Source organism: Ixodes scapularis, unplaced genomic scaffold, assembly GCF_016920785.2.
Source record: "Ixodes scapularis isolate PalLabHiFi unplaced genomic scaffold, ASM1692078v2 PGA_scaffold0__279_contigs__length_252992795, whole genome shotgun sequence".
Taxonomy (NCBI): domain Eukaryota; kingdom Metazoa; phylum Arthropoda; class Arachnida; order Ixodida; family Ixodidae; genus Ixodes; species Ixodes scapularis.
The window spans coordinates 11,683,343-11,755,431 of NW_024609835.1; the positions used below are offsets into that span (position 1 = coordinate 11,683,343).

General features: G+C 47.3%; 1 long non-coding RNA gene across 1 annotated transcript; it reads right to left on the reverse strand.

The window, feature by feature from the left end:
* Positions 1–39,618: 39,618 nt before the first annotated feature.
* LOC120846868 lies at positions 39,619–40,827 on the reverse strand. The gene is made up of 3 exons (XR_005717134.3): positions 40,810–40,827; positions 40,007–40,105; positions 39,619–39,631 (listed from the first exon to the last, which is right to left on the reverse strand). It is a non-coding gene; the product is annotated as an uncharacterized LOC120846868 (long non-coding RNA).
* Between the last annotated feature and the right edge of the window lie 31,262 nt (positions 40,828–72,089).

Genomic DNA, 72,089 nt, shown 5'->3' on the forward strand with positions numbered 1-72,089 from the left:
CATAACAATCACCAATCTATCAACGACCAATAAACCGCTTTCAATCCACCCCTCGTGTAAATGCTTCCTTATCTGTTATCTTTACCAACATACGGAGCTTCCTATCAAAGCGGGATCTTGTATCTAATCTCTTGTCGTCATCCAGCAGCAATATATTACTACTAACTGAAACATGGTTGACTGGCGACGTCACTGACGAAGAAGTCCTTGCTGACTTGCCAAATTTTCAAATCTTTTGAAATGATCGGAAAGGCGCACGAGGTGGAGGTGTACTTATCGCCGTTAGCCAACAGTTGTCCTGTTCTCTCATTACCATTCCCTTTGATATTGAAGCATTGTGGCTCATATGTCGGGCTTCTCCGCAAACAGTTGTACTGGGCATTTGCTACAGACCACCAAATTATAGTACCGAATTTTCCCGTAAACTAAACGACCTACTATGTCAACTTTCTGCAGAGTACCCAAATGCACGAATTCTTCTTTTTGGTGACTTTAATTTCCCAAATATTAATTGGATTGACCCATCACCCTTAACTGTAAGCAACTCAGAAGAAAAAGAATTCATTGAGGTTTGTCTCAATTTTAATCTCACCAGCTGGTAACAGAACCAACGCGCGTCGCTCGCGAATCTGCAAATATTTTAGATCTCATATTAACCAATCAACCTGACAGTCTATCATCCATAAACAACCTTCGAGAGATTAGTGACCACAAAGTTATTCATGCTGTCTTTGAGCTTACTCCTGCAAAACGTCATATCGAAAAGAAAACAATTCGCCTGTACGATAAAGGAAATTATGAAACTATAAATAACGAGCTGAACACCTTTTTTCCAGTTTTTAAAGCAACATTTCACAACCAGTCAATTCATGAAAATTGGTTGATTTTTAAAAATAAGTTAAACAAGCTAGCAAATAATTTCATCCCCTTGTTCAGTTTCCACGCAGATCAACATAAACCGTGGTTCACTAAAAGCCTCAAAAGATTAAAAAACAGAAAAAAACGTCTTTTCCGCTCAGCCAAGCTGTCGGCTGGCCCTAGAGCATGGGAAAAATACTACGCGGCTGAGGATGCATATTTAACCGCAATCCGAAACGCCAAGTACTCTTTTTTCCACGTGGACCTACCAAATATGTTGATTAAAAACGCCCGAAAATTCTGGCAAGTGATAAACCCTCAGCAAAAGCGTACTGTTGCCATTATCAATGAATTGGGCGAACCTGTGAATGATGCTGAATGTGCGAACGTTTTCAACACCGCGTTTTCATCGGTTTTCACTGCAGAATCTGATGTGTCATTTACAATGCTCCCTGCAAACACCGAGTATCCAATGTCTCCCGTCACTTTTTTTGCTGATGGTATTGCGTCAGTAATTGATAACATTAAACTGTCATCATCAGCCGGCGTAGACGAAATTAATTCCAAATTTCTAAAAAATACTAAACACATCTCTGCAGCATATTTGTCCTTGTTATTCTCTCAGTCACTTTCTACAGGTAACATTCCGGAAGACTGGAAGGTGGGAAAGGTCGTTCCCGTCTACAAATCAGGTAATAAAGAATCCCCATTAAACTACCGCCCTATCTCTCTAACGAGCGCGTGCCTTGTAAAATCATGGAACACGTCATTTTTTTCTCAAGTCATGCATTTTCTGGACTCGATCGACTTCTTCCATCCTTCGCAGCGCGGCTTTCGTAAAGGATTCTCCTGCGAAACTCAGTTAGCCCTCTTTCTTCATGATCTGCACATTAACCTCGACTCTAACATACAAACTGACGCCATATTTTTAGATTTTTCAAAAGCATTTGACAAAGTACCTCATCAGCGCTTGCAACTAAAACTTGCTCAGTTGAACTTAGACCACAATATCTTACGATGGATCAAAGAATTTCTTAACAACCGCTCCCAATCTGTCCTAGTTAACAACCAGTCTTCTAATCTCATCCCAGTCACATCGGGCGCCCCCCAAGGGTCTTTTCTTGGTCCGCTTTTATTTTTAATATATATTAATGATTTACCGCAACATTTATCCTGTAATATTCACAAGTTTGCAGATGACTGCGTCATCTACCATTCCATCACTAACGTATCGGACCAATCTGCTCTCCAAAACGACCTTAACCGCGTGCTGCAATGGTGCGACCGTTGGTTAATGTCACTTAACTCTACTAAATGTAAAGTTATGTCCTTTCACCGCCGCCGCAATCCCCTTTGCTTTCCCTATACTATCACTACCACCCCCGTAGAATTAACCGAATCATATAAATACCTTGGTGTCACCCTTTGCAGCGATTTATCTTGGCGTACGCATATTACTAACATTACCTCATCTGCTAACAAAACCCTGGGATTCCTTAAACGTCAACTACGCCACGCCCCTCAGGAAGTAAGACTACTCGCCTACAAATCACTAATAAGATCAAAGCTTGAATATGCATCCGCCGTCTGGGACCCTCACCAAGTATACCTCATCAACGCAATCGAAGCAGTCCAAAATCGCGCAACTAGATTCATTCATTCTTCATACTCGTACCATACCAGCGTATCACCCCTGAAAGCTGAATCAGGTTTACTTAGTCTCGCTTGTCGTCGCCGCATCGCTACCCTCTGTTTGCTTCACAAGTTATTTAATTCCCCCCTCTGTATCTCACCTTACATCATACCTCCCACACGCATATCTCACCGCACCAGTCATCCTCTCCAGTTTGCTCGCCCACGCGCTCGCACTGTCACTTTTTATGCGTCATTCTTCCCCCGAGCAGCTCCAGACTGGAACGGTCTTCCCCACCACATTGCTGCCATCACCTGCCCATCAATCTTCTTCGAAAATGTTACCAATCATCTCTCATCCTGAAGACCAGCACCTATGTTTGATTATTTTTGTAACCCCACCGCTTATGTAATACCCCCTAAAAGGGGGTCGTTAACGTAATAAAATGAAATGAAATGGAAAATCCAGATCGAAACGAGCAGTGGCGGGGATTAAACTCAGTATCCAGTTTCCTGCAGCGCGAGCTTTTGCTCCACGTGCTCCGAGCTGGAGTGCACCAGAGCCTCTGGAGTGCACTAGCCCACTCTGCCACCGATCATTTTTTAAAGCAAATGTTTATTTACAGGTTAAAAAAAACATAAGTAGCAAGAATGAAAAAAATGAGGTATATACAAATGTTAGAGTAAAAAAAAAAAGAACCTTACATAATTTAAATATTGCATTCAATTACCCAGGTACAAAGTAAATCAGTTAAAGGTTATAACATTGTTAGAGAGTGCAGTAACCTCAGCTCTGGATGTGTATTACACTCGAAGATCTTAAAAATATATTTTAGCGTGAGGCACTTGCGAAGGCGACAGGTAGTCTTCTCGAAGCATGAAAATTTGGTGCTACATTTTGACCTTTTCCCAAAGTATTTCTCGAGTTATTTTTCTATTTCAACTGGTTCTGAGGTTGAAGTAGTCCAGTACAATTTGTTAGCAAAGTGTCGCCACGCAGATTTAGGGTTCAGTGTGCACTCTGTCATGTCTACTCTTGAACGCCATAGCGCATGTAGGCCTAAAATCATGATTATCTCCGTCAGGTCAGTCGGTGTCCTTTTGTCGTGCAGCCGTAGGAACTTCGAAGTACACCAACTAATGGACTCTTCAGGTCATTGTGGCCGGACAGGGTGGAATCCTGCTCAGTGATAGGAGCTTTGGGAGACGACGATTTCGTTCGCCTCTTCCTCCTCCTCCTTGACTCCGCACTCTCCCCTTGAGATGTGGTGCCAGGGTCTTACGTACACAGAATTTGTTCTCCCTTTCTTTTCCTAAGCATTTCTTTGTCAGTGGTTTCATCCATTTCGGACGCCGCTTCGTCTGACTTCATCTGGTCTTCAGCTTGGTCTTCGGGGACAAGAGCACTGAACGAGTTGGGGATGACAACATTGTTCGCTGTCTCCTTCGTTGCAGGGCGTGAGGACGCCGACTTGTCTTCGCACTTCTCAGTCCGTGAGACTGCCTCTACGTGGGCTGTGCTCTGAGCGGTACTGACCTCTTCCGAAACTCTGTTTGTGCTGTTTCTTCTGCGTCCATCAAGTATTTTGTAGGAATCTGGAGGGATGCAGCCGTCCGGTTGGCGTACGTTTCAACACAGTCTTCGGGATCGTGGCCGAATTTTCGGAAGACGCTACACCAGGAAGCGCGGCACTGGCCTCGGACGTGTCTGAATCGCCTGCATCGTAAACATTATGGTGCTCTATCGGGTACGGAGACAAGTACGGTGGTTCCCAGAATCATGAGCTGATGCGGCGAGCTGTCCGCAGTCACTCCCTCGTTCAAATCAAATTGACAGCATTCTTGTGGTCGTCTCTACTTCTTCGAAGCCGGAGAAGTGCCACTTGTCTCGAACGGTGCGTTTTATTTTTTCAAACGTAGAATAAACACTTGCTACGTTTGCATCTGGCACGCTAGTTGGCACCCAGGATAGCTAGGTTCGACATTGTACATGTTCCTTTTTCTAGTTCACGGAAGTGACGTCATCACGTCTGATTGGTTGGAAGCAAAAGTGACGTAATTTCACTAAAAAAATGTGGGCGGAGTCGGCAAAACTGGGCGGAGTCGGCTACCGGACGTGACAACAAAATGACGTTTCGTTTTGTACCAAGTACGTTTCAAAAGGTACTTGCTCGGAACTAGGTGTCATTGGCAGCATGTTTTCGGCGGCGAGGCGTCGCCGTCTCGTCAAATCGACTTTTTCTTTAATAGAGCTTTTTTTTTCGCCGGAAAGGCTGTATCGGGAACACCGCGATGCATTCGAGCTCCCGGAGGAGATCTTTCGGAAGCAATACCGCCTGCCCAAGATCGTGGTGCGGTGGTTGTGCGACGAACTTCGCGAGGAACCGGAGGTGGGGAGAGTGCGTACCTCGTGGACGGTCATGACTGTGGAGCTTCAAGTGTTGTGTGCACTGCGCTTCTACGGCACGGGGAGCTTCCAAGGCACGGTGGCGAGCGACGAACACGTAGCGCGGGACCAAAAGACAGTCAGCGTTGCGGTCCGCGCCGTGTCCGTCGCAATTGTGCGTCGTCTCGGGATCCAGCGTGGCTGGATCCACTTCCCCGAGACGCCGAGCGAGAGGTTCGACGCGGAGAAGGGCTTCAGGCTGCTCGGCAGGATACCCGGCGTCATCGGTTGCGTGGACGGGACCATGGTCTCCATCGTCGGCCCGTCCAAGAACGACCCCACCGTCACGAAGGTGGCGTACTGGTGCCGCAAGTACTTCTACGCCCTCAACGTGATGTTGGTAAGTACACTCATGTTACGTTGTCAAAACGCGCCCCAAATCTGTGGAAAAAAAAACGTATTGCCGATAAGGTTTAAGTATGCCGTTTTATGACTGCGGGCTGTGGGGTCTCACGACTGCGCGACCGTGTGCCCTACGTAGCATGTGAGCCGTGAGACTCTTCTCCCAAAAATAATACTTGTCTGCTAAAACGTGCAAACTTCCGTATAAAAAAAAAAAAAAAAAAAACATTATTTTTGTTTTAACGTAGTTAGTTGTACCTTTCATCCAGGAAGGTGTGTTGCCATGCGTGTGTCAGACAAAATAACTTAAAAGGTTCTGAAATTGCGACTGCTTTGTGAACCATAAGTACAATCTACTACTTGTGGATTCAGGTAATTACATGTCAATATCTCTCTCACTTTCAGGTGTGTGACGCCGACTACCGGATAATGTGCATCGACCCACGGTATCCCGGGTCGGTGCACGACTCCTTCGTGTGGCAATTTTCCTGGCTCGGAAACCAACTCGAGCAAGGGCAGCTGCCACGCGACGGCCGGTTCCTGCTTGGTGAGCATACTAAATTCATTCCTTACGCACACGGTGGCTCCCACCGCTTGAAAGCCAGAGTACCACACGTACTGTGCTTGTTGTGAGGCACACAGACACAGTTGCTGGAACTCCTTGAAGTGAGACAACACCCAAAGTTTGGCCATTAATCTCTGTTTATGTCCACATAACTCTCACACTCTGCAGGCTACGAAAGCCACACTACACCAATCTCATGACAGTGATAGACTATGCAAGGCATGCGACCGCAGTGCGAGTCGCTGTCCGGTTCGGCCCACTCACTGTTACTGTCTGCCTGTACCCTCTTGCTGGTTGGTTTTTGCATGAAGTTGGAGCTCTTTCACTGATACCTGGGGGCTCGCCTGGTCGCTTTGACGGTCGTCAGTTTGTACGGAATGGGATCAATTCCTCCTTGGCCACTTGGGGCTCGCCAAATCTGTCCTCGGGTCGTCTCTGTCCCACACACTGGATTCTTTTCCCTGACCCTTCTTCTTCGGTCTGCCTATATAGCTCCTTCTATTAGACCCTCCGTGTCCCAACAGGACCTGACTCCTTTCCAATCTAACCACCCCCTCTCTTTTCCCCATCTCCAACTCCACCGAGGATTAGGAAAGAGGTTCGTCGAACTGGCGCCTTATTCCCTTGCTTGCCAAAGACAAGGCCAGCGTGTTCTGCTCTGCCCGTGCCTAAGGTCACGGCCACACTCCCAAAAGCAACAGAGCTTTTATCTGTCGGATGCAAGGGCCTAATAATGCACTTGCATACAACACAGCACCCCTAAGGAATCGTGCACACATCCCATACAACCCACCAGGAAAACACATAATTACATGAAATAACAGGGAGTTTGCAGGCAAGCTGGTGCTAATTAATCATAATGTAAACTGATACTGTAGTGCAGAAATATTAACACACTTTTAAGTCACACTTAAGTTACATTATGATTGACATAGTTGCACGCAGCTGTTTTCTTGCCTTTTATTTTAAAAAGTAAAGAATTAATATGTTCCATCCTCTATTTGTGCAGGTGACAGCGGCTACCCCTTGGAGCCGCTGTCACCCCTGTCCCCGGGAACCACGCGACCTCCACCGCTTGCGGCCGGTTTAATAAGGCGCATTCCTCGATCAGGTCTGTTGTGGAGCGCTGCATCGGGCTGTTGAAAAACAGATTCCGGTGTCTGCAAAGGCACCGGGCTCTGTATTACCACCCTTCAACAGCCACCGCCATTATTTTGGCATGTGCAGTGCTCCACAACATCTGCCTTGCATCGGGTGAGCTAGAACCGGAGTCAGACTCCGACCCTGAAGAGTCAGAGTTGGAGCCTGAGCCGAGCTCGGACGGTTCTGAGCCGAGCTCGGACGGTTCTGAGCCGAGCTCGGAGAGGTCAGCGTCGGCCCCCGAGAGGCTGGCTCCTGCCGGCCCTCCGGTCGGCCTTCCGGTCGGCCTCTCGGACAGGGGGAAGGCTCTGAGGCAGCGCCCTGTCGCCCGGTTCGGAACCCGCCGCAGACGAGCCCGTGCGGAGCGCCACACGCAAGGGGTCCGCCGCCACGACGGTAGTCCCGACCACCAGGGACACCGTCGGAAAGCCCCTCAGCGCCCTCGCTGCGGTGGTGCCCAGCACGGACGCCGCCAGCGACAGGGAACCTCTCGCCACCACGACTGAGGTCCTGACCACCAAGGACCCCGTCACATCCTTGCCCTCAGTGAAGCCCTCCCGTGGAAGCCGTAAAGTGCACACTTCGCTTCCTGCTCCACAGTCATGGCCGTCCACAAGCTACATACTCTCTTCAGCTCCTACACCTTGTGAAGTTCGTCGCACAGCCAGCGTGCTGCCTCCAGATACGTGTCGAGTGCATCGCGGTGAAATCGATACAGCCTTTTTTTTATTTTTTTGAGCAGAAGGCACGAGACGCAGTCGACAGTGACAGAAACGGTTCGGAGGTTTAGTTGCCAGACCAACAGGTCATCTGGATTGCCCCTGCAAAGAACTCAGAAGTAATTTAGACTACCTCTAGAAAGAAATGCTTGCTTTTGCAGAGATTGCTTTCTTAGTTGCTGATTGAACCAGGGATATTGTTGTCATGGACATTGTTTCATTTTACAAATGCTTCAAAGCGTCTTGCCTTCTGCTCCATTTTATTATCTCTTTTATGGTACTTCATCAAAGTTAGGTGATTGTGTTATCTCAAGACAGTGCACACGTAGTTTGTTTTGAAAATTGCTTTATTTCTTAAAGAAAAACCTGTGACTTCATGAATAAAAGTGTGATAACATGGAATGTAATATTTCATTATTGGAAGTAAAACTGAGCATCGACTGGAACCATGTAAGCAATTGGGCAATCTTAAGTATATATCACAGATATCTTGTTGAACACTCTGGTCTTATTCGAGCACAATAGTTAAATTTCGAAAAGAAAAAAAAAAAATATATTCTCTGACTAGCATACCACCATATAAACACTGGACCACTTTGAAAGAATTATCACAGATGTTGCGCCAAACATTCTTATTTGAGCACAGCAATAGCAAGTTCTCGAAAGATAAAGAAATTGTTTCTGACTAAAGCAGCCGTCACTCGCGCGCTCCCCGTTGGTTCCGCCGACCCCTCCGCTGCCCCCGGCACACCCGTATCCTCGTGGTTCGACATTTTGGTTTGAAGAAGGCGCGTAGCGCACATCCCGCATAATATTGGAACAACTTTCTCTCCAATTAATTCTTAAATGTATTGCAAAAGGGAACAAAAAAGCGGTTTGTTTTAACAACGCCCAAAAGGTTTTGATTGTTTTTCAATACTTTTACCTGTACTAGAACAGATGCGACGGCCAGCGACGCACAGGATTGGTTGCCGTTCCTTCGCTAAACGCAGGAACTGCTCCCCGCGTCGTAGTAAATCCTACCCCGTATCCCGCGCGTAGGGACGTCTCAGGGAATGCGTAGCTACTTCCGCTCGTCGGTGGTTGGCTCCGGACGTCGCTCAAACGGGTGACGGGTGTCAAGTTTGCGATGACATAGCGGCGTCAAAGTGGGCAGAGCCGCCACGTGAGTGTTGCTAGGATACGCTCCTCCTTTCCATTACGTCACTTCCATGTACCTTTTCTCAAATGTCCAACCTAGCGATCCAGGATCGCTAGGTTGGACATTTGAGAAAAGGTACATGGAAGTCACATAACTTTGATGAAGTACCATAAAAGAGATAATAAAATGGAGCAGAAGGCAAGACGCTTTGAAGTATTTGTAAAATGAAACGATGTCCATGACAACAATATCCCTGGTTCAATCAGCAACTAAGAAAGCAATCTCTGCAAAAGCAAGCATTTCTTTCTAGAGGTAGTCTAAATTACTTCTGAGTTCTTTGCAGGGGCGATCCAGATGACCTGTTGGTCTGGCAACTAAACCTCCGAACTTTTTCTGTCACTGTCGACTGCGCCTCGTGTCTTCTGCTCATAAAAATAAAAAAAAAGGCTGTATCGATTTCACCGCGATGCACTCGACACGTATCCGGAGGCAGCACGCTGGCTGTGCGACGAACTTCACAAGGTGTAAAAGCTGAAGAGAGTATGTAGCTTGTGGACGGCCATAACTGTGGAGCAAGAAGCGAAGTGTGCACTTCACGGCTTCTACGGGGAGGGCTTCACTGAGGGCAAGGATGTGACGGGGTCCTTGGTGGTCAGGACCTCAGTCATGGTGGCGAGAGGTTCCCTGTCACTGGCGGCGTCCGTGCTGGGCACCACCGCAGCGAGGGCGCTGAGGGGCCTCCCGCCGGTGTCCCTGGTGGTCGGGACTACCGTCGTGGCAGCGGACCCCTTGCGTGTGGCGCTGCGCACGGGCACGTCTGCGGCGGGTTCCGAACCGGGCGACAGGGCGCTGCCTCAGAGCCTTCCCCCTGTCCGAGAGGCCGACCGGAAGGCCGACCGGAGGGCCGGCCGGAGCCAGCCTCTCGGGAGCCGACGCTGACCTCTCCGAGCTCGGCTCAGAACCGTCCGAGCTCGGCTAAGACTCCAACTCTGAATCTTCAGGGTCGGAGTCTGACTCCGGTTCTGGCTCGCTCGATGCAAGGCAGATGTTGTGGAGCACTGCACATGCCGAAATAATGGCGGTGGCTGTTGAAGGGTGGTAATACAGAACCCGGTGCCTTTGCAGACACCGGAATCTGTTTTTCAACAGCCCGATGCAGCGCTCCACAACAGACCTGATCGAGGAATGCGCCTTATTAAACCGGCCGCAAGCGGTGGAGGTCGCGTGGTTCCCGAGGACAGGGGTGATGAGCCAAGGCTCCAAGGGATAGCCGCTGTCACCTGCACATGTAGAGGATGGAACATATTATATTCTTTACTTTTTAAAATAAAAGGCAAGAAAACAGCTGTGTGCAACTATGTTAATTATAATGTAACTTAAGTGTGACTTAAAAGTGTGTTAATATTTCTGCACTACAGTATCAGTTTACATTATGAGTAATTAGCACCAGCTTTCCTGCAAACTCCCTGTTATTTCATGTAACTATGTGTTTTCCTGGTGGGTTGTATGGGATGTGTGCACGATTCCTTAGGGTGCTGTGTTGTATGCAAGTGCATTATTAGGCCCTTGCATCCGACAGATAAAAGCTCTGTTGCTTTTGGGAGTGTGGCCGTGACCTTAGGCACGGGCAGAGCAGAACACGCTGGCCTTGTCTTTGGCAAGCAAGGGGATAAGGCGCCAGTTCGACGAACCTCTTTCCTAATCCTCGGTGGAGTTGGAGATGGGGAAAAGAGACGGGGTGGTTAGATTAGAAAGGAGTCAGGTCCTGTTGGGACACGGAGGGTCCAATAGGAGGAGCTATATAGGCAGACCGAAGAAGAAGGGTCAGGGAAAAGAATCCAGTGTGTGGGACAGAGACGACCCGAGGACAGATTTGGCGAGCCCCAAGTGGCCAAGGAGGAATTGATCCCATTCCGTACAAACTGACGACCGTCAAAGCGACCAGGCGAGCCCCCAGGTATCAGTGAAAGAGCTCCAACTTCATGCAAAAACCAACCAGCAAGAGGGTACAGGCAGACAGTAACAGTGAGTGGGCCGAACCGGACAGCGACTCGCACTGCCGTTGCATGCCTTGCATAGTCTATCACTGTCGTGAGATTGGTGTAGTGTGGCTTTCGTAGCCTGCAGAGTGTGAGAGTTATCTTTTTTGAGTACTCAAATGGTGTCATTATTCTGGCAGGGGATTTTAATTTTTCTGATATTGATTGGGTTTCAGATTGCGTCAACCCCTCGTGTAAAAATCAGAAAGAAAGTCGTGAATTTCTTGATATTATGAATAGTTTTGGTTTCCACCAAATTATTAAAGAACCAACCAGGGGTGACGCGACCCTGGATTTATTTTTTACTACCCACCCTGAATACATAAGCGATGTTTACAATTTATGTTTGTTTAGTGACCACTCTCTTTTCAACATTAACCTATCCATGGACGTTCCCGCTCTTGTAACGTCGAAGAAAACAATTCGTAATTACGCTAAAGCCAACACTGTGAGTATTAACGCCAAGTTATTGAATCCATTCCCAAACTTTGAGAATCGCTTTAATACAAGGTCGGTGGAAGAAAACTGGTGCATATTCAAAGAACTTATTCACAACCTCATTTTTCGATACGTTCCGGTGTGTTGGGTAATCTCTAACCCCAGTTGGCCATGGTTCACTCTTAATACGAAGAGAATGCTAAGGAAGAAAAAGAGGCTATTCGAGTCGGCAAAAAGAAAAGGTAATGATGACGCCTCGTGGTCTCGCTTCCGTGAATTTACTAAAACTTGTAAACGTAAAATAAGAACGGCGAAACGTAATTTTTTTGAGAACGACCTGTATAACATTCTTATCTCAAATCCACGGAGATTCTGGAAAATTATCAATCCTTCTTCAAAGAAAAGTCCGATCATCTCAGATCCGACTGGAAAGCAGCTGACTGAAAGTGATGTATGTGACAGATTTAATGAATACTTCAGTAGCGTCTTCACTCGCGAAACGTTCCCCATGCCGCAATTAGCTTCTCAGGACGCACTTGGCGAAATGGGGTCAATAACTATTTCTTCTGAAGGAATATCAAAATTAATAGAGCAACTTCCAGTCAGCTCTGCTGCTGGTCGCGACGGGATAAACGGTAAGATTTTAGAAATTACTAAGCACATCTCGTCCCTGTACCTGGGTAAAAGTTTCAACCAATCACTTATTACTGGTATAATTCCCAATGACTGGAGACATGCAGACGTCATTCCAATTTTTAAGTCTGGGTCATCTGACGATCTGAGCAATTACAGGCCTATTTATTTAACAAGTGTATGTAGTAAGCTCCTTGAACATATTATTTTTACAGCCAAAATGCAGTTTCTTCATATCACTAATGTATTACTTTCTAACCAGCATGGATTTCGTAGGAATCGATCATGCACAACACAGCTTTTCGAGTTAGTAACCGATATTCACAGTAATCTTAACTTACGAAAACAAACAGACGCTCCCTTTATAGACTTTTCGAAAGCTTTTGGCCGTGTGCCACACTACAGACTTATAGTAAAATTACAAAACTTAAAAATAATTGCAACTGTAGTTAATTGGACAAAAAATTTTCTCACGACTAGAACCCAATCCGTACGTCTAGGTGAAACATCTTCACAATCCTTACCAGTTATTTCAGGCGTACCACAGGGTACTGTACTGGGCCCATTGCTCTTCCTTATTTATATCAATGATATCGGTTATCGCCTGAGAAGCTGTGTTCGTCTGTTTGCTGACGATCTTGTTGTTTATCACGCTATTTCCAGTGAAGATGATTGCCTAACATTACAAGAAGACATATCCCTAATTGAAACCTGGTGTGCCGAGTGGCTTATGTCCATTAATCATAATAAATGTAAATGTGTATCTTTTTCTAAATCCCGTAATCCAGTAGATTACACCTATCAACTTGCATCCCAGCCCATTGAAAAGGTTTCATCTTTTAAATACCTTGGCGTGCACTTAAGCTCTGACCTTTCATGGAGAACTCATATCGAACACATAACTTCCAGTGCTAATAAAACTTTAGGTTTTCTAAGACGCCATCTTAGTCAAGCTTCACCGAAAATCAAACAGCTGTCATACTGCACCCTTGTTAGATCCAAGATGGAATACGCTTCTACCATTTGGAACCCCCATCAGGCTTACCTATCCGACATGTTAGAATCAATCCAAAACCGCGCAACTAGATTCATTCTTGCTGACTACTTACCCACGAGCATCTCTGCCCTTAAGGCTTCTTTATCACTACCTCTTCTTAATACTAGACGCACCGTAGATAGATTATCCTTTTTTCATAACCTGTTTTACAAGCCCTGGACTGATCATGAATTCTTCTCTTCAGCCAGTCATGTCTCCCTACGCCGTGATCATTGCTAGAAGATAGAAATGCCCTTTGCCAGAACCAACATTTTAAAAAACTCTCCCCTTTTTTTGTGTATACGGGATTGGATTGCGCTACCTGAGTAAATTGTAACAATTACAGATCATACCTTGTTTTTAGCAGAACTTACTAAGCATATGATTGTATAATGAAGATATTGCACTGTAAAATAACAGATGTTCTTTCAACCTATTTGTCCCTACATTTGATTTCAACCCTTGAAGTGTTATATTGTGTTTTATGTTACCCCCCTTTTGTGATGCCCCCAGGGGCCTTTAAGGTATAATAAATGAAATGAAATGAAATGAAGTCCGTCTGGATTGACGAAGGCAGTTTTCTCCCGGTCAAGTTCGTCGACTTCAATCTGCCAGTAACCACTCTTCAGGTCCATCGACGAAAAATATCGGGAGTGGCGCAGTCGGTCTAACGTATCGTCGATGCGGGGGAGCGGATAGACGTCCTTCTTCGTCACAGCGTTCAGTCGACGATAGTCCACGCAGAAACGCAGGGTTCCGTCCTTCTTCTTTACAAGGACGACTGGGGACGCCCATGGGCTTCTTGAGGGTTGAATGATATTGTCGTCGAGCATCTCCTGGGTTTGATCTTGAATAACTTTCCTTTCCTTTAAGGAGACTCGATACGGCGACTGGTGGACAGGAAGTGCGTCGTCGTCGGTAACAATGCGATGTTTCGCCATTGGTGTTTGCGAATCTTCGATGTCGTGGCAAAACAGTCACTGTATTCGGCAAGGAGATCAACCAGTTGCCGGCGCTTCGTAGTTGGGAGCTCGGGGTCGATGTCGAGCGGCGGCGGCGTCGTGCTCTTCTGCTGTGGCGACGAGGTTTCCTCGATTGCGTTGACCACGGCTGGCGCCTGAAGCTCATCGGCGTTGCCCACGGTGGTATCCTTCGTTAGGTGCTGCGGCTCCTCTCGAACGTTCGTCACAAGAACAGTTGTACGTCTTTCTTGGAGATCCGTTACGCCTCTTGCGACACCAATTCCTTTTTCGAGGAGCAGTTGGACGCTGCCTTCCAGAAGAGCTTCACTGTGCATGGCTGCGTAGGTTATAACGTTGATGAAAACACTCGACCGCGGCGGTAGGTTCACATGGTCGGCGATAACTCGGATCGCGGTTGACGTCGTGTTGGTCTCCACCGGCGGTAAGACAGGTTTTCTCAGCGTCAACTGGTTTGCCCCGAGGTCGATGACGGCGCCATACTCGCAGAGAAAGTCCATTCTGAGGATAACGTCCCTCGAACAGTCTTGCAGAACGACAAACTTCACAGGGCACGTTTCACCGTGGATCTCGACGCGAGCAGTGCATCTCCCGACTGGCGTGATGAGATGTCCTCCGGCGGTTCGTATGTGGGGTCCATCCCACGGCGTCATGACTTTTCGCAGGCGGCGAGAGAGCATCCCACTCAAGATTGAGTAGTCTGCTCCGGTGTCCACAAGTGCCGATGCGTCGTGGCCGTCGATTATAACGTTTAGGTTGTTGGGCACCGATGCAGGGACGTCGTTGTGATCTGTAGCGTCGAGAGAGTGGAAGCGCTCCGTCATTCTTGGAGGCTCTTTACTACGTTCGTCTTCGGCAACGCCACCTCCAGGCGTTGCCGCACTTAGTTTTCCCGGCGACGCAGGGGAGACACGCTTTCTCGGCGGGGTCGTGACACTGGGGACGCTGAACGTCATGGCAATGGGGAGCGGGCTTCACGACGGACCGACGACACTGGGGAGGGCGAGCGTCAGAGGTATTCCTCGATGTCGCGAGGGCGTTCGCCGTACCTCGGGCGTGGGTCGTTCGGGTGGAACTCACGCAGGCCCATTTGCCGGTAAGGACAACGGCGGTAGATATGGTCGGATGGGTCGTCGATCCGCCGTCCTCCACACGTCGGTTTTCCTTGGAGCCGGCTGATCTCGGCGGTCGTACTGACGTACTTCCTCGTTGCGTCGGGGGTACGCCTGCGTTGGTGGGTCTCGTCGTGGCGCCACCGGGTAATGTTAAGCAGTTGGCGGTGGTCGTCGGGCCATTGCGGCGTAGGTCACTGTTGGCTCATCGGCTGTGGCCACGCTGGCAGGAGCCTCCGGTTGAATTGCCCGCTGAACTTCTTCGCGTACCACTTCGGCTATCGATAGCAAAGCCGGCTGGTTGGCAGTAGGCAGCAGCTTCCTGAGCTCTTCCCGGACGATGTCGCGGACAATGGCACGAAGATTGTCAGCGCTGATGCCGCCCTCGTCGAATCGGGAAGACGTCAGCGTCGAAGCAGCAGGCGTGCCGGCGAGTCGGTTGTAGTGGGTGGCTCGGATTGACAGGGCCCGCAGGATGTTAGTTGCCTCGGCGACGAATTCATCGGCAGTAGTTGTTGGGTTGCGAACAAGGCCACCGAAGATGTCACTCCTCACTCCTCTCATCAGGACGCGCAGCTTCTTCTCCTCGGTGGATTGAGGGTCGGCGCGGCTGCTCAGGCGGAGGACGTCTTCAACGAAGCTGGTGACCGTTTCGTTGGGCCCTTGAGTTCGTACTTGAAGGAGGTCTTCCGCTCGCTGTCGTCGTGTCTGGTTCATGAATGTCTCCTTCAGGCCAGCGATACAGGTGTCTCACGACGTAAGCGACGCCTCGTGGTTCTCGAACCACTGCCTCGCGGTACCCTCCAAGGAGAAGTAGAGGTTTTGGAGGCGCTGCTCAGTGGTCCATCCATTATGGCGTGCTACACGTTCTTAGTGCAGAAGCCAATCCTCTACGTCTTCGTGGGTCTCGCCATGGAAGGTCGTCAGGGTTCGCTGGGCAACAGGCAGGTAGATGACGGCGGCGCGCGGCGGTCGGGGACTGCGATTGCTGGTCGTCCATCGTCGGCTTCGTTGGCTGCTTGGTCCTGGGTGGCAGAAGTCCGTATTCCGGGTGTAGACCTTGGGTGCGGTGACTGGTCCGAGTTTCAGGTTCCGCGTTGAGTGGTCTTCTCACCGGGCTTGAATCGGGCTTGCACTGCGGGCCCTGGGAGGGGAACGTGCACGGGCATGCGTTACCCCGCACCTCCACCAAAATGTCACGGGTGGTGACCAATAAACAAGAAATAAACAGGTAGAAATAAACGTTTAATCTGGCGAACTTGTGCCAAAAATAAAAGGGTACAAAAGACAATAACAGAGCGTCGCGGGCGTCGAAGTCGGCGTAGCAGCAGAGTCGAACGCTGGGGCGAAACTGAAAGCAGCACGCGGAGCCCCTTATGTACACGTGTGTGCTTCTGGAATGATCGGCGTAGACAGTTCGGCGTGTAGAACATTCTGACCTCGAACAAGCAACATGGTTCTCGAATTTACCAGAACATTACTTTACAGAGTCAACAAAAATTCGCCTCCGCGACCAGGAATCGAACCCTGACTTTCAGCGTGGAAAGCACACGCGATAACCGTTAGACCACGAGCGCGCTGCCTTCTTGGCCAGCTGCGCTCGCGGCAATATCTAATGAACACTCGACGTGCGAGAGGTTGGTACATTGTGCCGTTCACCTAGAGGCCTTTGATAGGCGTCACCATTTTCTAAACAAGTGATCGGTCGACGAAATGCAAGAATAAATGACCAACGACACCGATTCCAGAGCGGCGATTGTTTTACCCCCTGCAGTCTATGGGGAAACGAATCGTGGAGCGTCAATTCCGTTGCCGTAAGAGCCCGATTTATCCGAAGCCTTCTTCATTTCCCGTGTATTTTTATTTTATTTTGTTTCTTTGTATGTGTGGGGGAAACGACCAAACGTGAGGTTGCAGCACTCTTGAATCTTGAAAGTGCGTAGAGGTCGTATGCAGGAGAAAAAAACGAGTTTCTCTTTTTTGGGGAAGGCAAAGTCTGGGGGAGATGGCCGAATTTCGGATAGCGCTGGGAGGAAAAAAGCAAACAAAGAAAACACGCTACATTTTTTTTTTACTACCGTTGCAGTTGCTGTGTGAGATGAAAACAGGCAGAGGCGATTGCGTGGAGAAAACGGAAACATTTTGCCTTTTATGTTATGCTAGAGCTGAGTTTGGTCGCGGCATCGCCGCCGCCTTCCCCAGTTTTTTTCTTGCTCCATCCCTTCAATTTCTTCCGTTTTTATGTTATTTTCTAACCGGAGCAAGACGACCCGTGACTGGCGATTTTTTTTCCTTCTATTCTCCTATTTTGACAGAGGTCCAATCATAGCGCGTGCCGCTACTCAAAATAAACGAAACTTTTTTTGTGGTTTGATTTGAAGTTGTGGAGGTTGAAGACGCCACCCGCCATGATCGATCCGACTTTTCCATGTCCCGCGCCGCTACACAATTGGGTAACCTTGTTTCCAGGAATTTAGACCGGGCGCAAGTTTCTCGAGCACCTAATGGAATACAACATGAGGGCACTTTTTGCTTGCTTTTTTTTTTTATTTATTGGGCTTCTTACAGGCGTCGTCGGAAAAGAATGTCAAATACAAAAAGTACTGCTACCTGAGAGAATACCTATCCACCAAAGAGTTCTACAGGGTCCGATCAATAAAAGTAAGCCCCACTTTTCGGCCCGCGTAAAAAAACTACGCACCGCAGAACGCTCAAACTCCGCCATAATGCAACCCTAGCGGTCCAAGCAAGATGCCAACGTTTCAGCCCGATCCGATAACTTAATCGAAAGTTATAAGTGATTGTCTTTAAATTTCAATTGGAAAATGGCGCCCATTTTTGCCCGTTTTCGGTTTCTGGTGCAATAGAGCCCCATGTGTTTGAAAACTCCGTCGGCCGCCATTTTCCCATTGAAATTTTCAGAAAATCACTTATAACTTTTGACTAAGTTATCGGATCGGGCTGAAACTTTAGTATATTGCTTGGAGCGCTAGGGTTACATTCTGGCGGAGTTTGAGCGTTCTGCGATGCGCAGTCTCTTTACGCGGGCCGTAAAGTAGGGTTTACTTTTCTCGATCGGACCCTATACTATATTCTACTATAGACCACCAAACAATCTACCATATTCACGCTATTTCGTAATCGCAATAGTGAAAAAACTAAAACCTGCAGAAGAACATTAATGTACGCAGAATAGCTGGACGAGACAGAGGAACACCAAAACAAAACTAGACTAAAATGCGCATAAAAGCTTAATTACAAAATTAGAAACAATAAATATTAACAATCTTTTTATCTCATACACCTGATGCGAATGTCGTTCATTACGTAATTGCGCGCCAAATTTTATCTTAGTTTATGGTCTCTAAACCCTGCGCGAAGCAAATTTTATGTGTACTGTAGTGGATATACTAGGATATATATGGGTTCCTTCATTCATGTCGTTCATGCTGAATGTTTTGTAATCGCTCCTAAGACATATCTTGTAAGGATAGATTGCAAATGAGTCAACAAGTAAACTCCTGGGGTACTTCAAATGTCGGATGATGGTGCGCACTAAGGTATTTCGCAAAAATAACTTAGCGCCTAAAGCATCGCACTTCAAAGCATAAAAGGGCGGTGAAAAGTAATGCACCAAATTCTGAAATCGCAAAACCTGTAGACGAGCGTAACAACTGTGAACCAGAGTGGGAAAGCACTGAGGTCTTACATGCATGGTAAGAACGCGGTAGGAGTGTGCTAAAAAAAACTATGCCTATTATAATCTCTGGAAATTGTATCAGTGAAGCGAACCCTTTTTTTATCATTCTGATGTTAGCCTGAGACTGAGGCAGGAAAAGAGGAAGTTGCAAAGTAGAAGAAAAAGGAACAGTCGAGGATACGTCTCTAACACAGCTAAAGACAAGTTTATTCGGCCACCCTTTTATATACACTCCACAATCTTCACCGCAGAACCTTCGCTACCTTCAAAGCCAAAAGATAACAAAGAACTCACCTTCGCGACCTTCAAAGCCAAAAGATAACAAAGAACTCACCTCTTTCCACCACAATAATCAAACGACCTTGACAATTCAACAAAGCCCCCCCCCCCCCCCCCCCCCTCACCAACACAACCTAGCTCCGCTCTCCCTGAAGGCAATCGACCTTCGCGTACATAGCACACCCTCCTCCTGTCCTCCCCGGCCCACAATCCCAAAACAACCCGGCAACAAAAGATATCAATCCACCTGATTCCAACCCGAAGACACAAAGGAGGAAACCACTTACACCCTTTCACAATCAACAACCACTTAACAAAACCCTCATATCCGGAAGAAGGTTTTTGCACTGCTGCTAAGCTGTAACGACACTTGACTAATGCAGTTGCCAATTGATTTCATTCTTATTGTTTCCTTTACAACGCTTTTGATGTCGTTTACTTCCCTGTGTATTATTTCTGTTTCGGACCAGCGTGGTATACAATCATTACATTCTTAAACATGTTTCGCTATTTCCGAATCAGTCGCGTTGTTTTTGACATTTCTTTTGTGTTCAGTCAATCTATCATTTATACACCTCGACGTTTGACCCACATACTTAAAACACATTCCAGGGGGATTTCGTATACCACTCCATTATCAGACGGAATGAACTTTTCTCGATGCATTTTTGTGCATTCCCTTACACTCTTGTGGAAGGGCGTGAGCTTACTCAACTTATAGTCCGAACTAAAAACCAGATCAACATCGAACTTTTTGGCACAAGCCTTTAAGTTGTGAGAAATTTTGTGAGAGTACGGAATTACAGTAGTTCTATTTTTTGGCCTTTGCTTTGGTTCTCCTCTACATTTGTCTGCGAATTTTACGGATAACTGCTTCCTTACGAATTCATCCTGATAACCAGCACTGTTTAGCCTTCTCCACTGTCTGTCCACTGATTCAGCCAAAAAATGTGTACATGATCTCTCTATTGCATTTGTGTTTAAAGACTTGTCAAGGAAGACGCAAGCCGTGTTGGAAAACGGACCGAATTTTTGCATTGATGTAAAACCGTCAAGGGTGGATGTATTTCCTTCTATACAGTCGGTTGCGAGAACAGTCAGGCATGAAGAAAGAGCGGCGTTTATTGAACAGGCTGTTGGCAGAATGGAAAACGTAATGGGGATTGGATACCCAAATGAGAAAAGGAATTTTCGTGTCGTCAGCTCGGTTAGAAAGGAGTAAGAGGATCGGTCATTACAATTGCGACAAACGGATAAATCCGGTAGATTCGCGGTTCTTTCAAAATCGTCATTTCAAACTAAAACAGGTGAAGCGATGGAATCCTTGTTTCAAGGATGGGGTGGAAACATCCGGAAGTTAAATAAAAATATAGTTTCAATTTTAGAGGAAGACGAATTTAAGAACGTAGCAAAGACCATGCTAAATCTGTCGGAGTCAGCGTTGAGCGTAAAGTTCTTCTTTAGGGATCATAAACCGGAGATGTCACTTAGAGTGGTGATCAATGAGAATGGCACTTGGCAGAAGGTAGTTTCCGGGTTTCTTCAAAAAGGTTTAAATCATGCAATTCTGGATAAGTCTTTGTAACTCAGAAATTCGAGTGAGTTGATCACGGTACTCGAAGGTCATCATGGGAAGGAAGGAGATATGTTGTCAATGGACATCAAGGATATTTATTACTCATTAGAGAAGAGTCGTTTGTTGGAAAGGGTAAAAGGGGTGCTTGAAATGAATTTGGTAAGGTTCCAATCGCGGTCAGGCATATCGGTGGACAGTTTTTTTGCCGTTCTTGATTATTACTTGCAGTCAACAATAATAGAGTATCAAGGGAAAATGTATTTACAGAAAGAGGGAGTATGCATTGGGTCGAGTGTAGCACCGGCGTTAGCGGAAATTTACCTAAATTCTTTGGATTGTATTGTATCTGATAGGTTGCAAGAACTGACGTCGGAATCCTGTTTTGTGAAAAGATATGTCGATGACATTTTGATCTGTTCTTTCCGGGAGGGATTATCTGACATTCTGGAAGCATTGATCAGATCGGCAGCCCCGGAACTGAGGTTTACAGTCGAACGACCCATAAATGGTAAACTGCAGTTTTTAGAGCTTATGATTCATGATGAAAAAGGGCTATGTTGGGAATATGAAAAAGAAAACGCAAAACCGCTGCTATCAAAAAACAGTAGCCATTTAAAAACAGTCAAAGCAGGTATTGTCAAGTCTTTAATCACAAATGCAATAGAGAGATCATGTACACATTTCTTGGCTGAATCAGTGGAAAGACAGTGGAGAAGGCTAAACAGTGCTGGTTATCAGGATGAATTCGTAAGGAAGCAGTTATCCGTAAAATTCGCAGACAAATGTAGAGGAGAACCAAAGCAAAGGCCAAAAAAATAGAACTACTGTAATTCCGTACTATCATAAAATTTCTCAAAACTTAAAGGCTTGTGCCAAAAAGTTCAATGTTGATCTGGTTTTTAGTTCGGACCATAAGTTGAGTAAGCTCACGCCCTTCCACAAGAGTGTAAGGGAATGCACAAAAATGCATCGAGAAAAGTCTATTCCGTGTGATAATGGAGTGGTATACGAAATCCCCCCGGAATGTGCTTTTAAGTATGTGGGTCAAACGTCGAGGTGTATAAATGATAGATTGACTGAACACAACAGAAATGTCAAAAACAACGTGACTGATTCGGAAATAGCGAAACATGTTCAAGAATGTAATGATTGTATACCACGCTGGTCCGAAACAGAAATAATACACAGGGAAGTAAACGACATCAAAAGGGTTGTAAAGGAAACAATAAGAATGAAATCAATGGGCAACTGCATTAGTCAAGTGTCGTTACAGCTTAGCAACAGTGCAATGCGGATTTGAGAGTTTTGTTAAGTGGTTGTTGATTGTGAAAGGGTGTAAGTGGTTTCCTCCTTTGTGTCTTCGGGTTGGAATCAGGTGGATTGGTATCTTTTGTTGCCGGGTTGTTTTGGGATTGTGGGCCGGGGAGGACAGGAGGAGGGTGTGCTATGTACGCGAAGGTCAATTGCCTTCCGGGGAGCGGAGCTAGGTTGTGTTGGTGAGGGGGGCTTTGTTGAATTGTCAAGGTCGTTTGATTATTGTGGTGGAAAGAGATGAGTTCTTTGTTATCTTTTGGCTTTGGAGGTCGCGAAGGTTCTGTGGTGAAGATTGTGGAGTGTATATAAGAGGGTGACCGAATAAACTTGTCTTTAGCTGTGTTAGAGACGTATCCTCGACTGTTCCTTTTTCTTCTACTTCGAAACTTCCTCTTTTCCTGCCTCAGTTTCAGGCTAGCATCAGAATGGTTAATTTCCACCAGCTCGCCTGCGCACTCACTACAATGCCTTTTTTTATCTTTAAGGGAGCGAAACGTTTTCTGAGTTTGTGTTAATCATCTAATGGTCACGTGCAGATTACAATGTTTGAGCTTGCCAAATGCTGGGAGATTTTTTAGTTTCGGGTTTATTCTTCTGCGTCTTTTCTTCGTGCTCTTTCTTTTGCCTTTGGCTTTCTTGTACAGTCTCTCCGTACTGATTGGAGGTTACGGTACACAGTGTGGTTTGGGCGAGCAGGCGTTTTGAATCTGTCAAGGAGGTGTGGACGTGCATATAAAGCAATTTTGGTTGAATATGCTTAAAAGCTGCTTTTGAGACTTCCTTGTTTTGTCCTTTTTTATTATTCCTATTCGGTTTACACGGAGGTATTTTACATCTTTAAGGTAAAACACACACACGCACACGCACGCACGAGCATCCACGCACATACACACACAAACACAGATGCACACACACGCGCACGTGCACTGCATTGCATTATAAGGTAAAAAAGCGATGTGGCTTCGCGCTAAGCTTGCATCGTTCTTTAGCTCATGACACCATGCGTAGAGCTCTCTAGCCCTTTTAACCGATTGTTATGTCCCTGAAGAGGGCGATAAAACAGCTTTTTTAACGCAGACGGATACAGTTTAGAACACGTACATAAGTAGCAATTACGTCAAAGCTAACAATATGAGCAACAAATTAGATTTTTCACGAAGAATTAAACGAAATAAGTATTTTTTTATTACTGTCGGGTGTTCTCGCAGCAATGCCATAAATGGGCTATAGTTATTCATCCGCTGTCTCAGCATTGTCTCCGGACGCCTCGCCGAAAAGCGGACCCGAGCGGCGAGGGACTTGTGGGCCGCATGAGTCAACACAAACGCGAAGACAAGGCCCGCACATCCGTAATGAAAAGTACACCAGGCAATGCTGGTGTGACATCAGAAAATCCTGGTGTGACACCAGAAGATCTGGTGTGCCCAGCAGCAATGCTGGTGTATCGAGCACACCAGCGAGGTGTGCCCACCAGAAATGCAGGTGTACCCACATACCAGCCTGGTGGTCACACCAAGAGAGTCTGGTGTCACACCACACTTGCTCATATGCCCACCAGGCAGCCTGGTGTGCACACCACGCAGTTTGATGTGGCACCAGTGTTGTATTTTTGTTTACTTTTCTCCCGTCCGCAACCGTGTTTTTGATTAGTTTGTGTGACGCCCCTTCCCCCGACATAGTGCCTCGTTTCCTGACGTCTCGGTGGTCGCCTGAGACCCCGTGGCAGGCTCCTTTGTGCTCATTAAGTGTCCCCCTTGTTCCCCTACTTTCCCGGGCGGCCTTCAGCAGCTTGGGGCGCTCGCCGCTTCTGGGGTTTCCCTTTCCTTTTCCGCCAGTATCGTTGCTGAAGTTAGAGAAAATAAAGCAGTCTTCTCTGTTAGTTGAAGCCGAAAAGGGGTGTGTTGGTGCGCTTTCCTTACTTCCGACGATCTATAGATAGTTAGACATGGTCTGGTAGCCAAACAACAAAGACGGCTAGTAATTATTACAGTTTTTGGTGCCGAAACACGGGAATTAACGGCCAGATTATGCCTACTACGAGCCAGGAGGGCGTCGACCACCTGAAGCAAAAAACGACTGCCCTGCGAGCCGCCATAACAAAGATCATCAACGAGATTGGCGTCCTGCTGGCCACGGATCAAACCGACATCGGTGAGCTCGAAGAAAGATTTGATGTTCTTCTATCTAAGGAGGCTTCCTTGAAAGAGCTGGACAAAAATATCGAGCCATCTGTCGAATATGATGCCTTAGAAGAGAAGATAACTGACGCGGAGATGTACGCGGAGCGGATCAGGGAACTAAAGACACGCGTCTACCGCAAGCTGAAAGGCCAAAAATTACGGAACGACACGGCGTCCGGTTCTCCGACACAGAGCAGTGACTCCGGGAAAGCTCAAGTTGATCACGGCTAATTCCCTACAACACTAAAGCTTCCGAAGCTTTAGGGTTGTGCTATATTTAATGAAGGAATTTTCGACATCTGCGTTATATACTGTCAAACATATCATTGTACCCTTTTTTGTGAGTAGAGCAACACCCAGTCAACAGGTGCTCTGGTACCACACCACTACAAAACCTGATGTCCTACCAGAACACCTGATTGCTGGTGTCACGCCAGAACACCAGGTTTCTGGTGTCAGACCAGAACGCCAGATTGCTGTTGTGAAAATGTCCTAAATCACATCTGTGAAAAAGTCTGGTGTCACATCAAGTCACAGCAGCCCTCGGACTGGTGTATTTTTCACTAGGGATGACGTCATCGTGAGTGGACCCCAAGCGGCAAACATACCAAAGCACGCGTCGAGAGCAAGACGGCAGGCGCGTCCGTCTTGGCGTCGACGGCTGCTATTTAACGTCGCATTCGTTGTGAGACGCTGCTAGACGTCCTGGTGGCGATGCTGACGCTACTTATGCGGCCCTGCGTGTACATCTACTAGCGATGACGTCTTGGGGCGGGAAGAGGGGGGGGGGGTCGCACGCTTTAACTTTTATGTGGTTACCTCATTCGCATGCCGGCTGACGGCGCGCGCAGTTTAACGGCTCAGCGAGCAAGTTCAAAGAAAAGGGGGCTCACCCAACATACATAAGCACCCCAGAGGTAGAAAATCAGGGGCCTGCATCTAGTAACTCAGTGAGACCTAGGGAGGGTTGCTTGCATTCCGACTTCACCCGTCGACGAGGGAAGGGATTGGCTTCCATTCCCGCCGGTCACCTCAAGTGGAGAAGCTGACCTTCTCGAGAATTCCTTAAGCCGCTGTAACGCTGCGGCTGCCTATACATCATACCATAAGCCTACTCTTCTATACACGTTTCCAAGAAAGGCTCCTGTGCGCTGCCATTTTGAGCGATGCTGGCGCCCCGTACCGTTTCCGCCATGCTGGGGTGCGCCAGGGGCACGTCATTGGTGTGCGCGATGACAAGATGGTGCCGTTTGCTGTATCGCCGATGGCTTACGTTAGCGGCACACTTACTGTCTCGGAACACAAGAGGAGGTATCCACACAGAATCGTAGCGTCACATATTGTAGGACGGGGCATCTTTCAGGGTTGGAGCTGACTTTATAACGATCGCAGCCTCTGTTCCTGCATATTGTGGAAGCCAGAGCTGCCACGAGCGCAGCCATCGTTGATGCAAAGGCCATGCGACTTTTGGCGCATTCTGAAGAGAGCGCCTTGAGACCTTAGATCTTTTTGAAAATTTCCGATTTGTTACCGTTTTAGGCATTTTATTTAATTGTCCTTGCTATTTCGCTGTCGAAGACAACACGTGTACGCTTTATAATTATTTTTTTTAAATTTCTTTCTGCGCTCAGTGGTGTACGCTTCGGCGAGAGACGCTTGGCAACATTGTACGACAACCAACGAACGTCCTGGCTGGAGAGTAGGCCCGCCTCACCTTAGCGCGCGGTTCGAGGTTAAGCCGGGATCCCACTTGCAAAGGTGTATACTCAGAAAGCCTGGAAGTTCAACGACGGAGTGATAGAGTGCCCGGTCGCAGATTTCTAGCGCGAGGATCTGGTAGCACAGATAATTTCTCGGGGAACCTGAACGTCAGAGCGCAGCTTTTGCAGCGGCGAGGATCCGAAACATGGTTTTCAAACAAGACGAGAAAAGTGAGCGGTAGCGAGAGGAGCGGGAGGAGCACGAGCGGACATTTCATCGCGGAGGAGACGTGTGTTTCGGCGTCTCGCCGCAGCGGGGCGTTCGTCACGTGACCCGCCTCTCATCCGTTGTCTGCCGTTCTACCTTTTCCATTTCGGCGGCTGCGTCTCGTGGCGATCTGCCAGGCTCTGTGAGTATAGAGGAGGCTATGATCAAACAAAAGACACGACCTTCGCTGCAGACGGGATAATCTGCGGATTCGCCTCAAGTCTGTTCCAAGCATGCTTGCTCCAGCATTCTTCGAACATATATGCGGACAGTGCTTGTATGACCAGCGGGACCGTCATAGTGAAAGCCTCCGACAACGTATGCAGACCGACTTTTTTTGTACGACGTACTAGCAGTGTGACCGCGGCTTTAGTTGGCCGTTTTATTTCTTTATGTGGTTTGTACTCCACCATGTATCTTGGAGCATCATTTGGTACCTTTGTATCAAACGTAGACTTTGTACACTGTGTACAATGTTCTCGTGTCTTCAACGAAGGTAGGCACCGGGACTTGTCATCCGTGTCTACTTTGATTGAAACTCCCGGGGAAGTATCTCACTTTCAGTGTGAACGATTAGATCTGATAATAAACTCTTCTCATTATTAAAACATCTAACAATTTAGGTTTTGTTTACTCACGTTCGTTTTTTTTTGCAGAAAAGTAAATTTATATTTTGTGTTTCTTATGAGTGCGGTCGGATCGAGTTATGCAAAAATAGTCTGAAACCAAGGAGACGTCTTAAAAGAAAGAAATCCACCGACTTAACGCAACAAAAAAAAGAAAAGAAGAAAAATACATCGAACGCTTTCGTTTTCATGCGGAAGTCATCATCACTCGTTCAAGCGTTCGCCATTTCGAATCTACGAAGTATTCAAAAACATTCGTTCAAAAACATGGAGACGCCACCTGCGGCCGTAATAGAGCACAAAGCTGTGGAATTAAACTTCGTAAGATTTCCGGCGGTTGTTACAAGCGTCGCAATTCAGTTAAAGGACACTGGAGGCCTTAAAACCATGTAAAAGCAATACTACCTAGAGGGCAAGGAACGTCATTACTCGTGGATCCATGCAACACCCTCTAGATTTCGTCAGCATCACTGCCTGCGCGTCTTGCAGCGTCTCGCAACAAGTGCGACGCTAGCACACGCCGACGTTGAGCATCCACTAACGATGACGTCATTCGCGGGCCTTGTCTTCTAGGTGGTATTCGTAAACGTTTCCGTTTGACCCCGCACTTCCATTGCGTTTGCTGTAAGAGAGATTCACTAGTGCACACCAACGTGGCGGAAGCACGCCTCACAATAGGCGGCGTCAGCAGCGTTGACATTTTACGAACCGAACCGTCGCATGTATCGCGTGACCTTCAGTCACGTTGAAGCGAGCTGATACTTGATGCTCTTTATGAATTCACTCTGCTCTTTACGCGCTAATACATGAGTTGTGCAAACGCTTCAACGACGGGAGAGTTCACGCAACAGAAGATGCAACAGCTGCTGAACTTAAAACGGTTAATGAAAGACTCACGCTGTAAAACAAAAACGGTGATGGTGTTCTTAAGCTTGTTCTCATATTTCAAGAAAGTCACGCGATCCCGTTGTTTGTCTTGGACAAAAAGAAGAAGAAAAAAAAGCTTCATGAAGCCGCGTTTTTTTAGCTCGTTTATTATTTTATTTTCAGGCTTATATACATTTTATAGAAGCTTGCTACTCCTATCTTGCGTTAAAAAAAAAAAAGAAAAAAAAGGACAAAGCTCCTTAGCCAAGGCCGGGACGAGCGGCATTTTTTATGAGTCTGCACTCTAAAAAAAGCCCGTGCGTCTTCTTTCCCGCAGAATACGCGAACAGCCAATCACTGCTGTTTGCGGAATCGGCTCAGCGAACGACAATGTCGAAACATATGTTTAGACCAAAAAGCGAAGTCTGCATTGTAGCATCAAGCAATGCAAGCGTGGCGTTTTGCATTGCTTAATGCTACATCGCAGACTTCGCTTTTTTGTCTTAACATTTGTTTCGGCCTTGTCATTCGCTGAATCAAATCCGCAAACAGCAGTGATTGGCTGTTCGCGTGTTCTGCGGGAAAGAAGACGCACAGGCTTTTTTAGAGTTGGAAGCCTCCTTCGAAGGATGATATTAAAGGACGTGCATTTTTCAACTATATCATGATTGATTAAAACCGATGGACATATCACATTTTCGCGTATGTCATATGTCCATTGCCATTCATCCAAACCTTTCTGGCAGCCAGGCCGCCAGAAAGGTATGGGACGCTGCCAGGCCTTAGTTATTCTTCTCGCTAAGTCTAGACAAGTCCTTACGACTGCTCGGGGTCAGAGATTCAAAGGGGGGCAATGACGAAAATGAAAGTGTGCAATGCAAGTGAACTCTGTCTTTATTTTCATGCAGTGCTGAGATACACTACTTCGTCAGCGAGGCAATCGAAATCAGAATCACGCCATGATCCTCTCCATGGCCAAATAAGTCCCATAATGGAGCGCACTCAGTGTTGCATGCCGGGATTTTTTAAATTCGTTCATCGTTGTGTGGCGCGAGCTTTCACTCCACGTGCTCCACGCCGGTGTGGAAGAGCCCACTCGGCCACCGGGCAGATCTGTCTGTTCCACGGAATTGTACCAATCTTCGATATCTAAAGTTAAAACACTGCAAGGCTTCCCATGAGAAGGCGTTAACAACTGACTCAACCGCTCAGAGTTGGGTGACTCCGGTGAAAAGGCGGGCCAATATAAATTATTGATATCGATTTACGGAGATTAAATTCGCAACTTGTTAACACGGTGGTTCGGGAGAGTTGGTTGCTTATGATGGACAAGGGGAACAGCGCACCCGCAAAACAGTCACTCAAGTCCACGCACACAAAAGAAGGCAGACTTAAACGCTGACTAACAACTCTGTGGTATTTATAATACAAAAAAAGGCGAAGAAAAGGGTGTAAATATACCAGAGAGTTGTTAGTTAGCGCTGCGTAAGTGTCTCTGTCTTCTTTTGTGTGCGTGGACTTGAGTGACTGTTTGCCGGGTGTGCTGTTTCCCCCGTATGTAAATTCGCTACTTTCACGATCTGTTAGCGGCGAGATGTTTTGGTTGCGCCCTCGTATGGTTACCTTTCGTGACGTCATTACCTTGCGAACAACAAGTTCGATGGTGTTTGTAATGAGCAAGGTGGAAGCTCGAAATCATAGCGCTCTGAAACCAACATTGCCAACACCGTCAAAATTGAAGTTCTTACATTTCACTTATTTCTGTCGATGCGAAGTCTTTCGCTCAACACGAGCTTGCTCAACGCGAGCTTACGATAAGCTACGACAGCGCTTCTGCAACGTTTATTAAATAGCATCAAGATTGTAGTTCTCAAAAAGTACGCGGGGGCTCGTTCTGAGCCTTCGCTGAGCCTGCGTTCATCCTGGCGAATTTTCTTTTTAGGCGGCTGTGTATGATGTTTGACATCTACATAGAAAAGCAGTAAATCAGCAGTAGCACGGCCACCCGATTAGGACTCCCGTTGGGAGCGGCCTGCCGTATGCCTCACTCCGCCGGTGAGAGCGATAGTTGTACTTTACCCCGCAGCGCCAGCCGTTGCGCTCGTGATCAGTCAAAGATAGAGTTCCTTTCGGGGGAGCATATCGAGGAAGCTCTGGAGGAACCCTATACTTCCTTTCACGTTAGTATGTACTTGTTAGCCGCGCGTGCTAAAAGCGCGAGATAGTTGCTTCGAAGGAAGCCTCGGCGGCTGCATGAGTGCTCGTGCAGCGAGTGCTCCAGTCAAGGCAGCAAAGGCTAGCCGCTCGCGCTAGCACAGCGTTCGCGGTTAGTCCATGCTAAGGTAAGACGAAATATAGTGAGAGAGGAGCAGTACGCCCGGCCCGGCCCAGTGTGGCTATTTACATTTTTTTATTCGTGAAGCCGCAAGTCTCATTTGAAACGAGTGCCAGATTGCATGAATGATGTGACAAATCTGTGTAGAATAGAAGCACATGATTCTTTCTGCGAAAAGCTCACTCAGCTGCAGGCTGCGCGTTAAAGCTGCATTCTGCTGGCAGTATGAGCGAATCGTCGTTTTCTTGTTCCCGTAAGTGATGCCCCGTTTCTATTACCACTTTAATATAGGAGTTATTCGCCTCGAGATCGAACCGTGTCGCCACCGTGCGGCCGAAGTTGGAAACCCGCGAAAGCGGGGATACCGCCGTGCGTCGTCTGCTACGGGCGCACGCTTAGAGCATGAATCTCGACGACGCAAGCCCGTTTCAGGCTGAGCTTGACATTCCTTATTAAATGTTATGTTTTTGTTGCCGTTTCTTCTTACTAAAGGTTGTATTTTATTGTTTCCCATGCGTAGAAATTCAGCAAAGCGATTATTATTAAGTCGGAAGCTTCCATAATCTTAGTGCGTTGGTTTGTATACCATCGCTGCAGGGTCCCACGTATTTTTTTTATCTCGCACAAACCGTGGCTTCCATAAAGCATTGAATGTTGAGTGGGTCTGTGGTTTGATTAGAACATTAACCCGACTGATCGCTATCCTTTAATAGACTAATCAATCAATAAATCTGTATGTGGATTTTTCGCCGGTAATATTGCGTGAAAGGCGTAAAAACTGCACATTTTTTTCTGGTTTTACTATGTCATAAATGGCATATTGCATTCCCATTCTTAACTTCACGCTGTGACTCCTACAGAAATATGAACACGGGAGGCCTTTTAAAGTGAAGTATTTTTTTAAAGTTATTATATAAACGGTGTCATCACCCTTTGTGAAATGAGAAGCACGCTGAAGTGGTTTACCGTGCAAGCCTGTGTCACAAAAAAAGAAATAAAGACGTCAAAAATATTAAAGCAGGCATTTTTTACTCCCTGTTGACTTTCTCCAGCACAAGACTCCAATTAACCGGCAAAAAAATTGCAAATAAAGCATTACTTGAATAATCTGAAAGTTAATCGATGAGCTGCCCAGTCCAGGTATACGTTAGGTGAGGGTGATCGGAACGTCTCGTGAAGGTCGCTAGCCCTCATCAGAAAAAGAGTATCGCTGGGCCCAATGCTGTCTGTGTCGCGGTGCGCGTCGTTTGTTGGGGTTGCAGAGTCTACTGTGTTTGAATACAAGATTATTTAGCAAGAAATTTATAGTATTAGCCTCTTGACATCCGCGGCCCTCACCGAGCAAATTGAAGCGGGTGAACCCACACTACCGAGAAAAACATTTAATAACAGGAACATTGCTGCGTTACTCGGTTACACTCGTTTATTATAGTCAAGGTAGATATATTAGAACAGATTGTTTCACTTGTTTCAGTCGTCCTGCCAACCGTGCAGTTGGCAGGGGGGCTATGTTCGACAAATATTTTGTTTCTCCTGAAAAGAAACGTAAGTGACGGAAGTGACGATATCACGTCTGATTGGTTGGAAGCTCAAATGACGAAAGAGGGAAGTTTCGTCATTTGAGCCTGTAACCACACAGACTCGATATCGTCACTTCTGTCACTTCCGTTTCTTTTTAGGAGAAACGAAACATTTGTCGAGCATAGCCCCCCAGATCTTAACTAGAAGAGACACACTCTCCTCATCGCAACGCAGTAGGTTTGTTCAGACTCCAAAAAACTTACCCACACTATGGCAAAGTAAAAGAGCAGAGGAACTCAATAGCATGGTAATTTCCAATACAGCGCTAACTTATCTTCGATCTAAATATTTATATTACTGCAAAAGCAAGAAGTTAAGAAAACAGCATAGAAGCTGCGATTTCACAGCCCACAGTACCAGTATTATGTTATTTGGGGGATCGGTGGCCGAGTGGTCTAGCGCACACCAGCTCGGAGCACGTGGAGCGAAAGCTCGCGCTGCAGAACCCAGGGATCCTGGGTTCGAGCCCCACCCCTGCCCGTTTCGATCTGGATGAGAATCGTACCGGCGTGCGGTCGTGTATCACTACTGCGTGATGCACGTTAAAGACCCCAGGCTAGCGGCTGTACCGCACTGGCTAAATTTCTCATCTACAGCTGCGAGACTCGTCGCCCCTGTGAGGCAGACCAAGTTCTAGGCTGTATAAACACACACACAACCCAATTTTATTATGTTATTTGGGTTGGAATTTATTGCTGTTTCTAATTTCCACTTTGATGAATCGATACACATTTTAAAAGAAACAAATATTTAACACAAATATTCCAGTTCAGCCGGAGACAGGCATCAGTCGTGGTGATCCATGCTTTCCAACGTCCGCCTAGAGCAGACGACGCACCCACAGAAGCGATTATATAAATTTAGGCCGCACGCTGGCAACACGATTCGATCTTCACTGAAGCACCGAATAGTACCGCATCCTTTTCCGCTAGAATTATTTTACCACAGGTAGTATGCGACAAAATAAACGCAAGAATCTACGCCATCTCGCGCGCAAACGTGGAAAGCCTATGGGGCGGCCGTTCTCCTATCCCCGCTTTGATGATGATGATAGCGCGACCGTAGCGCCACCTATAGGTCGATCTCGAGGCCAATAGTTGGATATAGCTAGGCCGTGTGATTTCCGGTTTTAACCGACGCTCGAGTACGCGCGAGCTGTGCCTTTATTCATCTGTGAAGGACAATATAAAATCGGATTCCGCGTGCATAACTTCAGCATTATAAACTTCATTGTTTACAAAAACAGACCAAGGGTGTCATTTAGTTCACAAGCGGAGTACCTTTCGGGAAAAAGGCTTTCGCGAAAGCCTCAATATATTCTCTAGTGGGCTGTTTAGGTCACCAGCCCAGTTTGCCAAAAATGTCTGAGGAGTTTTCTGAGAAAGAGCTCGCAGAGCTCTTCGCTGTGGTAGGGTTCTCTGCAGTTAACGCTCCACATCAGCGGGGAGTCCATAAGGTGTGGAAGCACAGCGCTCGAGAGGACCTTGCAAATCCTTCCACAACCACAAATCTCTGCCGACTGTAGAGCCCTCTCGACAAAGGTGCAGACGAGCTTGCACAGCCAGACAGCTTCAGGTCGTGGATAGCTGAGTCCTCCTTGGTCAAGGCTAAACATGGACTGATATGCTCCGTCATGTGATGCATTTCCCTTAAGTTGCGCTTGCATTCAGGACACGTCACCTGCAAAGTTTAGCGGGTTCTACACATTAGCCTTCCTTGCTTTCACTGAGAAATTCTTATTGCTTTGCTAGGTTGAATGTTTCAGCTAATTACTTTGAAATTACGACAATTTCTACAAATAAAAATGGTCACCTTTTGTTCGCAAACGAAGGCCAAGTAGCCAGCTGTGTAAGTCAGCGGTGCGAACTCAAGTTCGGAAGATACTTTATTGTACTTCATCAACTGCAGGATTTCCTGTTTCACGAGTGGAGTTGGCACATTTAATCGCCGTCTGGCACTCAGAACTAGAACGCGCATTTACATTTCCGGCAGCTTCCAAAATGCCAACACAAACAACACACGCAAGCGCAGAGTGACACTACGATATTTTCGCCGAGCACAGCGGTGCACATGTGGGAGGAAAGCGAGTTTTGCTGCCTTCTGCAACCGCGGCAGCGCCTCGGTATTTGCGAAGCCAATGACAGGCAGATATTAGACCGCGCTGCCCCCTCCGCTAAGCGTTCCACAACGAAGAAGTTGCTACTGCGCCTGCGCGCCGATAGCCTTCACTGTGGAGTTCCCGCTATCGTAGCGGGTTGCGGAGGGCCTTGCGGGACGGCGAGAACGATCTACGAAAAAACCCTATTTTGTCTGGGTAGCGGAGCAAAAGCTTGGGCGCCTTCTCTATACTCCGTTTCAGCTTATGTTGTACCGCAGCGAAGGCTGGAAGCGCGAGCTCATAGCGTTGAAAGCTGCCCTTACTGCACGAGAGCTTGTGCCGCCGAGATCTGCCCCAGAGCAAGGAGCTCGCGCTTACAGCCTTTCCTGCAGTACAACATAAGGCTCACAAGACCGCTCACTAAAGCCCCTCGATAAAGGCGTTTTTCACAAGTACCGCCAACCATTGTTGTGGGTGCTCCGCCGCCATTCGCTTCCAAGGGCCGCTCATTTCAGTGCTGCACCGCCATTTGCTTCCAAGGGCCGCTCGAGACACGGGCCTCGTGCACTCGCGCATTTGACGCTACTTGCAAGACAAACGCAAATACATCGAGGGGCTTTACCGTTCACCGATGTGCAGCGCCCCCACGGAAAATGGGAGAAGTTCTCCTCTCACGCGCGCTCTTTTGTTTCCGGAAAGACATCGGCAGGCCGCACCAACAGGGGGGATCGAGTGGTCGTGGCGGTAGCATCTTATTTGACTTATCGGAAATGATGCTGCGACTGGGCCAGAAGTACGTTTTACTTTTAAAGCCTGTTCTCACATGCAGCGAAGCGCTGATGTAGCGCTCCTCACGTGCCGTCAGCTACTTATCGTCTGCCATGAGCAACAGTTTTGACGGTGCGATACAAAGCTGGTGAACGCACCCGTCAGCACGCGCTTAGCGCGAGGTCATCGCTATGCTTGTAGCGCTCCTCACGTGCCATCAGCTACTTATCGTATCCCATGAGCAACAGTTTTGACGGTGCGATACAAAGCTGGTGAACGCTGCCGTCAGCACGTGCTTAGCGCGAGGTTAGCGCTATGCTTGTAGCGCTCCGCTGCATGTGTGAACGGGCCTTTACTGTACCGTGGTACGAACATTGCATCACACGATGGCCATGCAGCCGATCACCAGGGTTGTCATCATTCTCGTGCCGATAATTTCGGTGTCTCCGACCCTCGAAAAAAAACCTTCAGAAAAAATATCAACAAAAATATACCAAGCATTGAAAAAAAAAATAATCTCCTTATTCAGGCACACTTCCTTTACTAAAAACAATCATAAGCCTAAAATTGAGGAAATGCACCGGAGTGACTCTTTGATTCACTGCGCCATAATAGTTGGGCTTCCTACAGATTCAGCTTAGCCAATGAGTAAGGCGAACAGCATCACGGCTCATACTTATTGGCCATGCCCCCTCAATATCAAAAACACGTCCACCTTTTTTTTTCTGTTTTACGGGAGGTGGTTGCATTTTTTATTTGAAACTTTTCGTTCATCGTTCCGATACCTCCTGTAACGACGCCCGATAACGGTACGACGCATGCGCACAGGCGTCGGCAGACTATCGAGTATCGTTATCAAAGTAATCACAACGATGTACTATAACTCCCTATTGGCTGAACTGGTCTAAAGGGAGAGGAACGCTCAGTGTTTCAAGTGCATCTCGCGACGCAGCTTTTGGGCTTTCCAAGTCTTTCTCCTCCGTCGTTCATTAATGCGCCATCGGATGGCCGATACCTCACGGTTACATCCCAGAGACAACTTTCAGCTTCACTCCCTTTCTCTCTCCTTCTTTCTCACTTTCTCTTTCTCGGCTACCGTTCCCTGAAACTCTCGAGGGAGCTCTGTGCAACACACGCGCTGCTCTGGGGACGAGACCATCCGAAAGTCCCGAATCGGCGAGAGAGCACAAACTGAAATACCACCGCTCAGGTGGACATCCGAGAGATGCCGCAATACCGGGCGCGTCCGGTACAGAGGCATGTTGCAAGAGCCGTAGGAAAAGAAAACAGAAAGTACCGAGACAGTATTTGTGATCCAATGTCCGGCGGCGTGGCACTGCCCAGCGCACTGCCGAAGGAAGCCGCGGAAAGGGGAAGGGGGGCGTCTGCAGCGAGATAGCGCGGGGGTGGCAGCGTCCCCGAGCGCGGTGTGCCCTCCTGGCTTTTGTCTCGCCAATGTCGTTTGTCAGCGAGGCCAGAATGGACGGCGTCTTCCGAGCGGACCGCGTACTCCGGCACGGGAGAGCGAGCCACGGTTACTTGTGCTCGACGCGAACCAGTAACAAGCGGCGGTAATTAACTCAGCGTCGTTTGTTATGTCCGCCGCGGAACCTTTTATTCCTTTTCTTTTTATGTGTGCACGTGTGTGTGTGTGTGGGGGGGGGGGGGGGGGGGGGGCTCGCATAAGGGAGCGTGTTATGTCGTTAAAGCCATGCCGCTTCTTGTTCGTCATGCTCGACGAACCTAAAACAGAAAGAAGGCGTCCGGTACGAGATGTAACAATTAGGCTCGGGGATTCGAGGGTGCTGTTCTGGAACACACACGGGGGTATACCGTGTGGGAGGCGTACCCGCTCTGCTGGTGCCAGCCAGCGATCCTGCAACTAAGGATTATAAAATGTTTCCGAGTCCTAACTTTTGCGAGCGGCATAACGGGAAGTGTGACCCAGGGTCAGGTTGGCCGAGGAAGGACCGTGAGTTAATGGGTCAGACGCTCAGCTTTCAAGCATAAAAGAACCTTCGTTTTTTTTTTCTCCCCGGAAAAAGGGGGGGGGGGGGAAGAAATGAAATGAGCGGCCTATTCTTTTGGGGCACCGTCGCTCGAACGCACAGGGGCAACCGCGGGCTCGAAAATGCAAGGTTCATTTTTAGGCTTAATTCCCGCCCCTGCCCGTTTTTTTATATGAGAGAGGAGCGTGTAAAAAGGGGGTCTTACTTTCAAGCTTTAGCTCCTTCAATTTATTATCAAACCAAGGAGAACCGTTCAGGTTAACGTATCGGTCTTACTTATCTGGCGTTCTTTTTTTAACGTTTCATGTTCAAACTCTACACCTTTACCACAAGGGCGCAGCCATCTTGTGGTAAAGGTGTTTTGATCTCTCCACGCCACTGGAATGTTTTCACAAACAAATGCGTGATTGTCACAGAATCTTGTTTTGCCTGAGGTATCCTTTGTCGCATATTCCACACTGTAAAAAAAAATGCCGTCAAATTACGGAAATTTCCATTTAATTTTTGATGCCGGTACAATTTCCGTTGTTTTGCATAACGGTCACAGCATTATCTAGGTATTACGTGCATGACAGTAATGAGGCCCTACGGTTTTTGCCCGTAACTTGACCCGTAGAAGTATGGCAGAAAACCGTAACTCTCATGCACGTGATCCACAGATACGGGAATTGTTCCGGCATCGAAAATTAGCTGGCGTGTTGTCCGTAACTTGCGACGGCAAAAAACCGTAACAGTTAATGACTGAGCTGCACGTGATGTGCAACGACTGAAATCGTTCTGGCATCGACAATTAGCTGGCGTGTTGTCCGTAACTTGCAACGGCGAAAACCCGTAAATCTCAATCACTGAGCTGTACGTGATGTGCGAAAACAGGAATCGTTCCTGCATCCAAAATTAGCAGGTGTGTTGTCCACATCTTGCAGCGACGGCCACAGCCTGTTGAACTGCTAGCTGCAGTGATTTAACAAAATGGATCTCTAAGTGAACAATAAATATAGCATTTTACTGCTTATTTATTGTTCACTGAGATATCGGTTTTGTTAAATCACTGCAGCTAACATTTTAACAGGCTCTGGCCATTGCTGCAATGTGCGGACAACACGCCAGCTAATTTTTAATGTCGGAACGATTCCCGTCGTCACTCATGATCAGTAGCTCAGTGATTGAGAGTTACAGCTTTCTGCCGCTGCAAGTTACAGACAACACGTAAACTAATTTTTGATGCGGGAACAATTCAAATTAAATATCTAGAGCCCAGGGAATGTGACTAGGCTGCAGGTCCAAGTTCTCTCAGGAGTTAATGCTGCGCATCCCAGAGATTAACAGCTGCTTAAACACGGGGTTAGAAATTTCGAGGAACTGCACACAAGATACAGTATTAAGTAAAACATGTTCATACCTTTATTCTTAAGAAATAATTAGTGGGCCATGTCCAGCTTTCCTGTGGAAGGCAATCTCTAATTTTCTGAGCAATCAAGTCCATAGGAAGAATTACAGAACCTGGAAAACAAAACAAAAAAATGTGGAATATGGTTAGGTTATGAACAGAATGTGATGACAGAATAAACCTCCCAATTTCCGCAAACTATGAGTTACATGTAAGGGCATTGAAGGAGCCTCAGCTGAACTCTGGCGGGAACTAAACAGTGAAACCAACTTGTGACTTGTGATATGAAACCAATTTAACAAGGGAAGTTAGAAAAATTCCTTTGAAGACAGAATTTTCGCATCCAATAAGTTACTACAAGTTTGTTGTCATGAGTTAATTTCAGAAGTTACTGCCAGCTGTGCCTCCCAGACATAATTAAACACCGTGTTAGTGGGGTTGTGCGAATATTCGGAATTTCGAACTGTAGTTTCAAATAATACACTATTCTATATTCGCTTTGAGAAGAACTGTGCTCTTCGTGTTTTTCGAAGTGTTGGTTCCGGCGGGCTAGTCCCGTTGAGTGCACTTCTTACCGCGCACCGTTGCACTGCGGAGAAGCAATACCTGCGGAAGCGAGCTCCGCGGGCGTTGCTTCTTTGCTGTGCAACGGTGCTCGGTAAGAAGCGCACTCAACAGGATCACCCGTCACGATAAACACTTGAGAAAGTAGAAATATCGCAATTGCGTGCTTGGAAGAAAAGCATGCATTGAACGCGGGGTGGTGCACGTATGCCGGCTGTATTTGAAAATAAATGGAAACTTTGTGAATGTGCATATCTACTTTGTAGTAAAAGTTTCAAAATTAAACCAACTGTTATGCAAAGAGTATACTATGTTAGGCACAGATGCCCTTACAACCTGCGTTCCTCATGCGCGATTCATTATATTAGAGCGCAGCTCTTAGGCGACCGTTTCAGGCTTGAGCGGCGTCGCCATAATCGCGCTTTGCATTATGGTAAGTTTCCCATAATGACGTCACAAAGGTTACCCTTGTGAGGGTTACGAGGGTTAGGGACGAGGGTTATCCTCACGAGGGTCACAAGCGTTAACCTCACAAGGGTTGCGAGAATTAGTTACCCTCGACAGGGTCACCCTCACGAGGGTCACGAGGGTTACTCTCACGAGGATCACCCTCACAGGGGTCACGAGGGTTATGAGAGTTACCATCACGAGGGTCACCCCGCTGAAGTCCCGTGACCTGCCCCCACAAGGTCACGCGACCTCAGGGAGTCACGTATCCCTCAGTACCCTTCCATCCTCCTCCTCAAGAGCTGCGCTCTTATCCGGCGTTACAGGAAGTCGTAAACGTCTTTCATTTTTTAACTCAAATTAACGAAAGATTATTTTATATAGCAAGATTTGTAAATTCACTCAATTGGACATCTCTATAGGATTCATTTTATGTCAAATCCATCGTTTACTTGCCATTCCAAGACATCAGAACTTCTGAAGTCACAGGTCATAAATATAGATAGATTAAACTTAGCTTATAAAGAAACAAGTGGAACAACGTTCACAAGTTTAGCTGGGTTTTCGTCTAAGGATTATGCAATGATAGTAAAAAGCATGGAAAAACTATTCAATATTCAAATCGAAAATATTTGGCCAATACCTCTATTCGCTTCTAACTCAAAATCATCTATTCGCACAAGACTACGTGTTAGTAAGAAATTTCAAGCAAGTGCACGTAAGATGCAGTATGAAGTGAAACATGTTCATACCTTTATTATTGAGAAATAATTAGTGGGCCACGTCCAGCTTTCATTTGGAAGGCAATCTAACTTCCAGAGCAATCAAGTCCACATGAAGAACTACAGAACCTGGAAAACAAAAACAAAAAAATGTGGAATGTGATTAGGTTATGAATAGAATGCGATGACACAATAAACCTCCCAATTTCAGCAAACTATGAGTTACATGTAAGCGCATTGCAGAAGCCTCATCTTAACTCTGGCGAGCAGTACAGTGAAACCAACTTGTAACTTATGATACGAAACCATTTTAACAAGGGAAGTTAGAAAAATTCCTTTGAACACAGAATTTCCGCATCCAATAAGTTACTTAAGTTTGTTGTCACGAGTTAATTTCAGAAGTTACTGCCAGCTGTGCCTCCCAGAGATAATTAAACACCGTGTTAGTAAGAAATTTCAAGCAAGTGCACATAAGATGCAGTACAAAGTAAAACATGTTCATACCTCTATTCTTAATATAATTAGTGGTCCATGTCCAGCTTTCACGTGGAAAGCAATCTCTAACTTCCTGAGCAATCAAGTTCTTATGGAGAACTACAGAACCTGGAAAACAAAACAAAAATGTGGTATGTGATTAGGTTCTGAACAGATTGTGATAACAGAACGGACCTCCCATTTGCTGCAAACTATGAGTTACACATAAGCAGTGCTTGAAGTCTCCCTTAAGTTGAGGGGGTCCCTAAAAGAAGGAAGGAGGGCGGGGGGGGGGGGGGGGGGTTCTGACGAAATGTATTAGATGCGCAAAAAATAAAACCGACTGTTGACACTGTCCCCACCATACCTGGAACCCTCAAATTGCTAATCCCTAAATGTCACATTCCTGAAAAGAAGCTATTTTATTGCAAGATGTGATTTTGATTTCACTAATGCTGGGGCTGTGGAGGAGGGTCCCAGACCATCCGTTAAAATCAGTGGGGGGTCCGAGACCCCCTGAGACGACCCAGACTTTAAGCGCGGCACATAAGTGTAGTGCAGGAACCTCAGCTTAATTCTGGCAGACGTTAGACAGTGAAACCAACTTGTGACTTATGCTACGAAACCATTTTAGCAAGGGAAGTTTGAAAAATGCCTTCGAAGATAAAGTTGCCGCATTCACAGAGTTTCTTTAAGCCTGTTATCGCAAGTTAATTTCAGATGTTACTGACAAGCGCACGTCCCAGAGATAACCAGGTGCTTGAAAACCATGTTAGTAAGGAATTTCGAGGAAGTGCACACAATATGCAGTAGGAAGTAAAACACGTGCACACCTTTATTCTTGAAAATTATTTCATGGGTCATGTCCAGCTTTCATGTGGAAGGCAATCTTCATAACTTCCAGAGCAATCAAGTCCATATGAACAACTACAGAACCTGGAAAAAAAATGTGGAATGTGGTTAGTGTCTGTATAGAATGCGATGACAAACTAAACCTCCCGATATCTCCAAGCTATGAGTTACACGTAAGTGCACTGCAGGTGCCAGTGCGATTTAAGGAAGTCCACGTCCCAGAGATAAACAGGTGCTTGAAAACCGTGTTAGTAAGAAATTTCGAGGAAGTGAACACAAGATGCAGCAGGGAGTAAAACATGTGCATACCTTTATTCTTGAGAATTAATTAGTGGGTCACGTCCAGCCTTCATGTGGAAGGCAATCATCATAACTTCCAGAGCAATCAAGTCCATATGAACAACTACAGAACCTGGAAAACAAAAAAAAAAGCGGGATGTGGTTAGGTTCTTAATAGAATGCGATGACAAACTAAACCTCCCGATATCTGCAAACTATGAGTTACACGTAAGTGCACTGCAGGTGCCAGTGTGATTTAAGAAAGCTGTAAACCCCAAATGAAGCTACTTGAAAGGGGCATGGACACAGAAATTAGGCAAGTTAGAGTATTTGTTACATGACAACACCTATTGGACATACACGAAACATTTCAGAATATTTAAAACTCCAATAATTACAAATTTTTTTTAATGTTTATCATTTTTATCTGGGGACCAGGATACCTTGACAAAACTCCTACTGTGGCGACGGCAGCTTGTCGATAAACCACGTGACTCTAACTGAGACGTTAAACAATCTGTCTTTCGTCGTTTTCTACCCGCGTTCGCCACGCCAAGCCTGTTCGTTACTCAGGCTCTGTACCTCTTTCTTCTTCTTCCGTCTCCCTTAATAAGTGACGTTGAATTCGAAGGAGCAAGCTGTGCCAGATATTCCAACTTCCCAAAACTTGGGAGGGAAAAGTGGGACAAAGGAGCTTAGTTGAGGCGAGGGACGCCTGGGCGCCTTCTGATCCATGCCTGAAAGTGCATACAAGAGATCTACGAGTGGCACCGCCCCGCAGCTTGGGACTGACTTGGGACACTAAAGGGACAAGGCAGATGTCGTCACCAAGGCCTGCAAACATGGCTGGCTCGCTGAGTAGGTGGACCCGAGGGTTCCGCAACTAATTAGAATTTTTTGTGTGAAACTAATGCATTCTTTGATAAACAAATTTGGCAGTTTTATAGTAACACGTAATGGGCTTCGGTGACATACTTAGATTTCATTTTTTCCATTCCTGAAAAGTCTAGAACCATTTGAATCCTAAAATAATACCTACAGCTGTTGTTTTGTTTTACACGTACACATAAACAATTGTTTATGTGTATGTGAAATTAATGCTTAATCTATTTAGAATGTTATTGCCGCTACAAATTCTTGTTTCGCCCCTATAATGCATTCCACGAGAATGCCCTTAAGGTAATGAACTTGAACTTGAGCTGAAGTAACTCCCATGAAACATAGCATGGATTTTTATGGTACTCCAACAACCAAAACAGAGCCACAAGCGATCCTACTCGTCAATATAATTAGGATAAAAATGCATGGTGACTAAAATTGTAGACTGGCTTGTTGATACGTCACAAAGGAAACATAAAAAATAGGTACGGATAGAAGTGACTCGGCAAACAAAAGGTTCTCTCAGTGGAGGTTGCTACCAGGAATTACAGATAAAACAAAACATTGAAGATAACTTAAATCATATGGCACCACCCATGGATATCAGTTTGTGTATCGAACAGAGAAGAGAAGAAAAAAAAAACGTTGGAAGAGGAGACACCTCCAGGTGCATTGTATGGGGGGAACAATATGTGATCCACTTTTGCATAACCTATGCTGGTCAAGCAAAGCCCTATATCAAAGACCGCCCTCGGTGGCGTGTGAACATTTGGCAGTACAGTTACCAGATGCGGTTGCATGACCGAGTTCAATAAGATCAGATAACTGCAGGCTATCAGGATAGAATCGCAAGGATATGTGGAAGCTGGTGAAATTTTGGCTCGTGACAACCAGCACTGCTTCCTCATCCAGTCCATCCCTTTGTTATAAAAGGATCTTGATATCCTTCACCAAATAAACAAAACCAAGCATCCTCAGCATTCAGATAAGGTAGGTGGCACAGGTTGATTACTTGTTGTGTAGTATGTACCATAGAAATAAACCTGAGATGCAAATGGTGAACTGAGCTTAGAAATAATGTGTCACTTGTCTTTTTTTCTGTTTTTTGGGGAATCAAATTATTTACAATCTTTCTTATCTGTGCCACTTATATATAAGTGAAAATGGAGGGAACCAGATTTGTGAACATATGAAGAAAAACTATTTTCCTTGTACCGAACGATACTCCAAGTACAACTCTTAGCTACCGTAGAATACCATGCATCCGCCCATTCCACATGAAGTGCCGATATCCAAATTTTTAAGATCTTAGAAAATATGCACAGTACATTTATATGTAAAATTGATGACAAGGCAAGCGCCCATTCCCCATTTTTTCCCAATTATCTCTAAATTTTGAGTGGGTGCTTGCCTGGTATTTTACGGTAATACAGTAGCCTACAATTGAAATAAAGAAGTGTTGTATCCTGCATGCCAAAAGATGCACAAAGGCTTGCCCAGTCTGATGCAGATGGACGCTGCGGGAAGCTCTTTGAGTTGAACATTGGAGATGAGTGTTACATTCTAAAAGTAAACAATGCAGCCCCCGCACCCCCCCTCCCCCCCCCCCCCCCCCAGTTCAACTTCAAACCATATAATTATCTGAGCATGTCTCAAAGGCAAGAAAGCACAAGTGGCTAATGTTTCCATGCATTAACAGACAAAATGTAATCATCAGTGGTGAAGCTTACAAAAGGACTGCTTGTAGCAGCTTCTGCAGCAAAAACATGGCTTGTGTAGCCCATATTTCATTTAATTTATTTCACACTGCAAACTTAAGGACATGACGTCCCGAAACCAAGACCACACGCAACAAAAAGAGCACAACCAAGCACCGGGGCAGGATACCACTAGCAGACAATAGTTGCTTGAACGACGGAAAGTTAAAGTATTCAAATAACGAACCTCCAGCAAAAAGATGTCCGAGCGTTCCTTCATGACTGTGGTAGCGTGCCTCGAATGACTGGCGTGGGATAGCGGCTTCTGTAGAGGCATCGTAGCTGAAGACCAGTGCTGGCAGGCTCCTAATGCTCCGAACTTGAAATCCACCAAGATGGGTCCCAGGAACCACTGTTTTCCCGTGGTTGGCTCGAGAACAATCAATTTCGTGGCGTCCTGTGGTTCGTCCAGCATATGGGCCCCGTCATTGCTGGCGATGCACAGAAGTATAATCTGCAGCAAAAAGATGCGTGAGTGCTTCATCACGGCTGTGGTAGCGTGTCCCCCACATTTGAGCTTTTGGAGCAGGCGATTCCGGTTTATCACATTGTAAAAAGCGATTCAAGCACTATAGAAATTCCCGCAGTTCCTCACAGTGCCATAAAAACTAATATAACTGCAATTATGACACACAATTATTCACAGCAAAAAGATTGCTGTTGGAAAGGGGGATAGAAAGCAAAAACACGGAACTTTGGCATTGACCTCATTGCCTTTAAAGCTTGATGCAATAACTAAATCAGTCCCATCTTCGACAACTGCAAAGCAACAAATCTATTTAAACATAGCGAATAAACCACACGTCACAACAAGCATTTTTCCCTAAAATGAAAATAATGGGAGGAAGATTCATACGAGTGTTCCTCAAGTAATCGGTGCCACCGAAACAATGACTGACACCGCTCTACCTCCCATGCTAGGCATCAATAATCGTTCCAGCCAAGGAGAAGCTACTACAAAAGGGAAACTAAGGGTTGCACACTCTTCTGGGAAAGTCGCCACTTTTTGCTTGAGCATATATTTTAATAGTCGCTTTTACGTTGGCAAATATAAGCGAGTAACATGTGTGAATTTTTACGGAAACGCAGTGCCGCAAGAGAAAGGCACAACTCGTCGAAAGCAAGCTTCAATGGTCTTGCGGCATGATCAAAGCTTCCTTTGCATGCCGAAGCGCTGAGTCTCTCTGCCTTCGCACACTAGGATATCGATCAAGAATTGGTGCCGCGATAAAAGTTTTGAAGGTGTGTCGTGCATAGATGTCTTTGCATCCTATATATCGGCTAAAGAGTTCTGGAGCATCCAGATGTTCAGGCGAGCTGCTATCAATAAAGGGGGGAAAGCAATCTGTACAGTTGCTCTTATGTACTATTAACCATGGCTGTGTTCCAAATCTACTCTAATAGATCACATAGCAGCACAAATAGAGCAACGCTGTAGAGCAAGGAGGGTTTTCGAAGGCAAAAGTACAAGACGGCGAGAATGAAGATCTTTGAAGCGCGACCCATATGGTCGTGTGCAGTCTGTTGACCAATCACAATTAGGTGAGTCGTGCTCAAACGTCAAGTGAAATTAAGTAGGTTGATAATGAGACACCGCTGATCACTGACGAGGAGCTGTTGTGCGCGGTATTTTCTGAACCGTCTAACAAAAAAAAAAAAAGAAGTACCTTCCTCCCCTCTTCCGTCGCCACTTAGTTACAAATACAGTCGTCAGAGTAAAGTAAACCGCTGCTCCAGAGGCACATACGGCTACAGGCACATTGCACTCGCAAAACACATTCACACGGTGTCGATTTTTGACCGGCATCCAAGCGTGCGAAGGCATAGAGACGCAGCGCTTCGGGGTGCCAATGCAGCTTTGAGCATGCCGCGAGGCCGGCGAAACTTGCTTTCGACGAGTTGTGCCTTTTTTCTGCTGCATTGCGCTTCCGTAAAAATTGTCACGTGTTCTCAACGGCAAGTCTCACGTCTTACATAGAGTTTTAAAGAACTTCGGTGAATGACGACGAACGAGTAGAAACCGTGTCTTCAGCACGCTGCCGCCAGCCTCCGCAACGCTCCAAAAGCGCGCTTTCTCAACATGCAAGATTGCCGTCCGGTGGCCGCACTCGGGCTGCAGCGATCAAGCGGGGGTACGCGATCCAGCAATTGTCCTAGACATCAGTGTATAAACTAGAGAAAACACGACATGCTCTTAAATTCAGTACGCGACAGCGCTCATTATGATTATTCAATGAGCGCGGTTCAGTCTTTCATATTAAAATCTGATTTATCCGGTTCTTCCCGCGCCCGACAGCGAAGGGGTCATGGCGCCCGAAAGCAAAAAAGGTACGAACAGGAGTTCGGGAGAGCCCACTCAGCCCAGAGCAAACCAAATACTCATGGCGATGAGCCCTGTGCAGACGCTCTCAGGCAGCTGGGCATGGGCGCCGCCATAGCCGACCTTCAGCTTATGTTTCCTCTTATTCCGTTCGCTTCACTTCATCATTACCACAGCAGGACAGGTTACTGCCGTTTTAGGTGCTACTCTGTCCTTCTTCACAGCATAGGCCTTTGTGGAGGCTCGTCAACGCCCGCTTCAGTGGCTCGGCATCTTTGTAAGACAGGAGAAGGTCGGCATTGGCGGTTCAATCTGGCGCGTGTTTAAAGCGTCTGTATAACTGGCGGAGTGAGAGCTGCAGGCAGGAGCTTCAGATGTCCGTCTCCAGCGCGAACATCCTGCCATCAACAACACTCCGCTGCCTCGAGCACATCGAGCGCGCCCGCGCTGCCGAAGCACGGCTGAAGGCATAGATCGCATGCTGGAGGGCGGCCGTTCGAAAGACACGCGTCCTGCCGTTCTCGAGCTGCCCTTGACTGCACGCGACGCGCGTGAAAACTCCAGGGCCGGCTTTCTAGAATCAACGTATAATATAAAACTCTTAAGAAAAAAGCTACTGCCGAAGCTTACACGAGGTAAGCTACACGTGAAGTCAAACCTTAAGCGCCGTTCACACTCTTGCGACCGAGTTAGACCGAGAGAGACCAGAGCAGTTCTTAAGCCTTTTGCGACTTCTTAGGACCGGATGCGCTGCAGCGGAGCTGGTCTATAAGAGATCGCAAGAGGCTTAAAAACCGGTCTGGTCTCTTTCGGTCTTACTCGGTCGCAAGAGTGTGAACGGGCCTTTAGGGGCTCGCGCTCGCCAGGCTTAACGTAGGCTTTCTTTCACAGAGAATAAGCTAAGACGCTGATTCCATCAAGCCGGCCAAGATTTCTAGTTTTACAAACCAAATCGCTCCTTCAGAGTCATTAACTGATGTTGTCGTACTTAAAAAAAAAAAAAAAGCTACGATGTACACAGTGAGTTCCCAATATAAGAGAACGGTGTTTTTCTGCCCGGGTAATTAAACTATTCATCGCAGAAAGCTCGATCTTTGTGAGAATGTAAGGCCAGCGGCTGGGATAGAACGCATAATTTTAAGACCATCACGTTACCTGGATCAAAATATAATCGAGAAACACGAAATTTCTCTCAGCAGACGTCCACTTAAGCCTAATATCGTCACAACAAGAAATAACACTTGGGTGCCTTTAGCATCTTTTTCAGTGAAAAAACAACTTCTCAAAAAGGAAGAAAACAATATCTTAATTGTTGCTGACACGTTTTTTTTTTTTTTATAATTTAAAATAGATGCTACAGTCGCCCACAGTTTCCTTAGTTTTTCGATGATATTAGGGTTAGGTGGACGTCGGCCCATTAAGAAATTTCGTTTTTCTCAAATTTCATTTGGTCCAGGTCGTGTTTTGACACTTAAGCGTTTTCTGTCTCAAACGCTAGCGTAACATTGCCACGAATTTCGAGCTTTTTGCGGTGCATAGTTGATTTACCCGGGTATAATGATACGATTCTGTTTTCTCAGGAACTTCCTGTAGATGCGTAAACAATCACAACGACCAATTTGTTGATTTTATTTTTATTTCTGACCTTGGAGAGCTTTCTGAATCCTACACAACGCGTCTGCGGTTCCATGTAGTGGCACTTTCAGTCCCAATACACGAATTGAATTAGATATCCTTCAGGAGGAAACATCGCCTTTTCGACTGACTCCATACATCATCGCTGGATAACTCAGAACGCTTCACTTTCTTGAGTACTCCGGCCTCGGTGGTTGATTTTGTTTCGCTCTAATCCATGCTTTATCAGACTCTTCCGTTTGTTCCTTTTGATTAATTGGATGTTTACCTTTTTTTAACCGGAAAGCTTTGTCGATCTTTCGCAATTGTTTTTTATCAAGAAAAAACACTTAGGCGCCCCCACTGAAGCTATTTTTCAATACGACCCCTAATGCGGCTCGATGATTGAGTACGAACACTGCGACAAGGCCTTGTCCTTTTTTTTTTGCTAAAACTGCTTTACAATTGAAGCAGGTTACCAACCTTATTTGTTATCCAGGCGTCATATACACTTAGGGAGCTCTGAGAGTGCATCAGTGCTTTAAGATTTCTTACTTCTTCTCATCGTGTCTCTTAGATATATTCACATCAACGTTATACTAAAATACTCAGTTCGGAAACTCGCCGTCGAAATGGTGGGCCACTGGCGTTCACCGAGACCGAGCTAAATACGACAACAGCGCCACTCTTTATGATTTGTCTGTACTGTGGTCACCTTGAGCTTTTAGAAAGCATGTTTTTGCGTAAAAACAAACGGAAAAGACACTTTTTGCGTGAAATGTATTGGAGTTTAGTACAAAATGAGGGGCGCGTGATGTTTTTAAAATTTTCAGATTGCAAGGTTTTGTGCACAATTAATACTGTTTTTATACAACCATGCCTCAGCGGTGCTTTCAGGTAGCGCGTCCCGACCTAGGTGCATTTTAACTTGGGTAGTAAGACGCGGTGCGTCCGCTGGGGAGACGGTGGTGGCGCTTCCGCTGTATCTGTTTTGGCGCCAAAAATGGCCGATTAAAGCCAAAATAGAAGTCACGTGCAGTGCCTCGAGTGGCTGCTGCAAGAAAAATGGCGGCGTTGTGTTCGCCATTAGTTCGGTTCTGGAGGACAGATCGGGGCCCCTTTTTCAGAGCAATCTCTATGGCAGTTTCCAAACTGAGTGGTTTAGTAACGTTGATTCACATGTTTTGCACGAATAGAACGGAGAAGTGATTGTTTTTCCATGAGAAGAAAACGGTTCGATCAAGTCGCTGCTATCACCGAACGACCATTTCGTTAAAAGCAGAACCGAGAGAAAGAACGCGATGATGACACACGAGCATGTAATAAAAAAAAAACAAGAGCACAAAGAGAAAACAAAATGCAGCATTGACCTCAATCGTCTTACTGTCCTTCTTCAACATAATCTGTATTACAACAATATTTTCATAGCGAAAACAAATATAACTCTCGAAGATGGGGATTGGGAGAAGGGGGTGAGGGTTTGGTTATTAGCCTGCCTTGTCTTACTACCAGGGCTTATTTTAATGGAGGTTGTTGACAAAGATGGACGTGGAAGCAAATTAAAACAAAATACAAGCGTGTTGATGCATTCCAGAAACTTCTCGGCAAAATTGAATTCGGCACGAAAACGGCGTTTTCCTTCCATCGACGCTGAGAAACCGTTCGAACAACGTTCACATTTTCTCTTCGCGCAGGACGTCTTTTGTGATGGAGCATTGGGTATTCCGTTGAAGATTCTGTTTTGTGGTGCTCGTATGACATCCGTCCTAAATTCTGAAGGGAACGTTCCTCTTCTCGTTGTCAGCACTCTTGGAGGTTCCCGAACGTATACTCTCCGGCAATGCACTCGGAGCACCGATCATTTATGAACAACCAATGGAACGTAGGAGCCTCCTTTTTTGTAGTAACTACGCGATTACGAAAATAAAAATAATGACCCATTCGCAATGAAGTGCTTGGCCAGCGTTTGACTATACTCTAAAAAAAGTGAAAGCCGTTTACAAATCCCTGTAACGCCGAATTGGAGCACAGCTCTTGAGAAGGAGGAGTGAAGGGTACTGAGGGGAGGGTAGACCCCTCCCCCTTCTCCTCCTCCCCTCATTCTTTAATATGCTCCGGGGGGGGGTCACACGACCTCGGGGGGGGGGGGGTGTCACGTGACTTCGGGGAGGGGGTCACGTGACCTCGGGGAGGCGTGACCTGGGGGTCACGTGACCTTGGGTGTCACATGGGGGTCACCTCAAGGTCACGTGACCGCCAAGGTGACCCCCACGTGACTTTGGGGGTCACGTGACCTCAGAGGGGTCACGTGACCTTCAAAGGGTCATCGGCATCGTCACGTGACCTTGGGGGTCACGTGACGATGCCGATGATGTCATCAGTGACGTCACTGATGACGTCATCAGTGACGATGACGGTGCGGACTCTGATGACTTCATCAGCGATAATGACGATGGCGATGCGGATGTCGGTGACGTCACTGATGACGTCATCCGTGATGATGACGATGACGATGCGGGTGCCGGTGACGTCCTCAGTGACCTCCTTGATGACGTCATCGTCACTGATGACGTCACCGGCATCCACATCGTCATCGTCATCATCACTGATGACGTCATCAGTGACGTCACTGACAACCTCACCGGCATCCGCATCGTCATCATCACTCATGACGTCATCAGTGACGTCACAGATGACGTCACCGGCATCTGCATTGTCATCGTCATCATCACGGATGACGTCATCAGTGACGTCACCGACATCCGCATCGTCATCGCCATCATCGCTGATGAAGTTATCAGAGTCCGCATCGTCATCGTCACTGATGGCGTCATCAGTGACGTCACTGATGACGTCATCAGTGATGATGACGATGACGATGCGGATGCCGGTGACGTCATCAGTGACGATGACGTCATCGGGGAGGTCACGTGACCCCCCCCCCGAGGTCACGTGACCACTCCCGGGGTCACGTGCCCCCAGATGTCACGTGACCTCTGGGGGTCACGTGACCCTGGGGGTGGTCACGTGACCTCAGGGGGGCTCACGTGACCTCTGGGGTCACGTGACCCTGGGGGGTCACGTGAAATCGGCGGAGAGGTCACGTGACCTCGGGGGGGGGTCACGTGACCTCGGAAGGGGGTCACGTGACCTTGGGGTGACCTCTGGGGGTCACGTGACCTTGGGATGACCTTGGTTACGCCGACGCCGACGCCGCTCAAGCCGGGAACGGGCCCCTAAGAGCTGCGCTCTAAAAGTATGTGAGTTCACTTTCCAGCAGAACGCGGCGAAAGCCAATCACGGCGCATAATAAAAGGATATCAACGGATGGCGAAGGTCAGAATACGACTAAACCAAAATACAGAAGAGGCACAGGCACCATGATCAAGTGAAGTGTAATAATCATGAGAGAGAGAGAGAGTGAGTGAACCAACATTTATTCGTTACTGCTGTGTCCGTAGCTCCGTTCTGGTGGTGTACCACTCGTCGCCGTACTCATGAAAATTGCACAATGAGCGAGTGAAACGTCATACCCATGAACACTGTAAAATTAGCAAATGAAACGTCACACTCATGAGCAATGTACAATGAGCAAGTGAAATATTATACTCATGAGCATCATACAATGAGCAAGTAAAACTTCATATTCATGAAAATTGTACAATGAGCGAGTGAAACGTTATACTCACGAACATTGTACAATCAGCATGTGAAACTTTATAATCATGGGAATCGTACAAGCAAGTGAAACTTCATCCTGGTGTTGTTTACCGTAATTTGTTCTCTCGCGTTCTGCGAGGGTCCTTCCTTTAGGGTGCTGTTGCGAGGGCATTCGTTAAGTACGACTGCGAACTACAGTAATAACCTAGCGTTGTCCTTCTTGGCTGCTGTGATAACGTGCTTTCGCATCTTGACGTAATCCCTTGTAGCAGTATTAAACGTATATAGAGTAAAGAACACCACAACGCGTTAAAAAAGAAATACGGCGTTTCCTTTGTTTCCTTACGCGTTAGTTCGTATGTATCCTGCACACATTTGGTCTCCGATAACTCCCTGGTATTTGTTTTCTTCCTAAAGCCATGTTGGATTGATGCTCGGCCCGCCTCGTCCAGCGACGCGAACGAAGCTTCTCGGTCCGTCTGTCACGATCAAGAACGGGAGATACGCCTTCTGTCTCGGCCGCGGGCTCGCTTTGGCTCATGCCCGGATTTTCCGGACGAGGAGCCCAGGACGCAGTAAAGTCCTTCGCCTTTCTTTTTTCTTCCTTCGTGTACATGTGTCTCTATAGGTGCGTGGGGTGTGTGCTTTTGCCTGTGCCTTTTTTTTTTTGGGGGGGGGGGGGGGGGGGAGTGGGCTTTGGGTCTCATGTTTCTTGTATATGAGATGGCATGCCGTTGTTCCAGCGTCACGATTCGTCATTTTGTTTTATTTGCCGGCTGTGAGGGTAGAATAGAAATGTCGGATATCCCTCGAGCAGTGCCCAAAAATAAAGCGTTAGTATAAAAAGAAAGTGGAAGTTCACGAGTAGAAACAGAGCTACGACGAGACGTTGTGGTACATGTTCGAGCGCGGTAACGCTCACGCTGCCGAAAACCGTATTCAATGAGACGAAAGGGAGTGTGCGTCCATCATGGCTGCGCCCTGTATACAATAGGTCTCGACATAAAAATGCATTATATATTTTTCCCCGCGCCATCGCATCGGGTTCTGCTTCGGATCCAGCTTGGAAGGGGTAGGGTGATTCACCGATTCTAAAATGGCACAGGTGGTGCATATTTTATAAAAAAAAGCACGTGGGCGACGCTGCACAGGGTTTTAGTGCGGTAGGTTAAGAAACCGATTTATACGGTCAATTTAAAAAGCCTCGCCGCTATTTGAGGCACCCTGTAGAATGAATATAAAATATTTGTTTTGATGCCGTCATTCAGTCAACGCGATATGTCCTGCGATGCTTAGAAGAAAACTAATGAAAAACATTTTCTTTCTCACGTTTCTCGAGTACTTGACCTGAAACGAATGAAGTGCGAACAAATGAGAGTTTAACGCGCCTACCCGACCATTTGTGGGGAACGGTGGCTGGAGTATCTGGCGCCCTGCCACTTGGTGCCGTCCACTCGATGTGGCCCGCGGGCTGCCCATCGGTCTTGCGGGACTAAAGACCCGCATATGCCATGCTCTCCACACGTCACGGGCAGAAGGTCACGAGAGATCTCGCGCCAGGGCTGAGTTGCGGGCAGCCGCCGAGCCGCCGCGATCATCACGCTGCTTCGCTCGTCTGAAGGTATACTCACATCAGGCATGGAGCAAGAGACTGTAAAAGGAGTACCGTGAATCGTAATTCACTCCACAAGTAATTAAATGTGTCGCTGGTAAGCAGAATAAAAAAACGCGTTACAAATACGTTTTTTTTTTTTTTTGTTACTTTCCAAAGTACGCTAACTGATCACCGAGGATCAGCTATAGAAAATCTAGACAAGATACAAAACGCAAAACAAAAGGCCGAAAAAAAAATACTATGAGAAAAAACCGTCCACGTGATTCCTCGCTCTCAAGTTGGCGAAGGAAAGTTATTAAAAAATAATTAAACTTGCCTCGAATATTTTGAGAAATCCGAGAAACACAGAATGCGTGATGTGTCAATTATGCGTGCGTGCTGATTTTCTATGCTTGGTTGTGGGCAGCCGTGAGCAGCCGCGGTGACGGGCAGCCGGCCGTGAGACACGTTTAAGTTTATTCGAGGGAAGATTGAGTTACGAGCACGTTTTAGTTAATGATAAGTTTTCCACGGGTTCGGCTTTCTTAGTACGTGGGTGTCGGGCCTTGAAATCTCAGTACTCTCGGATTTTAAGGAGCCCCTCGGGGAAACTGAACTTAGTCGCGAGGGGATCGAGGCGGTTTATCGCGTTTAAGATTTTTTTTTGTCTGAAGTCGCGACGTCATACGCCCGCAGCGCCATGCCTTTGTACGTTATGATTCAACCCCTAATGTCGTGAGGCCACGTCGGGAGGTACGCCTCGTCAGGCACCAGCGGCGCGCGCCGACAGTCGCCTGCGGACTGGCCGTTTCAATCTAAACGCTGACGACCAGGCTTCAGATTCTGTAAGGCAGAAGATCCTCCTCAGCATGGGGAGGAGGAAACAGGCAACGGTAGACGGGGTAGAAGGGGAAAGAGGAGGAAACGAGGGAAAAGTGGAAAGCGCGAACTGGTCTTCGGTTTTTAAGTTCGACCGCGACCGACGCTACGATTCAATGCATCCAATCAAACAGCACCAAAAGTGCAATGTCGCTGCGATAATCGTCTTTGTAGGTTTCCTATCACCGACTGAATCAATCGCGCACAATAAAGGCGCCGGAATCCAGTGGCTGCTCCGGAATCCAGTGATTACTTTTTGGGAGTCGCCGGACTCCATCTATGTAATCTGGTGACTTTCATGGTGGGGCCGTGTGATCCTAGTAAAACGGGAGTCACCCGATTGTTTTGGAAAGATGCCATTAACCCTCGCCAAGGCCTTGAAAAAGATCGCCGCTGCCCGCGGGAGTCGAACCTGGGTCCGCTGCTTGTAAAGAGAAGGCGTTATAAGAGTGCGTTAACAAACCGCTATATATTTAGGGTTTTTGTTGCGCCCAATGCCCACTGCACGCGCTCTTTAGAAAGAAAAGTAAAGACAGAGACTAGCCGACAACAAAGTGCCGTTGAGGCAATGTCAATGCCAAGAACCAAAGCCTCCTCAGTACTCACAAAGCCTCTCTGTCCGACGACGGAGCCAGGGAGGCCCGCTCGCAGAATAGGAGCGCGAGGATCTGAGAGCAAAGAGCACTTCTCGGGGAACCTATACTTCGTTTCACTTTATGTGCGAGCGAAGCTAAAGCTAGAAGCGCGAGGCCAGCGCTTTTGGCATTTCTCCCCAGCTCGCGCGCTAGCAAAGCCTGAACGCACGGAGCTTCCGTGCTCGCGCTTCCAGTTTTGCCTTCGCTAGCACATAAGGTGAAACGAAGTATAGAGTTCCTGTATATAGCTACCTACGGTAGCAGAGTTGCGCATTCAGCCTCGGCAGGTCGCCGTAGCGCCGGCTTTTTTGCACGGCCTGGATGCTTTGCTCCTCACGTGACTAAGTTTGGCGAATAGCGGGGCGGCGCGCCGCCGCGCGTGGAAAACAGGAAAAGAGGCGAAGGAGGCGAAAGCAGGGGAACATACGCCGGGGCGCGAGCAACGTCAGCGGAGCGACCGTAAAGGTGGCTTTCTTGCACGGCGCCGGATACTTTGCTCCTCACGTGATGGATCTGGGCGAATAGCGGCGTGGCGGCGCAAGGAAAACAAATGCGCAACTCTGCTCTTCCTGCGGGGGAGCATATCGAGGAACTCTGGTGGAACCTGGTATTCAACGCACGGCATTTGCACCGGCGAGGACTCGAAACACACGTGTTCGCTGCTGAGAAGTGTGTTTCGGCACCTCGCCGCAGCGGGGCGCCAGTCACGTGGCTCTCCTGTCATCCGTTGTCTGCCGCTCTACCTTCTCACTTACCGCGGCCGCGCCTCGTGGCGATCTGCCAGGCTTTCTTAGTATTAGCCCCGTGCGCGACCGAAAGCGTCGCTGTGGTCGGCCATCGACGATTGGCCGAACGCTGACTATGACGTAGGAAAGGGGATTTATCATCGACGGAAATAAGAGGAACGAGAGAACTTTAATTTCGACGGTGTTGGCAGTGTTGCTTTAAGAGCTCAATGATTTCAAGCTTCCACCATGCTATTTACAAACACCATCGAACTTGTTGTTTGCAAGGTAATGACGTCACAAGGGGGAACCATAGGAGGGCGCCACCGAAACATCTCGCCGCTAATAGAGGACGCTATGCAAAAACCCGTGCAGGGAAAAGCGCTTTCACGCGGTGTGGAAAAAAAAAGCGTTCGGAACAAAATGGTCAGACGTTTATTTTGTTACGAACGCTTTTATTCACGCACCCCACGGTGCGTGAAAGCAACGCCGATACCCGACGACTTCGCCGTGACTTGTTGCAGCTATTGCTGTGATTATACTGTGAATTAACGCGGGACTGCTAAATCATTTAGAGGAGTTTTAGAGCACCTTAAAACGAAGTTGACAAAATTTTATTGCAAATGTGGAGTACTTTGGTTAGGTTTTTTAAAGGGGCCAGGGAACGAATTTTAGACTAAATGAAGGAGTTTAGATTGGGTTTTTACGAATAGCACATTGTTTAGCGGGTCACAAGAGAGAAGGTAGAAAGTCACAAACCTGATTTTCGTTAAGAAAATTTGAAAACATAGCGGTCTATTTCGTACCTCCTTCCCTTCGAAAGCTATCTGTCGTCACTGTCATACATCCGCGGTACGCAAAGCACGTAACCCTGCCCCAACGCACCTCACACGACACCAGACCTCATTATATTTCCTTCACCCCCAAGCTGACCGTGCGGTGGGAGCTACGCGCTTGCCGGACCAATCAGCCGCCTCCCTTTCATCACCTGACCCCATTCTCTGCGCGTGGGTATCACGACCAAATCTATAAGGGGCGACCAGGTCAGCTCTCCCCTCTCTATGGGAGCGCATGTACAGGAAAATACCACGTGACCACGGCTGGGGACAGCGAAATCCGCCAGGCGCCGCCGCGTTTCATCTCCAAATGCGCGCGCGGTCATAAGCGACGGGCGGCGGTTGTGTTGATAAAACCCACGAGTTTGATTGCAACCTTTTCTGTCGACAACCGCATAGCTTTCTTGACATGTACTGTAAACAGAGTAAAGCGACAGCGCTTTCTATTGACGGTCTATTAAGTTATTTATTTTCCCCCTTTGAGAAGAGCTAAGTTATGTGAAGCCAACGTAGAGCAATGGGAGTGTTTGCTTATCAGTATAGCTTCGAGTCCTATAGCGCGGCCAGACGTAGTGTTCTTTCTCACTTAATACGACCTGCTTCCGTTTGATGCATTTTGTAAAGAATGGACACCCAGAAATACTCTAAATTTCAATGAAAAGATATCAGTTTCGGTTTTAGGGTATGGCTCTTCTCCACTCATAAATTTTTTTGCCAGGCCAGTAATTAACATACCTTTGGATACATGAAAAAGACGTATATTCAATCTCTTGAAATAATGCTGTAAGAAAGGCAAAAGTTAAAAATGTTTAAAATATACCATTAAAATTGGCAGACTCATAGCAATGGTTAAAATAGGAGAGACAGAGACAAGCTGTATATTCACAATTATTCTTCCATTTTCACTGGGACACAGACAACTAACTTCTTTATTAGTGACGCACTAAATGGAAGACAGTAACGAATACAGTAAACAGTATCAGATAAACAAACGACGTCTAACATGCTCATAATTAAAATATACACCCTGTCAGGCAAGTTCCGCGTCATCTGAAATTCGCGAGCTCGCAACATTAACACGTGAACATCAGTCCTTCTGATCAATGACGGCTGATCCGGTTCATAGGTGTATCAGCATCTCTGCATATTTAACTAAGCGCTCAAAATGAGGAAGGTTATATACGGCGTCCAACATTGGCAACACGGCGTGTAAAGGATGACGCTGTAAACTTATATGTACCACGACCTATTTTGTGTTATGAACATGAAGAGAACCTATTTTCTCTTTATGCTACACAGTTGGTGGGTAACTGATTCGCCTTCTGCTTGGCAAGAGACTTTCTTCAGCCAGTCGTTCCGGATCTCCGTCACCGGGAACTCGTGGAAAGCGACCCCCGTCGAAGTCCGCGTGCTCGACTTGCACAGCGGCACACAGCAGAAGACCATCCCAGCCTGTCGTTGAGTTCCACTTTAATATTAACGTTAAGCTATTTTACAGCCACAAAAACCACGCGTCCACGCGTGCACGTGCCAAAAGACAGCCTGTACTAGCCTCCCCAGGCTTCCCAAGCGTACTAAGCGGCGGGGAAAGTGGAGACTCTAAGCAGCGCCAGCGGGAGCGGCGGGAACTAGGCGAACTAAAAAGAACTAACCAAGCAAAACAAAAATTTGCGCGCTGGGGCAGGAGAAGGTGAGCTGGTCGCCCATTATAGAGTTGGTCATGGTGGGTATGCGCGAGGGAACGTGATCACGTGGCAAAAGATAGAACTGTGGCTGTCGCAACGAGCACGTATCTTCCACAGTGCTGTGAGCTCAGAGGTCAACGGGGTGGGAACAGTAACTTTTGTTTGAATTTTGAGCCACGGGCTAATCTTCTAGAGGTAAGGCGGTAATGTCCGGGTACAGAAACGAGGGTTCGAGTAAGAGGAAATTCCTCCTTCCCCTCTTCTTCTTGAACTGTTTGGTACGCTGCGCGATTTGTAAGTTGAGGAGGAAAGCTAAGAGGAAAAAAGGTGAAAAATCGTTTCATGGCGCCTTTAAGCCGCAGGCTCGTACACTATAAACACTGAAGGCATGATGTCATCTGCGGACAGGCCTCGAACATGTTCGAAGCGCTTCCTACACTCTTCGAACACGTCTGCAGAAAGTATGACCAGTGTGATACAAGGACTGCCTTAGACTGTGTCCGCATGCCCGTTTCTTGTATGATGTATTTGTAGTATGACCACTCCTTTACACCGCATTCCCACCTGGCTCTAGCTTGAGCCGGTCCAGTGCGCCCTTTGGAGGACGCCTGAAGTCGAGCCCCTGCGCCATCCGAGATGCAACAAACTATACCGCAAAAAAGCAAACCGACGACCCGATGAAACGATGGGACTCTCCCGCGCCCCCACGCACTTGGTATTAAAAAATACAGCCGCGAATAACGGCGCGGGCCGGGCGCCAGGATATGTGCGATCCAGTCAGCAGAGCAAATAGAGGGGGGGGGGGGGGGGGGGGAAGTGGGACAGGAGCAGCAGCGTCTCTTTTCCAAACAAAACCGATCGGAGGTCGCGGGCTTTAAATAAAGCCACGCCGGAAGTGTCCGTATTGTAGCCGGGGACAGAACCGGGCCCGGCTGCTTGTCGGCCTCGCAAACAACGGAGCTGCTGAGAGGCCCGCAGCGACAGAGCCAAGTTTCGATTTGCACGCGGGTCAGTGGCAAAAGAGACTGCATGCGGCTGGCTCGGGGTCGAGAAGGTCCCTCGATGCAATCCTGCCGATCCGATATTGTCAGGCCACTGAAAGCTTAGAGGGAAACTGAAGCGGTTCTGTATTTGAGAAAAACAACAACAATAAACATACTTAAGTCGTCTTCATTGGGACTCACGAATATTGAGATTACTCTTCGACTGTGTGCCCGGAGGCTGCATAAAATCATTTTCAAAGACCGCTGAAGCCCCTCCTCCCCAAAGCGCGTGACGTCATATCCAGAGTTCCCGGAATCTCCGCTCTCGCGCAGCTTCAAAGACTATCAAATTTATGCACGCGCACTCTCGTTATTTTCAAGAAGGGACAGAAAATGACGTCACTACCGGTGTAGGTGCAGGGAAATCAACGAGGTAGAGGGGCTTAGAGTGATAAACCGGGAGTTCGGAAGTGGCACCCTCCCGGTTGCCGCCATATTTTACGCAAATGTGACCACTCGTCACGTGACCTCCCAAGAGCCGTGACGTCACAGGTAAGATGGCAGCGCCCAGAGCTGGCGGATGCGGGTTTGTTCGGCGCGCGGTAGCCGTGATGTGCAGCTGCTTTCCGACGACTTCGGGCCTCTTCGTGCTCGCTGACGCAGGTATAATGTGAAAATATGAAGGAATGAGACTTTATACCGTTTTTGCGCAAGATCGCTCTGGATCATCTGGATATTAACGCCTGTGAGACAGCATCAGCTGTGCATCGCCGTACCGGTGCTTGGATTCCGGGGTGTGTCCGAGGATCGATAGAACTTTGAGTGCTTTTAACATGAAATTTTCGCATTCTCTTAGCTTTGTTTGAACGTTGAAATATCTGAGAATCTACGCGAAATGTATACGTCGCGTTAGGGCCTAAGGGAAGTTGGTTCAGCCCTCCGTCACGGAACAACCTTAGCAACTTTTAGCGAGGAAGCTCCTGCGATTTTAACCTTTTGTGCTAATCCACGATTCTACATTCGATCGCTTTTCTTCCTTTTTTTTTGTGTGTGTGAGTGCGAAGTGCACCCTTATTTTCAGCTACGAGGTTGGCGTTTTATTGAGTATGGGGAAGAATAAATCGTTGCAGGCACCTGCTTCAAAGCTATTCGACTTGCTATAAGAACAACTGTTTTGTTGCATGCATAGATTAACTGCGCATTTTTTCTGTTTTGTAGGATTTATTGCAGCTATACTCTTTTCCATCAAGAGTGCATTGTATTAGTCGGTCAATTATTTAATTGTTCTAATTACCTGGATAAGATGATTCATATTTGTGTTCATCCCTTGCCTGGAGAGCAGTCTTGTTGAAAAATGTTGACTACCATTCCTTTCGGTCTCTTCAATAGACTCTTTTTAAAAGTGTGGGCTGTCTATACTTCGCATCACCGTAACTTGGAAAAGGCCAACCGCCACAGCCCCCTCGAGCCAATTAGAGAGACGGAGGGAAGGTGTGTGACAAATCTGTGCAGACGAGCACTCTGGTGATATGCTGTCATGTGCCTCTCTCCAATGTGTGTATTGACTCACCGAGACCGTAGCCTTTGCCGTCTGCCAAATTCTGATGAAGCAAATTACAGTAGCTACTACTGTAATTACCCCAGGCTTTCATACTTTGGGTATTTGTTCGACAAGAATGTTATGTCCGCCATCCCTGTGAATTCGGCTCAGCACCTATTGGACTCGAATGCTGCATTGGCGTTCGACGTGAACTGAGGCCCATTAGTGTGCTTTTCGCCGAAAAAAATGGTGACGGTTGTGTTGCTTGATAAGGTTCTGCAAAGGGTCTATTGTGTCATATATATAGGAAGTGTCATGCTATATAACAATGCATCAACACATACTATTAAACTATATGCTCAGAGGTGTGTTTGTTTCTCCAATTAACAAGTTACAGCAGTGTGCTTTAAAGCTATTATCATGTGTGTAGTTTTAAGTATCCTCTCTGCAATGCCTACGAAGGCCCCTGGAAGGAATAAATTAATAAATAACATTTTCACATCACTGGAGTTGGTTTTCGGATGCATTACATGTTCAGGAAAGGTTGAACGAGTGCAGCCCCTTGCAAGAAGTCTGCCAGTCTGGTATGACCCCTTAATTAATATTGAAGGGTCAGAGAAGCGAGTGTCCTCGTAAGGTCCAGAGCGTGCAATTGACACAATTCTTGGTGTGTAGACTCTCAATGCATGAAGGCAAGCGGAAATATGTTTATCTGGTTAGTGTATCAAATATGTTTATTTCCACTTGATTACATAATTATTGATTCTTAGTATATGGTTCCATAACGAGTTCTTTTTGCGACAGTCTCGTGTCAGGCGTTCAGTCTAGTACCTGTGGATCTTGTTGTCGGATGACGCTCCTGGCACGTCGGTGTTCAGTTTGGACGAGTGGCAACTTTGACCGACTGATGCTGTCTTGTAATCATACGTCATGTGCACTGAAGCTGCAGGGCTGGCTTCTAATCTGAAAATTTTCCTGGTAGTTTTCGGCATTAATGTAGCAAGCTCGGGCATGCATTGCTTACGTGGCTGTGCCTTTTGCTGTACCGTTGACTTGAAAGCTGGCAACAATTTTTCTTTGCTATCCAAGTCTGGTGATGCTTGCAGTTCACTTTTAAGAGCAACCAACCATTCTATTCCTTCAAGTCACTCAGGGGCATTCTCCCTCAAAGTTCGAAATTGTGTGCTTCGTGGAGTGGACACAGAAAATTGGTGTCAGCAAATTTTTACGTATTGTCCTTGGACGACAACCGACACCAAATCCACTGTCACTGCATCGCCGCTCACCTGCTTTGTCGTGCTTACCTCTTGTTGAGGTGATGGACATGAGGAGCTTTGGGGTAATCAGGGATTCAGAATCTTCGATTCAGCACCTTCGGATCAGGGACAAAGGTCGCCGAAGGTAATCCTTAATCTCCCGTGGTCGCTCCTCGAGACGTAATTCAGGGTCGTTTGGCACGAACCCTCGCCGACCAATTTATTGGTACGGGCTGCTTTGGTAGACATGGTCGGCTTCATGCAGTGGTAGCGAAGTGATTTTCGGTCGCACATTCGCATCACCTACGTTTTCCTCGGTGTACTTTGTTGAGCACAGTCCTACACACGATGTCGGGAATGCTTCGGCGTTAGAGTGTCTCATTGAATTGGCATTGAATACTAAGGGGCAGCCGGTGGCGATCGTCGTGCCATTGTGGTGTAAGTTGCCCTTGGTTTGTCAGATGCCGCTTCGCTCGCAGAAGTCTCGGTTGAAATACCTGTCAAACTTGTTCCGAAACAATCTCGGCAATCAAAATAAAAGCCGGGCAACTGATGGCAGGAAGTAGCTTCCTGATCTCCTCCCAGACAACGTCGTGGGTGATGTCGTGGATGCCTGGGAGGCTGGCGTCGAAGTAGTAGCTGGACAACTCGAGTGTCGAGACGCCGGGAAGTTGTTCATAGTGGCAGGCTCGGGCATGCAGTGCATATTCTATGTTGGAAGCCTCAGTGATATGAACACTTCGACTGTTGTTGGGGAGTTGCGGAGAAGGCTGCCGAAGGTGTTGTCCCTCACGTGAGGCGCTTGGGATTCTTAGGTTCTTGTCTTCTGTAGCATCAAGTGTTCGATGTGGGAAAAGGGCAAGCTTTCAACATGGAGTCAGGCACGCAAAAAGCCCTTTATTCACTTCTTCCTCTTCCCTCGTGTCGGCCAAACCGATACGAGAGGTGAATTACCTCACACATCTCCCCTACTAAGTCTCACACCAACAACCAATCACACATCTCCCCTCCTAAGTCTCACAACAAACACTCACACCTTTCTCCCTCTAAGTCACACCTGCATCGTTCATTGTTCTTGATATCTCTGGTGCTCGAACACATCTTCCACTTTTTGTGTGAGCGTGGCCGCCATCGGCGCAATGAGGCCCAGCCTCTGGTGAATCAGCACCGTCTTCTTGCACATTCTCGGGTACCTGTAGTTCTGATCCAGAAGCCTGACTGGGTAAGGGAATCAGGTGTGTTCTGTTTCTGCGGATAGAGTCTCCGGCGTCAGTGTCGATCCAGTATGATCTGGGTTCATTTGCACTGCTTTGGACGACTCCTTGTCGTTGCAGGTCGACTACCCACACGTCAGTTCCTTCGTCCAAGTCGACTAAGTCTCGGACGCCATGCCGGCGGTCGAAGTCTTCTTTTTGTTTTCGTCGCTGAGTCATTTCAAATTTTCTTACGTTGTTGAGATCTGGAAGGCAGGGAACGAGGCGGCTAGACGAGACTGGGAGATTTGTTCGTAACCTACTGCCCATCAGAAGTTCTGCCGGACTGTATCAATTTTTCAATGGACTCGTTCTATAAGCGAGTAGGGTCTTGTACGGGTCTTCTGTTTTCTTCAGAGACGACTTTATTATTTTGACCGCGGCTTCTGCCATTCCATTGCTTTGAGGGTACCTTGGACTGGAAGTGATGTGGCGAAAACCATAATCCTTTGCGAATTCATCAAATTCGCGATTAGCGAACTGGGGTCCGTTGTCGGATACCACCACCTCCGGTATCCCATGCCTCGCAAAAATAGACTTGCAATGGGTGATCACAGTTCCCGATGAGAGACCACCAAGGCGGACCAGTTCTGGGTACCGTGAAAAATAGTCAGTTATAATTAGCCACCAGGCTCCGTCCCAGAAGAACAAATCCATCGCTATTCTTTCCCAGGGACGCTGTGGGAATTCTGTTTGCAGAAGAGACATTTTGCGGTTGACACTCTGTTTGAGGCATACGTGACAGTTTTTGATGAGCCGCTCAATATCAGAGTCAATTCCAGGCCACAAAACAGAATCCCTTGCTCGTCCTTTGCATTTGTCTATCCCGAAATGACCTTCATGAAGTTGGCGAAGGACGGTGTCGCGCATTTTCTCAGGGATTATCACTCTAGAGGTACGAACTATTACGTCGTCAACGAGTGAGATGTTGTCTTTATCTTCCCAATAGGGTTTGAGCTCCTGCTCGAGATCTCTTCTTCTTGGCCACCCTGTTAGAATGAGTTGACGAAGCCGCGCGCATACTCCGTCTTTCTGTTGTTCACTGGCGACCTGCTGAACACTGTATGATGTCAGCGGCATAGAGGAGACAATGTGTTTGATGTAGCCATCGATCTCATTTTCGAGGTCGAAAGGCTCCGATTGTGAAATAGGAGACCTTGACAGAGCGTCGGCTGCCGTTAGATCCTTGCCGGGGACGTAGACGATGGCATACGTGAAACGCATGAGTCGCATGCGCATTCTTTGTAACCTTGGTGTCAAGTCATCGAGTGCTTTGAACCCAAAAAGTGAGATGAGAGGTTTGTGATCAGTTTCGAGAGTGAAGACTCTTCCTACGAGGTAGTCTCGAAACTTTTCACTGGCCCACACGAGGGATAAGCCTTCTTTTTCTATTTGTGCATATCGACGTTCGGTCTCTGTCATAAGCCTTGACGCGTAGGCAATTACCTTGAACCGCTGTCCCTCCTTCTGGCGCAAGACAGCACCTAGTCCGTATGCTGATGCGTCTGCACTTACAACGGTTTCTTTTATGGGATCGTAGATACCCAAAACTGGGTCTGAAGAAAGCATAGCTTTCCACTGGCCAAATGCAAGCTGTTGGGGTTGGTTCCACACAAATTCATGTTTTGTGCTTAACATCGATGACAGTGGTTCCAAGACCTGTGCACCATTGGGGACAAAACGTGCAAGATACGTAGCCATTCCCATGATGCGGCGTAACTCCTTTTTTGATGTGGGACTTGGCATCTGCAGAATAGCAGACAGCTTTGCTGGATCCGGACGAACCAGATTGTTCTCGATCAGGTGTCCTAAAAAGGAAATCTTCGTAACGCTGAAGAGACATTTCTCTTTGTTTAGCGTGATCCCAGCTTGAGTGAGGCGCTCCAGTACTGTTCTTAGACGACCATCGTGTTGATCTTGTGTGGACCCCCAGATTAGGACGTCGTCCATATGGCATGCAACTCCTTCCAGTCCTAAAAGAACATCGGCCATCCTCCTTTGAAAATGTTCTGGCGCCGAAGAAATTCCGAACGGCAGCCTGTTAAAACAGAACCTGCCAAAAGGTGTTATAAAGGTCGTCAGGGTTTTACTGTCCTCGCTTAAAGGTATTTGCCAAAACCCTGAGTTGGCGTCAATCTTCGAGAAAACGGTTGCTTTCTGGAGCATTCCCAAAGTGTGTTCTACAGATGGAATCGGATGCCATTCCCTCTGGACGTACTTGTTCAGTTGCGTAAAGTCAACGCAGATACGTATGGCTCCTGAGGGCTTAGGAACCACTACCATCGGTGCACACCACGCCACTGGTTCTGTCACTGGTGAAATTACTCCGAGTTGTTGCATCCTCTCCAGCTCCATCTTTGTCTTGTTGAAAAGAGGCAGGGGCACCCTGCGAGGCGATATCAGGGCAAAGGCCGTTGCATCAGGTGCTAGCTTTATCTCGTAGTCTCCTTTCATAGTGCCGAGCCCTTCAAAAAGACAAGGAAACTCCTCCTCGGGGCAGAGGCTCCGCACCTGGCAAATCTCTGAGAGAACCTTGAGCTTTTCTATAGATGGCCTTCCAAGAAGCGGTGTTTTGAGGCCTCGGATGACGTAAACTTCCTCTTCGTTCGTGTAGTTTTTGAATGAGAGGTTCAGGTTTACGACGCCCAAGACGTGAAGTCGTCTTCCGTCGGGCCCCTGAAGCTGGCGCCTCGGCGGGTTTAGAGTAGGGTCTTTGAAGAGACTCCTAAAAAGGTCTTCGGGGACTACTGTTTCGTCTGCCCCGGTGTCTACCTTGAATAGTACTGGGTGGTTCTCAACCAGTATCATTAGTTCCCACTTTGAAGTTTGGGTGTTTGACGTTGTGCCGAGGAATCCTGGCTCTTGACCGTCGTTTCTTGTTTGGGTAGCTGGACCTGAGGCCGTCATCAAATGTCCCTTTGAGAAAAATCCTTCTTCTTGCTCGGTGACATTTCTGAGAGAAGACGTCGACCGACAAACTGTCATAAAGTGTCCTCTTTTTCCACAACCTCTGCACACCGCGTCTTTTGCTGGACAACTTGCCCGAGAGTGTGTTGCGTGTCCGCACCAGGTGCAGGATCGTTCTGGATTTTTGGCGTCATGCTGGTGACGTTTTGACAAAGTCCTATCCCAAACGACCGCAGCCTTTTGTGGTACTGTAAATGATCTGCTAGTGCGAACCTGGTGTACTGACTCTGGGCTTTCTGTGGGACGTAGCTCTTTCTGTTGTATTCGAACTGTTTCATGTTGACGGGCGATCATGAGCGCCTTCATCAAGTCTAACGAAGAGTCCAACTGTAGCTTTTCTGAAACTTTCTTGTCCTGCAGGCCTACTACCAAGCGGTCTCTGATTAGTTCTTCTCTGAGTTCGCCGAAGTTGCACGTGTCGGCTAACGTGTGCAGGGCCGTTGAAAATTCCTCCACTGATTCACTCTCCCCTTGAGTTCGGGTGTTGAATCGTGCTCTTTCATAGATTATGTTGCGTTTTGGAAAAAAGTAGGCTTCGTAGTGGGCTAGCACGACATCGAACTTCTTGGCGTTTTGTGTACTTAGCTTGAAAGTGTTGAAGATATCTTCTGCTTGAGTGCCCATCAAATAGACGAGCGTGTCAACTTGTCTTTCTTCGGCTGCATCTTGCAATCCAGAGGCTGTGCGGTACCGAAGAAAACGTTTCTTCCATGAGGGCCATTCATTAGGAGTGGCGAAGGAAAAAGGCTCAGGCGGATCTATCTGGAACGATGCCATGGCGTACCTGGTGTCCAATTTCGTACCTTGAGCTTGACCCGAGATATTGCCCGTAGCAGCTGCTTTAGCGGTCGCTTCGGCGTCTGAAGAGGAGCCGGTTGCTTCGCGAGCTGACGGGTTAAAACAGGTAGTATTCCGATCCCACTTCTGACACCATGTTCGATGTGGGAAAAGGGCAAGCTTTCAACATGGAGTCAGGCACGCAAAAAGCCCTTTATTCACTTCTTCCTCTTCCCTCGTGTCGGCCAAACCGATACGAGAGGTGAATTACCTCACACATCAAGGTCGGCGTGGGCGTGGCGTGGGCGCTCGATCAAGCGCAGAACATCCTCCACGAGTGCGGTGGCGCTCTCATTGGGGCAGTGTTCTGGACAGAATCAGAAATGCGGCTCTCTTTCGTTGATGTTGGCTCACGGATGCGCGCTTCAGCTTGATCTTGCAAACTTCCCATGACGTTAAGGAGGATCCATGGTTCTCAGACCAGCGCCGGCAGTTGCTTCCACGAGAAGTATAGGTTCTGCAGGAGCTGGTTGTCTGTCCACCCAATGTGGCGGGCGACACTCATATGGTTCAATCCAGTCCTTGACGGCTTCATACAGCTTGCGTGAAAAAGCGTCGGAGTGTGATTTGCGACGGGCATGCAAACAATGGCGGGAGGGGACACGGTTTGCTGCTACAGGTTTGTCATTGTTGGCTTAGTCAGCTTCGGATTTTCTGACAGGAGACCGAATTCCGGTGGTTTTTCCTGGTAGCAGCAACTGGCTCGGATTTCAGGTGCTTCGTGGTGTATTTCCGAGGTTACTCCTTGTGGTACTCGGTCGTCTTGCGGTTGTTCTGCCAGGCTCGGGTCAGGACTTTGCCTACGGCTCGACAGGGGTATAAGACGCAGAATAGTCCGCCAGCCGTGTCACATTATCGGGTAACTCGGCTGAAGAGCCGCCGGGTTCACACAGAGTGAAGGGCTACGGGTAAAGTGCCCAGCACCTCCACCTGAACACACGAGTACAGCTGAGCATGACCTGCAGTGTCCCAGAATAGTGAATATTGATAGAAGATAGGACTGGAACAAGGATCCGTGGCGGTATAACAAAACTAGCAGAAGAGGATCTATCCTGACCACTGAAGAAGCTGCATTGCGCTTTAGTGGCATTCTGTCCGAATAAATCCTCTCCTTCGGGGTTTGGCGACTGCCGTGGACGAACTGAACTGAAATGGATGTGGGACCACTTTTCTGGTAATGAGCCACTGCAGACTGTTGCCACAAAGCGGCGTGAGCTGGGTACGTAACACGCTCGGTGAAATGTCCGGACAGCTTGCAATTCGCGTAACGAGTGTGGATGAAACGTTTGTGTTGACGAAACGTGCGACAGACCAGCGTTATCAATGCCAACTGCAACACCTGTGCTCCGTGAAAGTGCACGTCTACGCCGGAACAATTTCGGAAGCAGCACAGCATCACCTAAAGCATGGCACAGGAACTACCAGCTTGAAGGCAGCTCTTCGGTGCGCCGCACACCTGTGCTCCGTGAAAGTGCACTTCTACGCCGGAACAATTTGTAAGCAGCACAGCATCATTCAGCATGGCACGGGAACTACCAGCTTCAAGGCAGCCTTCCGGTGCGCCGCACAACCGAAGTGAGCCCTCGGTCATTTGATCGAAGCTGCACCACGATTGCACACCGCCAAGCACGACTCACGCAATTTCCGTCGCTAAACTGTATCCAAATATATTGCACACGCTTCACTGCAAACCTCGAAGATTCCGATGGTCAACGAGAGCACAGAAACGTCGCCTTAAATTTTATCCTAGCGGTATCCGAATCAATCCGAGGTCCGAGCAACGTAGGTCAGATTGTCTCTTCCGTGGCAATATCCCGGTCGGTCACCAGCGAAATGCACACCGTTTCTCCGTATTTTCACGTTATACCTACGTCAAACACCACGCTGAACTCTGAACTTGCTTTCGACCGGCCTCATATGACGGCTTCCGCGTCTGAAATCAACTCGCCGAGACGAACGACAACCAACAAAGCATCCGACAAGCTCCGGCCCAGCTGGGGCCAGCCGCTGCATGGGCGCTACCATCTTTCCTGTGACGTCACGTATTTCGTTTGGTCATGTGACGTGTGGTCAAATATGCGTACAATGGCAGCCTCCTTATGGGGGTCACTTTCGAGTGCAGACCGGAACCCCGGTTTATCGCTCTAAGCCCCTCTGCCTCGTTGGTGGAAATATTGCCTTTCGTTCCGTTTCCTTTCGTCACGTGGGTTCTGTCACGTGGGTTCTGTCACGTGGGTTCAGTCACGTGGGTTCAGTCACGTGGGTTCCGTATCTGGTGTGCGGGACGAAAAAATAATAAGACATTTAAACCTGAAATATGCGAGGAACAATAGGTGAGGCAAAAGAAGAATGTGTCACAATCACGCATTTTTCGTGAACACCTCCCAGTGGCGTGGAGAGATCAAAACGATGTTTCAACGCATACCAGAAGTGACGACATTCAAGATGGCTGCCCCCATGTGGATAAGGTGTATAAACGATTGCAAACAAGGCAACTGGGTGCCGCCCTGCCACTGCTCGCGCGGGCAAACCAGTGCAATCTCAAGCTTGCCAGAGCTATGCTCACGCGCACCCTGCTCGTGCCTGCACCCATGGGGCATAAGTCGGGACGCCATGCTTGCAATTGTCTATACCTGGCGAGCTTGCAATTGCACGCCCTGCCCACACGATCGACAAGCGCTTGGCGGCCTAAAGATCTGGGTGTGAATGAAGTCACTGGATTCTGGGAAAGTAGCGCCAAGCTCCCCATGGGGTCGCCATCTTGGTCCGTGAGATGAGCGATTTCTCCTTGGACCCCTCCGTTCTTGGAAACCGCTCATCATCGATTTCCAGAAAAACATAACTACCATATGATCAGCCTCCTTCCTCTGCATTCTTATCGGCTGCACCCTTATCGACTGCGATCAGAAGGTGCCCGGGACACGCTCTGCTTTTCTTGAGCCTTGAGTGGTTATAGGGGTTAATAACGGAACAGTGTGATAGCCTCGTGTGCAGGTTACGGTTGGGTCTAAGCGGCGAATGAGGTGGAATAGTATCAGTCCTAGCTTGAGCTGTGTAGTTCTGTGGCTTTTCGGGCATATCTCCGCATTATACTATAAATGGCCTTACGAAATCGGAATCAAAAATATTCACCGAGATGTGTCCTGCTTACTGCTTGTTTGTAATGTCTCTCTTTGTTCCTTAGAGCCCTGAACCAACGGCTTGAATTGGCTGTATACGTGACTACATTGAACATGGTTTGACCAAGCCCGGGCGAAACCTTCCAGGTTTGGTCGATTTATATCTTCAATTCGTCCTGGTCTATCGCGGGGATTCCGTTCTAACGTCGGCAGTCATCACTGCGCTTATGGGCTTTCATGCGGTTTTTGTGAGCGTGATATAATTTTCTATGTGTACGTACGGCCACATTGCAATATATGCGGGGTGGCGGTCAGGTCTTGACGGATTATCCTTATGTGCGGATTTTATTTTTCTCATCTTCCATACTTTGTAGCTTTCAAACTTCAATCGCTACGGAAACGCTTTGTTTTACTTGATCGAGTACCACTTGCCCATGTCATTTATTTATATCTTAAGTGAATGGTTTTACCCTCACGCGTAACCTTCTTAACATAAATGGCGCCCTCATAGCCTCTTGTTTTCTGAAATATCATAAACTTTATATGCTTCTAAGATACTCCTCGAGACAAAATGCTTCACAAACGAAAGAATGACCCCGAAAAGAAATAAAACAATTTCCTGCTTTAACACATACAAAACTTGAAAGTATAAAACAGAGAGGACGAGGACGGGAACAGGACATCTTTCATTTAGCAACAACATAGAATGGCACAACGATAAAAAAAAAAAACCCAAGGGTCTCAGCGTTCTCAAAGAGGGAAATGAGATACTAGTTATGAAGGAAAGGGAATACACTAAAAGAAAAGTTTGAAAAGCGCATTAGTAATCTAGTTATTTTCGATTAGTTAGAATTGACCTTGGTCATTGTCAGTGATAATGCAGAATTATTCTTGTTTGCAGTCCAAAAAGACAATTGTACTATAAATATAAGAGTTTAAAAATCTGTAGCGTCACGACGAGGTGTGAATATTCTAGTCATCTCTGGTGTTAAGAATTCGACCTCTGTCTTTGTCAATGATAATGACGGGGCAGAAATGTTGTTGTTAACAGTCCCCATGGCAAATGACTCGATGATTTCTCTCCCAAATCTGTTGTTGTGCCCGCCCAGTATCTTAGTATTAGAAAAATGAGTACAGTCATCGCATGTGCGGCTGTGAACGACAATGGGGTGATACGACTCAGTTGAAGCCTTTGATGCTTCCAAGTTATGTTCTCTGAGTCGGTGGTTGACGCATCTCCCAGTCTGTCCAATGTACTGACTGCCACAACTTAGTGGAATCGAATACACCTTTCTTTCTTCGCATTCTACGAACTTTTTTGCATGTTTTACATTGCACCCTCGGGGACTGTCGCTCCCATTAACCTTTTTGCACATCTGTTTGAGGCGCATACGACAAGGAAAAACCACACTCGTGTCGAACTTGGCCGCAATAGACCTTAGACGGTGGGACAACAGATTTGAGAGAGAAATCATCGAGTCATTTGCCATGGGGACTGTTAACAACAACATTTCTGCACCGTCATTATCATTGCCAAAGACAGAGGTCGAATTCTTAACACCAGAGATGACTAGAATATTGACACCTCGTCGTGACGCTACAGATTTTTAAACTCTTATATTTATAGTACAATTGTCTTTTTGGACTGCAAACAAGAATAATTCTGCATTATCATTCACAATGACCAAGGTTAATTCTAACTAATCGAAAATAACTAGATTACTAATGCGCTTTTCAAACTTTTCTTTTAGTGTATTCCCTTTCCTTCATAACTAGTATCTCCTTTCCCTCTTTGAGAACGCTGAGACCCTTGGGGGCGGTTTTTTATCGTTGTGCCATTCTATGTTGTTGCCAAATGAAAGATGTCCTGTTCCCGTCCTCGTCCTCTCTGTTTTATACTTTCAAGTTTTGTATCTATTAACCAAGACGCTCGTTTTTAATTGTAATTGGTCCTGCTTTAAATGGTGCTTTACCGTCCTTCTCAGACATACGGACATACACACACAGATACATGCCCGCAGACACGCGCCGGAAATATGCACAACCACACACATGCACACAAACAGACACACATATACGCGCAAAAGCATGCACACACACTCGCATACAAAAACAAACGCACACACGCAGCCACGCACCCAATACAGACACACAGGCGCGCAGAAAATAATGCAATCCCGTTGCCGTCCACTCGGTTAGTTTGGTCGTGGTCCAGTCGCCCGATGAACCACAGACTCACCAAAGGAGGCATGCTTTACTCCGCCCGCTTCCAATAAAGTGTTCGACCGGCCGTGGCCACAGCTCCGGTCTGTCGGCCGACAGAGAGCGCGAATCGGCGCCTTCGCTCTACCGACAGAATAGATTCAGCAGGGCTGCGCGTATAGCAAGGGCCGAGTGACTCAGGAGCAAATAGAATCCAGAGAGAGACAGACGACAGGCTCGG